Raw genomic sequence first — 60,948 nt, forward strand, 5'->3', positions numbered from 1 at the left:
TTAATGTAAATTTGCAAAGAAACATACAAAAAATGTGACAGAATTATTTTGCAATAAAGACTTATTTATGTACTTCTATTTTTGACATTATGCACCATGTGCTGTATACTAAGAAGTCAATAAACAGGCAAAATATGTTTTGAATGAATTATTATTCAAAGTGTAATTGCGAATGTTAACAGTCAATGTCAGTAGACTGCAGCAAATGCTCAGTTTGTATCTCATAATTTGGCCTTTCTTTCTCATATTTATGACTTTACTAACTCATAATTATGACTTTCCATGGTGATTTTTATTTAATTTTTTCGTGACGGAAACGGGCTTCCATACCCAATTTTGTGTTTTTCTCATTTTTCAAATTTTTTATGCCCAATTGCATTTTCACCCCAGTTTGAGTATTTTCATTATATTTGCACTAGTTTTTAGGGTCTTATGATTGCTTCATTTCAGAAAAAAAATTTAAAAAAATTCCCAATTTTTATGCCGTACTATAATCGTACTTCTGAAAATTTGTGTTTTTCTGATTTTTCAAATTTTTCCTGCCTTACTGCATTTTAATCTCAGTTTCAATGTGCTCATTATATTTGCACTAGTTTTTAGGGTTATTATGAGAGCATTATTTCAGAGGGAAAAAAAATTCCAATTTTTTTTCCAATTTTTATGCCTTACTATAATCTTACCTCAGAATTTTTTGTTTTTCTCATTTTTCATGCCTTTCTGCATTTTAACCCCAGTTTAAGTGTGCTCATTATAATAACATTACATTTTAAGGTCTTATGATAGCCTTATTTCAGAAAAGAAAAAAAAAAAAAAATCAAATTTTTTTCCAATTTTTATGCCTTACTATAATCTTACCTCAGAATTTTGTGTTTTTCACATTTTTCATGTCTTTCTGCATTTTAACCCCAGTTTAAGTATGCTCATTATATTTGCACTAGTTTTTAGGGTCTTATTATTGCTTTATTTCAGAAAAAAATAATAATAATTTTTTCCTAATTTTTATGCCTTACTATAATCTTACTTCTGAAATTTGTATTTTTCTAATTTTTCCTGCCTTACTGCATTTTAATCTCAGTTTAAATGTGCTCATTATATTTGCCCTAGTTTTTAGGGTATTATGAGAGCATTATTTCAGAGAAAAAAAATCTTTTCCAACTTTTATGACTTACTATAGTTAAATGAAACACACAGAATCCAATGTTCTCATGATGCAGTAAAAAGGTTTTATTGTTTTATTAATTATGAACAACCTTACAATGAAAAACTGCACTCATTTCATTTTCCCTCAGTTTTTTGTATTTAGAATTTCCTAAATAAATGATTCACCATCTAAAACAAACATGGTGGCCCTTTTGGGGAGGGGGAATTGATAAGAATTTAGCGATTCAGCGATAAATTTGATTCCTTATCAATTCTCTTATCGATTCTCATTGGGAATGAAATAATACAAATGGATTTATTTGCTTTAACTCTTTATTATCTTTGTCTCTTTAATTTTCTGCATGGATATCAGCTCTCTTTTAATCCACCAGTTAAAGTAGGTATAGATTATTTTCACTGGATAATAATATATACAAACATTTGATAATATTTACAGTGATCCTTTTGAACTTGAACAACTTGATCCAAAACTAATTCAGAAGTACAGCTGCACTTATCAACCGTGGTAGATTAACTATTTTTGTGCAGAAAAATAAGCATGTTTGCCTCATCAGGGAGGATACGAGATGGTTCTGGACTTAAGGTGTCTCCAGCTGATATTTCTCAGCTAAAGCTGACACTATGGAAATGTGTCCCTCTACATCCACCACCAGAGGGTGGCGCTGTCTTTGGTTGGGATGGGAGGAAGGTTTCTTCAACCACTCTTTTGACTAAGTAGGCCCCTATAAACTAAAGGACTGACTCTGCAACTTTTTTCAGGAGAAGAGTGTAGACTTGTGTGTCGTCTAGGAATGCGGGTTAGGGCCGTCGGTGTTAGGCAGGGGTACACCCTGGATGGGGCCCAAGTCCATCGCAGGGCAACACACAGATAGACACAGATAGACAACCACTCACACACACATGAACTCCTACGGGCAATTTAGAGACACCAAACAACCTTACCCAGTTGTTTTTTGGATTGCGGGAGGAAGCCAGAGTACCCGGAGGAAACCCACGTAGCACAGGGAGAACATGCAAACTCTGCATTGAAAGGAAAGTGTCCATGCACCCCAGGGCTTGAAATTAGTACCTTCTTGTTGTGAGGTGGACGTGCTAACTGACCGATAAAAACTACAGACAAATATCTATTTAGAAGGCACCAATTTTTTATTCCCTCTTTTTACAAAATGAGTCACTTATTCATTCCATCATTAGGCTGAATAATTGTTTTTTCATGGTATTCTGTGTCAAATGTAGCAGTAAAGGACAAATGTGGTACTTTGATTCAGGAATAAGAGAAAGAGGGAACCACAGCTTTATTCTATTGGTCCATAGTTACTAGATGGCCTACCTAACGACTAGGTTGGGTTTCCATTTTCTGCCATCCACATGGTTCACATCGGTAAAGCATGATATATGGTTAGGTGTCAAATTGACGCCGTAGACGCATGTAGCGCTCTATGTAGACCCCCTCTCCATAACCTGACATGCGCCTCCCCAAAAATCCTAAATATAAAGACTGCGATTGGTCCACTCCAATCCTCAGCCCCGGTCTCTGTCTTTTCCAGTCAACATTGCAATGTTTCAACTGTTTGAGGCACGATATGAGAGTTGTTTCTACAGTGGATTGAGTCAAAGAGAGAAACGAATAAAAGTGCCAGAGTTTTATCATTTCCTTCATTCTTGCTACTCCTGCCTCGTCTCTGTACCTACAGTGTGTGTGTGTTTCATTTACAGTAAACAATGACTGAAATGCTGTGGAGGCTGCCAGAGGAGCAGACATGATATGTCTCGCTTCCCGGTGCCATGACCAGGTTATCTGGCTGCTCCCTCTCCGCTCTATGGCGGGGTTGGGGCCCCCTTTATACTTTACATATTACATGTTTATATTAAAGAATAAAGTGCACGTTTTGAAACCGTTGTTTTAATGTTTGTGTCCTACAAAACACACACATGGTTAGGTAGGTCAGTAATGATCCAGAAATAAATTACATTTTCAGATGCTTAAAAAACGTAAAACATTTTTTTTCTGTGACCAAAAGATAAACAAAGTGTTTTTTAATCGGAGGTCGACCGATATGGGAGTTTCAAAGACCGATTTTTTTTATTTATTTATTATTATTTTTTTTAATTAAGCCGATGACCAATATCTAAAGCCGATATACTTTTTTTTTTTTTTTTTCTTTAAGCATATTGATTATGAAAGACAATTGAAACACTCATATATTAGAAATTAAATTAAATACACCAATAGAACGCTTAACATTTATTGAACTTTAAATACCCGTACTCAAGCAAGTAAAACTAAAATCCTCTCCTAGGATAAGGTTTTGCGCGGCTGTCCGCCGTCCGGTAATTCACACCGGTTTTTTTGAACGACTGTGACGTCACGAGACAGAGCAGTTCTCACGGTATTTATATAATCGCTCGAGAAACGCAGTTAAATGTATGCGTCATAAACACAACAATAAACAGATAAACAGGTCAGTTTTCCTAACGAAGGACAACAAGAAGGTTGGACTCTGGATTTGTCATAGACACATTTTTTTATCAACAACCAACAGAGAAGAGATAAAACTGCACCAGTAAAACATGAACTAAATCAAAGTTTCTGCAGTTTACAGTGAGTTACGTGTATTTCTGGTAGAGGGCACAGGACTCCCGCAGCTGGGACGGTCACCCACCGCAGCGGACCCGGTGGGATTTACACATCGACTATGGGGGTAACCCACCAGCCCCGGTGACATAACAAAGCTGGGATGCATCCAGTGAGAATGGGGGTAATAGTAAATGTCGGGTGATGCTGGAAGGTTGCATATTAAGATGCATATAATACTGGCGAGAATCACACAAAAAAGGATCAAAAATAAACCAGGCTTCACAATCAAAAGATAACAACATAAAGCTAGAAACATGAGCAATGAAATTCCGAAATCAGTTAGCACAATGATTTTCTTCCAGCTTTCTTTCTGAAACCAGGCCCTGATGCGTCTCCAAAGTGATTTAGACCGAACAGCTGAATCCTTATCAGGGGTCAATGGCTCCTTTTTCCGGTCGTTATTCCCTCTAAATATTTTTTTTATCCACTCCATTTTCTTTTTTCTTTTACCCCAGACTCGACTCTTAGTATGGCGTTAACCCGTTAGCTGCCAGCTACTGAGAGCTAACAGACGGAAATTAAAAGCACGTTCCAATATGTGCTGAACCTGACGTCATCACTTGACGTTGACGCTTGACGTCGTTCACGCGCATTTTCGTCATCCCCCCATATATATATTTTTTTACATAAAATTTTTCGTTTAATGTTGTGTATAATATGGAGGCCCGTTTCCGCCACTAAAAATATAATTAAAAAAAAAACAATATGGGAAGTCACAATTATGAGAAAGTAAGTCATAATTATAAGAGAGAAAGTTATATTTATGAGAAATAAAATCATAATTATGAGATAGAAAGTCGTAATTAGGATAAGTCATAATGAGAAATAGTCACAGCTATGAGACAGAACATTATCATTATGAGAAAGTAAGTCATAATTGTCAAATAGTCATAATTATAAAAAAGACAATTAGGACATAGAAAAACATAATTATAAGAAAGTAAGTCATAATGACAGATAGTCCAATTTATGAAAAAGTAAGTCATAATTATAAGAGAGAAAGTGGTATTTAAGAGAAATAAAATCATAATTATGAGATAGAAAGTTGTAATTAGGATAAGTCATAATGAGAAATAGTCATGGCTATGAGATAGAACGTTATAATTATGAGAAAATAAGTCATAATTATAAAAAGACAATTATGAGATAGAAAAACATAATTATAAGAAGGTAAGTCATAATGACAAATAGTCTTAATTACGACAAAGAAAGTGAAAATTATGAGATAGAATGTCATACTTATGAGAAGGCAAGTCATAATTCTGAGAAAGTAAGTCATAATGAGAAATAACCATAATTATGAGGTAGAAAGTCATAATTATGAGAACATTATTTTTAATGTAAATTTGCAAAGAAACATACAAAAAATGACAATTATTTTGCAATAAAGACTTATTTATGGACTTCTATTTTTGACATTATGCACCATGTGTTGAATACTAAGAAGTCAATAAACTGCCAAAATATGTTTTGAATGAATGATTATTCAAAGTGTAATTACAAATGTCAATGTCAGTAGACTGCAGCAAATGCTCAGTTTGTATCTCATAATTAGGCTTTTCTTTCTCATATTTATGACTTTACTAACACATAATTATGACTTGCCATGGTGATTTTTATGTAATTTTTTCGTGGTGGAAAAGGGCTTCCATACCCTACCTGATAGCTGTTCTTTTTGAGAGTAATCAGCGTGGTCCTAGGCCAGGGGTTTTCAAGCTTGGGGTCACAAGACACTGGGAGGGGGTCCACAGATGCATTCAACAAACTAAAAATTTTTTTTTGAACAATTTAAGCCAATTTTTGCTTCTTTTTAACCATTTTTTTGCCACTCCATCTCTTTTTCTTGCCATAATGAAATTTTTTCTACAGTTTTTCATCAAATTCCAATGCCTTTTATGCACATTTTTTGCACTTTAAAGACATTTTCAGCACTTACATTAAAAATATAAACACATTCCCCCACTTTTCCACCTAATGGCACATATAGTGACCCCTTATTGTCACTTTTAACCTCTTTTTTAAACCATATTTCATGCTTATTTCTTTCCAATGTAACCACATTCATTATTTGTAATGCCCATTAAGTGCTATTTTAAACTAATTGTTCCAATGTTGAAACTTCAAACCCTTAAAACCACATTTTCTGTCAGTTTTTGCTCAATCTAATTTGCAACTTTTAACTAATTTCTGTGGCTTTTAAAACCCAATTTCACCAATTTTTCCACCATTTTCTTTGTCACTTTCAATCAATTTTATTTCTGATTAAAACAAGGATTTACAACTTTAAGATGACTATATACTATGTACTAATAATACACTATCTGGATTACAGTGGATATTGTTCAAATGAATAAAGATAATTAGAAAATGATCAGAAATCTTCCATGGCTCATTTAAACTTGGTGTACACTCTTTATAAAACATATACAACCAGTTGATTAAAATATAAACATTGTAACACTTATATTACACAACTGTTTTAACAAAAGCAACGCAGTGGGTGTGGGGATGCAGAGTAACAATAATCACAGGAAATGGAATAAACTACATGTTCGTCTACATGACTTAGTCAAAATCTGAACATTTATTATTTCATATTCCTATAATTACAAGTAAGGTTTGAATCAGTCAATGTGATCAAATCCATTTTGTGTCCTTGTGGCCATGCCTGTCATACAAAATTGATTAGTTTTATTTGAAATAAAACAAGGCTGTGTAAACTGTTTAAAAGATAAATCAGAAAAGGGAAGAAAAAAGATAAAAAGTGTGCCGATATTATAGACAAAAGGCTTCTACATGTTCACTGTAAGAAAATCCACATCAATATTAGTTGAGAACCATTAGTACCAGTATATAGGGACGCAATTGTAAAGTTGCGCATGCTAAAATAAACGGCAACTTTTTGCAACAATTAGCAACAAACCACATCTGAAAAACATGTTTTTACAGCAATGTTTAAAAAATGTGTAATATTTACTTTTCTCGTAAAAAATGTAATTGTTAAATCTAAATGCTAAACGTTAAATGCAAATTTAAATGTTGAATGTTACCTAAATGTTAAATCTAAATAATAAATGTAAATCTGTACATTAATGTAAATATAAAATAAAATCTTAAATGTAAATATTAAATGTTGACTGTTTAATCTAAATGTTAAATATTAAATCTAAACATTAATTGTTACACCTAAATCTAAATGTAAATCTCAATCTCAAAGTAAAAGCTAAATATCAAGTGTTAAATCTAAATGTGGAGAGCAATCACTCCATCTGAATAGACCAATGACAGCACTCGTTCGCGTCAATGAGATTTTATTTTGGTACTTTTGGTGAATTTGCATATTACTTAAATATTTAGTTTCACCTGTGACAATTAGATTTAACATTTAATATTTAGATTTACCATTTAGATTTAACATTATATTTTTTACAAGAAAAGTAAATATCACAAATTTCACAAACATTGCTGTAAATCTGGTCAAAAGTAACATTGAAAATTCGCTGTTTAGGGTTAGGTTTATTTTAGCATGCACAACTTTGCAATCGGCGTCCCATAAACCATAGTACAAGAGAATTCATCTGTGGATAGATTGCCACAGACATTTAATGCAATACCTGCAAATCTTCTGGCGCCATCTAGTGGCAGGTAAGATTTAGATGATTCTGTTCTGGATCTTGGTCACATTTGATTTAAAACGCTTAAAGAAATTGTCTTAAAAATGTTTTTTTTTTTAAAAAAAAACAGCCCTATACCTTGGGTAAAATCTTTTTCTGATCTCACAGCATTTTTTATCTTAAAAAAAAAAAAAAAAAATAAAAATTTTTTTTTTTTGCAGTTTGTTTAATAGCACTGTCATCATCCTGAATGAGTATGAAACAAAAATAGTGAAACATAAAAAATAGAACTATCAAAACATTGCGAGACATAATTCAATGTAGACATGGATTACTAACTGCACTCTGGTTTAAGCTTCTCACTGTGGCTGATATCTTGCATCAGACCACAGAAAAACTGTTTGACGTGTTTCTGTAAAAACAGTGACTCATCACAAACGAAGAAGAAGAAAAAACAAAAAAAAACGTAATTGAAGTGAGTGGCTCCACCTGTGCCAGGTCACAGTCCCTGACTCCAACGCTGGAAACCTGAGAAACAGTTAGATGAGCAGAGACGGGGTGGGCTTCTTGCCCGGCCAAGCTTCTTTGGCATACTTCTTTTTGCGTGGCTCGTTGGGGGTCTCTGGTAGGTAGGGCACCGTGATGGGCGTAGGGTTGAGGGTGATGGGGGGCCGCGGGGCCTCTGGTGCTAGGTCGACCTCCGGTGCCGGGTTGGGGAAGGGGAGTCCCCCCTGCAGGACGGCCCCTCCTGGAGCCCCCGTGGGCTGGTTCTCGTGGCTGGTGGGGGGCAGGTCCCCGTAGAGGCCGCTGCTCAGGCTGTAGCCGTGCATACGTTTGGACGTTAGCTCGTCCAGCCCTAAAGTGTTCTGACCTTCACATCTTCGTTTCTACAGCAGAAAATGGTTTTAGTCGGTTTTTATTCTTACATTTTACGGAAGCGTATTGCATTCACTTAAATAAAGAAAAATGTCCAGTTTTTATAACTAATTAAAAAAAAAAATTCAGTTTTTCGGGCAAAATTTCTTTTCTCCTGTTTTTGAGGGTAATTTTTTCCCATTTTCCGGAGTAATTTTTTCTGTTTTTCGTGCAATTTTTTCCCCCCAATTATCGAGATACTTGGAAATCCCACAAGAACATCCATCCCATGACGTCTCCTTGCAGCCCGCGATGTTTGCTCTCCATAAAAAAATCGACATCTGTTGTTTCAAATGCCCTCTAAGCTAAAAACAGAAGCATTTTTTTGTACAAAAACATGATAAAAATATCCCAAAAAACAAAACACAAAAATACATTTTTCAGTAAAATTTTTTTTCTTCTTCATGTGAATGCAACATTTCAACATTTGTTTTGCAATTTAACTTGACAACAAAAATGTAATAATTTCACCAACCTTGACAGGGATGACAGCTGTTTGCACCATATTTCTAAACCGCCCAACTGAGGGGTCTATGTCCTCTGTAGACATTGACAAAAAACGGTAACAATTAGTCATTGAGCATCTTTTTCCAATTGAAAACAAAACAGTGAAAAAAACAGACATTTTTTTTTCTTCTTCCATCTCTCTCTATATTTAACATCGACACAAACATACACCACATGTATAGGGTGACCATACGTCAGGTTTTTTCCTCTATTCCTGCCTTTTCTGGGGATATTTTTTTAAAGTCATGTAATTGTCCTGGTTTCCCAGGGACCTTGAATGCATCTCAGGGAACCTGAGTACTTAATTAAAGTACCGGTGTCACGGTCTGAGTTTACCTTGTGGTAATATCGGTTATGAGCATGCACACTACCGGAAAATTAATTTATGCTACTTCCACTTAGTTTTTTTCTACTTCCGCCGTGAAAAAAAAATTAATTTCAAAGCAAAGGTTCAAAGCTAATGTTTGTTGACGAGTGCTGAATGGCTCCTTTTCTTGGGGAAAAATGTACAACTGCTCAATATACGAGGCAGGAGAGGTTCCAGTACCAGTTGAAAATAAAAATATAATACATTTTTTTTTTAATAATTTATTCTATGCAGTTTTAATTATTATATGTATTGAGTTTGTATATATAAAAAAAATGTTTTATAATTTATTCTATGCAGTTTTTTATTATTACATGTATTGAGTTTGTATTAAAAACACTGTTTTATAATGTATTCTGTGCAGTTTTTTTATTATTACATGTATTGAGTTTGTATTAAAAACACTGTTTTATAATGTATTCTGTGCAGTTTTTTTTTATTATTACATGTATTGAGTTTGTATTAAAAACACTGTTTTATAATGTATTCTGTGCAGTTTTTTTTATTATTACATGTATTGAGTGTGGATAAAAATAAAGCACATGTTGAAAATCCTTTTTAGAATTTATTCTTCCTTTTGGTAATTTCCCATGGCGAGCTTAGTTTGGTATTCTGAGTGACAATCTAGGTCAACAACTTGAGGAAGTAATAGTGTGTCATGCAGCAATCTCTACACAAATAAGAATAGTTTATTCTCCAAAAAAACATGATTATAATAAAACTCCATACAAAAAGAAATCATTTATTTTCCAAAAAAACATGATTATATAATAAATTGCAGTAACCTAATGTAATTTTATTTTTTAAAATCAGTATAATCCAGCATTAGATATATCTCAGTACGTAGCAGTCACGTACTGAGATTGTAAGAGAATCTCAGCACAAGGTAAACTCAGACTGTGACACCGTAACTTCGCTAACATTTATTTTTACAACTTAGATTTAGATTTCACATTTAGATTTGAGATTTATATTTAACATTTTGATTTACATTTAACATTTGGATTCAACATTTAGATTTAGATGTAACATTGAGATTTGCATTTAACATTTAGATTTACATTTAACATTTGGATTTAGATGTAACATTGAGATTTGCATTTAACATTTAGATTTGACATTTAGATTTAACATTTACATTTAGATGTAACATTGAGATTTACATTTAACATTTAGATTTATATTTAGCATTTAGATTAAACATTTGACATTTAGATTTAGATTTAGCATTTAGATTAAACATTTGACATTTAGAAATAAATTTATATTTGACATTTACATTTGACATTTATATTTGACATTTAGAATTACATTTATATTTGACATTTATATTTGACATTTACATTTGACATTTACCATTTAGATTTACATTTAACATTTACATTTATATATAACATTTAGATTTGACATTTAGATTATACATTTGACATTTAGAATTACATTTATATTTGACATTTACCATAGATTTACATTTGACATTTAGATTAACATTTAACATTTAGATTTATATATAACATTTAGATTTAGATTTGACATTTAGATTTAACATTTATATTTAGATGTAACATTGAGATTTACATTTAACATTTAGATTTATTTATTTCATGAGTACAGATTTCTAACAATGATATAGAACAACATTTTTATATGAATTTCTGTCTCAAATGGAAAAAAAAAAATTAGCTAAATGTGCGCATTTTGTGAGTATAATGATAGAAAATAGTAGCGTAACTCAACATCTTATAAAAAAAGGACTTTAAAATGAGAAGTTACTTTGTTGTTAAGTTAATTCCTTTTTTTACCTGGGTTAATGATTGAATCCTCCTCGCTGAAGGTGACTCTGGAGTTCCTCCGTTTCCTCTTCGGCCTCTGGATTTCCAAATTACCTTCCTCGATAGTCAAAAGAGAGATGCGCTTGTTGTGGGCCGTGTTGAACTCTGTGAGGTTCTGTAAGTTAATAAACATCATAAATCAAGATTAGACCATGAAAGTGTTCAAAGAAACACAAAAAAAATATAAACACAGCTCTACAACAACAACAACAACAAACACATGTGAAGCACCATTGGAATTTAGATTGATTGATACATTTGAAAAATGAACCTCAAATGTGGCTCAACGTTAATCTATGAGTGGTCGGTCAAAAAAAAAAAAACAAACAAAAAACAAGCAGAAATCTCCTCCTTTAGTGAAAGTATGGGATGGAAAGGAAAGAAATTCTGACAGAAATGGTATAAAATTAATTTATTGTCTGTCTTAACCTTTAATGGCTCACTTCTTTATCACATGTACGGTAACTGATGTGTTGTGGCTGTCTTGTGCAACTTCTGATTTGATGCATAGATACATTACAAATCGAAATAAGGAAATAACCCCTTTTAAAAAGTTTCGACAACACAAAACTTCCCCTTTAATTTAAATACAAAAACCTGATACTGGTTGAACGTTTTTTCTTATTCTAACAGTTTCAAAAACGAGAATGTCAAAAAAGAGGACGTTGTAAATACATAATCATACAATGCACATGCTGTTCTCTTTTTAACTCTTTCATGTGTCAGCATTACAGCTGTGACTCATTGAAGCAACTGCATCGGCATTTTATTGAAAACAGATCAATTTGTCCAATTTTTGAAGGCGTTAACATGAAGAACATCCGTTGATGTCAACCGAGTTATTGTTTTAACCACAATTTCTGTTTTTAGGGTTGATTATTAGGAATGTCACTAGGGCTGGGAAAAACAATTATTTTTTAAACAATAAATCTAGTTCGAATGGATTATCTCCCCATTAATTGACTAAAAGTAATTTATACATGTTGATATACATATCCAAAATGAAAAAAAAAAAAACATGAATTTCTTAACATTGCAATATATGTTTATTGCTCAACTCAAAATTCCAAAATAAAGCTCAAATAAGAATATAAAAGTATAAAATAATGCATTCAGAGTCAGCGGTAGCATTCAATAAAAAATAAAAAGGCAGTGGGAGCCGGCAGCCTGTCATGGTGTAGTTCCTGAAATAACAGAATTTAAGATTTATGTTGAAAACACATAGGTAGGGCCCTATAAAATCCATTTTATTTTATTCCAAATTCCATTTTATTTTTTTTCCAAATTCTGTTTTTTCCACTTCAATTTTTTAAATTCTGTTTTTTTTTTAAGAAATATTTATCATTTTTTAAAGAAAATATTAGTTTTTAACTCCTGTGAAGTAACAAAATAAATAATAATAAATAACAAAAACCTCATATTTAAACAAAAACGTATGTAAAAAATAAATTACATACAATTAAAAGGTAGATATAAATTGTAGTGTCATGTATTATTCTGACTTCTCCTTTTTAATTATTTATATGTCATATAAAGATGTATGAGAACAGCATTAATGTCACCTGATTTCCTCTCAGAGATCAATGAATTACTGAATCTGATGAAGTTTATTGATAAAGTTCTGATCAATTTAGTTTAAATTAAGCTAATTTAAATTACCCTATCTTCTGTGTAATGTGGAATTCGACGTTGACTAGATGTTGCACTTTGTTACTTTTGTACCCCATAGTCAGGATGGAAGTAACACCATACAATACACTGAAGTTAAAAAACAAAAGAAAAAAAAAAACAGATTTTTTTAGGAAAACAACAAAACAAAACAATGTTCTGGCTAATAAACCATGCACTCTGTAAATAGAAAAAAATATTACATTTTTCATTGCTTAATTAAAAAAAATAAAAAATCACAAGTATAAACTTTAATTGTTTTCATTAGTTAATTTTTTTATTATTTCATTATTTCAACATGCATTTTACTGTAGCTCTGATGAGATGTTAGAATGTAACATTCTAATACTGTAAGTAGTCCCCGAAACATTTCCCCATAAAAAACGTTCTTTGCCCCACGGTAACAGCGTTTCATGGCATTTTTGTCCATTTCCACGTTTAAACGTTTTTATTGGTCGATTCCGTGATTCCGTCCACGATTCCGTTAACGCGGATTTTATAGGGCCCTACATAGGCCTAGCTTACTGAAAAAGTGCATCTTTTAATTCTTCATTCACATGAAAATAACAACAACTTAAAGTAATACACTCTGCCACTCACTTTTCTTAAACTCAAAATTCCAAATACTAATACAGAAAGTGCTTTTCCAACAAAAAAAAACTTTCCTTTTACCTTAAGAATTGTGTGTGTGTGTGTGTGTGTGTGTGTTGTTGTTGCTGATGTCACAGTGGGTGTTTCCTCCTTGTCCCGTCGACGCGCTGCCGTCTGGTCACACCCGGGATAAAGGACGAGGGTTACGGGAAACTTCTACCTTCGACGAACAAGTGCGTGTCTTCACTGCCTTGCACTTTTGAAACTCGGAGGAGCCGCTCGCATTAGTTATTCTCCGGCGCCACCATCTTTGTTTTGGTCGGTCGACGCATCGGCGAGCATATTTTCATAATCAACAGCACTACCTAATACCCAATTACATATGTATTCAGCAGGAAAAAGTGGGTTTGGGGTTTAGTTACTCTTTAAAGTATGACAATTATTAGTGTTAAAATAGTGAACAGACAGTTCATCATTCTTGTTATTGTTAGCATTGCTGCAAACTGTGTGCCTTCCTGTAAAACCGGGAGCTTTCCCCCAATATCACAATAATTATGGTACCGTGAGTTTACTATCGTTATTATACCAAAGCGTGGGATTTAGAAATCGTTACATTCTTATTGATTATGGGTTTTATTTAAGTGTACCTCCAGTTCTGTCTCCTCCTCTGGGAGCCCCAGCAGTCCTTTGAGCTCCTCTTCGTCTCCCAGTTTAATGTCTCCGGTCCCAGTGCCACTCTGTGTCTGAGGTTTTTCTTTGATTGTGTAGGTTCGCGTCGACGCCCCAAAAGAAAGTGTGGAATCAATGGGAACCTGCTGGGGTTTGTGCGCCTCCAGCCGGATGTGTCCAAGGAAAGTTCCATGTGCTAAAGGGTGAAAAAAAATGATAGGATTTTCATTGAGCTTCACATCTTGATATGAAGAAAAAGACGGTACAATATTTTAAAATATAATGATTAAAAAAATGCTTTTTGAGCTAAAGACATTAGGATATAAGTGGACTGTGTACATGTAAAAATAATAATAATTTGAAAAATAACATGTTTTCATATATTGGAAAATGTCTTACTGCTGTTGAGGTCTATAAGAAAGAGTCGTTTCAGGTGTTTGTGGTAAACTAGGGCAGCGTGAACACGTGAACACGACTGGTGGTCGATGGTGAAGTCACACCAGTCTGGATTCCTCCCAAATAAGTAGAACTTCTTTTCATCGATGATGAGTTTCTAAAAAAACAAAGGGGGAAAAAAGACAGAATAAGTAGTGATTTGATGATAGAAGAGGAGTTCAGTGTTGAGTAGTCTGTGCCTCTGAGCCATAACTCAACAGTGCTGCTTCCCACTGAGAAGCTTAAATCTCAGGGCGAATGCTGCTCTCGCACCAATCAGAGCCATGCAGCCATGGAACATAACCCAGGGTGTGCAACACACCCAGGATATGTGGGACTGTCAGGCTTGTATCCGGTGCGTTCAGGAAACTAAGTAAAATGTATTCAGATAGATATTTTATTATTTTTTTAAGCACCTCTACCAACTTGTCTCCCTTCATCACATCCAAATGCAGCCCCTGTGGCGGTTTACCTGCCCTGCAACACACAGAAGGATGTTATTTACACATTATAGCACACATAAATACTAGTATGTGAATGTGTTGGATGTGAATAATGTTTTGGAAACGCTGCCGCAACTTTTCCAGATCTTTGTCAACAGCAATATTCGTCAATGGGAATTTTATCTGTTACAAAAAAATACACTATATAAAAAAAAAGGCACATTAATAACTGAGATTAAATGTTTTAATGCAAGGGTGTCAAACTCATTTTAGTTCAGGGGCCAAATATGGACCAGTTTGATCTCAAGTGGACAGCATATTTTAGGTGGAAAACAAGCAATTATAACATCAATTGTGCCCTGGTTTTTAATATTAGTCCCTGCCAGATTTTAGCTTTAAAAAATATTGATTTTGTAGCCAATTATTGTGAGAACATTTGAGGAATTGTTTGTAAAAAAAAAAAAAAAAAAAAAAAAAAAAAAAAAATTTCAAGATTTGTGGAAATTAAAAAATGACTGCATTCATGTGATATAAACAAAGGAAAACTGCAAGCCCCTTAAAATATTTTAGAGTTTAATTAAATTTGTGAATTCCACATATCTACAACTGGATTATTCGCTAAATTACCCAATAATTAATGTTTTCTCTGTCATTTTTACTGTCTCCTAAGGGCCGAATTGGATGCTCTAAAGGATCGGATTTAGCCACCAGGACTTGAGTTTGACACGTTTTCAAATGTGTCACATAAAATTTAAAAATAAAGGTTTTACTTTATGTAAACTCGCCATCACCTGAAAAATATCGATTATTCCGCAGAAATTCAATGTATCAAATTACTTTAATCTATCAATAACATTACGACTGTATATTTCAATGAAAGGGCAATTATGCATCTTGTCTAAAATGTATCCGATCGTGCATTAAAGCCAACGTTAACGAGTTAGCTAGTGACTAGCCTGGATGCTAACCTTAAGCACAGTTGTAACGAGCTTGTCCCACGTGCAGGAATAAAAGTAAGGATGATAAAGTGTTGCTTTACTCGTTTGCACAATGTCTGGCTCTATAAACACAGTGTTTTCGCGGCAGCACCAAAGTTTCCTCACCATGATGGACAATCAAAAGGAGGGGAAATGTCTTTGCTTATTTTAGTCGCCATCTTGCTTCAGCTTCATGGAAGCGAGTTGCATTATGGGAAAATTGCAGGTCCGCGCTAACTGCTGGGATTTGTAGTTCTATCATCGCCGAGACGAAAAACCACCATTTATCAGATTTAAAGTTTAAACGAAAGCAGAGGGATGCATTAGGCAGCAAATAAACACAGTTTAGAAAAAAAAAATCTTAAAAATTACTTACATTATATCATGTTTTGTCAACCAAACAGTACTTACTGTCACTTTAGATGTGCACAACATCCCATAACTAGTGACTCACAAGGAATGTTGGTGGTAGTAAGGATAAAGGTGTAAGGCAGCATATTTCTCCTATATTAAATACTATACAGTGCAGAGAGAGGCAATTTTTTTATCACAGCGGGGGCCACAACATTGTGAGCCGAGAACCACATTAACAGAATTAAAGTCAACATTTGAAATGTTGACCAATCTCAACAACTTTGTCGACATTTAGAAATATTGCTTTTATTTTGTAAAAATCTGTCACGGAAACACAGCTACTCATTAATTCCGTCATTATGCTCTATAGTTTTTTTCATAGAATTCTGAGCAATCAGGCAATCGAACAAAGGAGGTACTTGGATTCAGAAATAAGAGAAACTTGGGCCAAAAAAGTTTGAGACCCACTGATATAATTCATATTTTTCTCACACAAGACCAGTGCATAAAAGCTGTGCATAGGTTTAGCTACTCTGAAGGAGGTACAAAAGGGCTCTAAGTGACTCTGTATATTCTAACAAAACGTTGCATTTTTTCATTAGCTGATCACAGCCTGTGAATGTGAATAGTGCAAACCTATTCTGTGACTTCCTCATTTAGTGTCTGTGGTTTTAACCTCGCTCTGCTTCGTGCTGTGTGTGCGAGCCTGCTTTCCTCTCTCACACTGAGGCGTCAGTGATGGCTGGTATGACTGCTGTGCCACTGCAGGACTTTATTGCATCCCTAGACGACACTTGTCTGCCTCGGATTCTACAAGTCTGCTCTGGGGTGTATTTTGAAGGTATGCCTTTAATTATCGACGAGGACAGGGAAATCTATAATGTTGTTTAGATTTTGATGTTTAAAAAAAGTTATATAAAATCGAACATAATTGTTGAATTGTAGAAACAAGTTTTCATTAGTTACAAGTACAGTAGCTAGGGGCTAGTAAAGTAGGAATATGATGATTTCCAATAAAATATTTAGGAAGCGGTCATTTGAAAATTAAACAATTGCATGAATTAAGATGAATTAAGTGTTACATGTTGAAACTTAAGTATTTCCTACCTTTTTAGGTTGATGCTAGTCATGTTTCATTATCTTTCCCTCTGATAAAAGTAAAACCGTGAAATCTTTGTATTTCAGTGTATATCAAACTGGTAGCCCTGATATTTCCATAGTAAATGCCTCACTTTTCTATTTCAGGCTCGGTTTATGAAATTTCTGGAAACGAGGTTTGTTTCTCTACTGGAGATTTGATCAAAGTCATTGGTATCGAGTTAGTTTCTGTTCACTGTGAAGACATCAGGAGCAATGAGAAGTTTGAGCTGCCCATCACCCACAAAGGTAGTTCTGAGAAACAAGCAGCATTCTCATGAGTCTCTTATTTTCTTCAGCAAGTCACTGACTTTCTCCTTTGTTCCTCAGGTCTGTTCAAAGAGGTTCCAAATGAGGTGCCATGCGGTACAATAGAGGAGCTTCTGAGTGTGAGACCTGTGGGATTGGACTCCTACCTACCCTTCACTTTCATCAGCCGCACAAAGATGATTCTCCACGATTTCACTGTAGGGGCGGAAACGCCTATGACTGTGCTCTCCGTTAAACGCAACGAGGGTGAAGAGCATCAAGTCCAATGCTGCGTTCAAGGACAACAATCAGCGAATGTGGACATCCCTCTTTCCACCAAGGGGGAGTTTGTTGAGTGCGAGAGAGAGGAATGCTACACTCTGCAAGAGATCATATCATTGCCCCATCTGAAAAGTCGAAAGTTTTGCTTCGCCAACACCATCAAGTGTGCAAGGACTTTGGTCTTCACTCCAGTGTTCCAGATCCACGCCATCACCAACAGTGAGAATAATCTACTTTTACATCATTACTTGAAAACTATTCACATTTTACTCCCATTTATGATGTTAACTTTCCCTCATTATTATTATTCTTTTTTAACTCTTCCCTTGCCTTTTTTCTGCTTCTAATTGATTCTTTTATGTTTTTGACTGTGCTGGAAATCGCAAAGTAGCGTACTACTCAATAGTTTGACGTCGACATAAGTATGTTGTGCATTCCCTTTAGAGAGTATGAAAAGATTGAGTATGCGAGAAATACCCGGATGACATTTTTGAAGTATCTACGGTGGGCACACTAGTCATACTCAATCACCCCATGATGCATTGTTAGCGGAGTGTTAAATCATCCTGGGGATGATTGTATATGAGCATATATGCACATGCGCGCACATGCGCATTACCGAAAAATTAATTTTTGCGAAAAAAAATTAATTCATTTTTGTTTATTTTTGTTTTCAAAGTGAACGGACACGTGTTTTATTTGTTCATTAGATTATGTTAGGGTTAGGGTTATAATCTCAGTACGGAAGCAAACTCAGACCGTGACACTGGCTTCAAGCTAAAAATCAAACATTTCCTTTTCAAAATAACAGCATCTCTTCTTGTCTGCTATTAGTTTTTTGTAAATAGGGCTCTTGTTTTGAAGTTAACAGGAAGTTTTGTCAGTAGCACAAAGGAGGGTTTCCAAAAATATCTGAAATGTCGCCATGAAATGAGTTTCCCTGAGTTTTATGGTTCCATTGACCATATGTTGATATTCTACTTGGTCACTTTCTCACTAAAAATGTTTTCAGAACTTTCACAGGTGGAGAATCAACAGTTTAGGCCTAACCTAAACTGTTTCACACATATAGGACTTCAGGAACTTAACTCTATTATTTCATCCTCCAAACCATCGACCTGCCTTTCAGATCCGATCCCAACTAAGCTGTTTAAAGAAGTTGTTCCCCTGGTCTGCCCATCTTTGTTGGAGACAATAAATATATCCCTATCAATAGGCTACGTGCCACAGTCCTTTAAAGTAGTGTAATCAAACCCCTTCTCAAAAAACCTACTCTTGATTCCAGCACTTTAGCAAACTACAGGCCTATATCTAATCTTCCTTTTATTTCAAAGATTCTTGAGAAAGTTGTGGCGGCTCAGCTCTGTGAATTTCTTCAAAACAACAGCCTGTTCGAGGACTTCCAGTCAGGCTTTAGAGCTCAACACAGCACAGAGACTGCTTTAGTTAAAGTAACTAATGATCTACTCTGGGCTTCAGATGAAGGACGATTCTCAGTGCTGGTTTTATTAGATCTTAGTGCAGCTTTTGACACTATCGATCACTATATTCTACTAGAGAGATTAGAGAAATTACTTGGAATCACAGGGACTGCCCTAAACTGGTTTAAGTCCTACCTATCTGATAGGTACCAGTTTGTACATGTGAATAATAGGTCTTCTGTTTACACTAAAGTAAGCTACGGGGTTCCTCAGGGCTCTGTGCTAGGTCCAATCCTCTTCTGTATCTATATGATCCCCCTTGGTAATGTTATGAGAAAATACTCTGTTAACTTTCACTGCTATGCTGATGATACCCAACTGTATGTATCAATGAAGCCAGGTGAGACAAATCAGCTATCTAAACTTGAGGCCTGTCTAAAGGACATTAGGGCCTGGATGGACCAAAATTTTCTTCTTCTCAACTCAGACAAGACTGAGGTCATTTTACTGGGCCCACGACACCTTAGAGAAACCTATGCTAGCCTAACTGCCCTAGATGGCATTACTCTGGCACGAAGCACAACTGTTAGAAACCTTGGGGTTCTATTTGATCAGGATTTATCCTTCAACTCTCACATAAAACAAACTTCAAGAACTGCCTTCTTTCATCTCCGTAACATTGCTAAAATCAGATCTATCCTGTCTCAGGGCGACGCCGAAAAACTAGTCCATGCTTTTGTTACCTCTAGACTGGATTATTGTAATTCTCTTTTAGCAGGCTGCCCGAGCAAGTTGCTTAAGACACTTCAGCTGGTTCAAAATGCTGCAGCACGTGTACTGACTAAAACTAGGAGAAGAGATCACATTACTCCTGTATTAGCCTCTCTGCATTGGCTTCCCATAAAATATAGAATAGAATTCAAGATTCTTCTTCTCACTTATAAAGCCCTAAATGGACAGGCACCAGCCTATCTCAAGGAGCTTGTAGTGCCATACAATCCCCCCAGAACACTACGCTCTCAAAATGCTGGACTACTCGTTGTTCCATTTGTCTCTAAAAGTAGTATAGGAGGAAGAGCTTTCAGTTATCAGGCCCCACTTCTCTGGAACCATCTACCAACCACGGTTCGGGGGGCAGACACCCTCTCTACCTTTAAGGTTAGGCTCAAAACATTCCTCTTTGGTAAAGCTTTTAGTTAGGAACCAGCTCATAGCTCATAATTAAGATGCAATAGGCATAGACTGCCGGGGGGGGGGGGGTCTGGCATGCTCGGTTGGAGAGAGGTTGGAGAGGGCGTTAAGAGAGAGGTCATTTAGGCTAGAGAGGGACCGGAGAGGGTCCCATTCCTCTCTCAAACACTCCCTCTATGTCTGCTTCTTCCCTTGTGTGTTTGCTCCTGTACTCCTTCTGGCTTTTGTCTTGCAGGTCCGTGGGATCCTTAGTGTGGAGTTACAGAGTCTCAGCGGCTCTGTCTCCACCCTCTCCTCTGCACACACCCAACACAGCATAACGTGGATGGCTGTTCATCATAGGAATGGGATCCACACAAGGTTCCTGCTGCTTAACAGAAGGTTTTCCTTGCCGCCATGATGAATTCATGTTGGGTGTGGGATACATATGTATGTGTATATACGTATATATGCATATGTGTGTATCCATAAAATGAAGAGTCCGTCCTTAAGACTGCTCTACTGTAAAGTGCCTTCAGATACCATTGGTTATGATTTGGCGCTATACAAATAAAGATTGATTGATTGATTGATTGAGATATTTAGCCTCAGTGTGATTCAGGTTTTTGTCGTTGTATGTTTCAAATGCATCATGGGAAACTTTGAAGTATACTGTACTTCAAAACTGGGAACGCTCATCATCCTAAGCATACTTATAGTATATAGTAGACAGTTTTTAATTATTGAGTTTGTAGTGTGTAGTATGTTAGTGTGCCATTTCAAACACAGCCTGAGTGCAAATGTATGGGCACTGCCATTTTTAAAAGAAAATTGATGAAATGAGCAATCTGGATCCAATCCAGATGAAACTCGTTGGGGTAACTGAGAAACCAACCTAAAATAACTGAGTCAAATTTCATCAAGATCAGTCAATTACGAACTGATGATAATGTTAACTATGTTTAGAATTTTGAAACTGTTAGAGAATGATCCGGATAGTACGGAGTGTCATTTTGAACACAGCCTATGTGTTCTCTTTCATAATACTCATTCGATATCACACGATGGGATTCACGCCCCTGCTGGCAGCCCTCAGAAGCACAATCTCATTACACCAATACAGATTGGCTGGTGAAACGTATCCGTCCGCCGCAGGCAGTCCCATCTACCATAAGTATTGCGTGTGGAGGATACAATGCCATTCAAACACCTCTGCTCACTCAGAGCATATCACCATGTCTACTGGTAGCTTAACTGTTCACAGACTGATCCTTTTTTACCTCTGTCGCCGGACGCTGCTGATGGATGCTTTTTACTGTCGACCACACCAGGTCGACTAGCGCTTCCTCGCCTTCAAGCTTGGTTAAACGCTGCCTTTGATGCCTCACCACGGCCGTCGAGCACCGCCCTTAACACACCAGTTATTGGCTCGGTTCAACCCTGCACTTGTCATCATCATCCCTCGACTGGAAGATGATGGAGAGCCTGGTTCTTATCCGTATGCCTCCAGTGGAGCCACTTGTCGCAGCACACCTGCTTCTGCGGCTGTCTGCGGTGTCCCCACGGAAGCTGAGCCTGCCGGTCAAGTCTGACCGTCTATAGTCAGCCCTGACTCAGAGGTCTTATAAGGCAGTGGTGCTTTCGGCCACACTGCTCAATGTGTTGTCCCTTCTCACAGCCTACCAGGCGGAGCTGTGTGAAAATCTTGGGTTGACTCAGGACTCGGCCAGATGGGAGGAGATGCCCGTGGTCACCGACTTGTATCTCTGCATCCAGCGCTGCACTGTCCAGGCCACGGGGAGAGTGATGTGAACTATGGTTTTACAGGAACGGGCGCGGTGGCTCGACCTTGCGAACCTGTCTGAGAGCGAGAAGGGCGATATCTTAGATATCACTGAAAACAGTGTTGTTACATCCATGCGCTGTTGGTACACCCGTCGTGGGCTGAGCTCTTTCTGGGATGGTGCTGAAGCCCAACCCGGCCTTTGTGCCAAAGGTGGAGGGCTCGTGTTCTCCCATTGACCTCACAGCCGTCTCTACCTCACAGGGTGAGTAGCAGCCTCATTTGTTGTGTCCGGTGCGCACGGTGCGCACTTACATGGACATGAAAGGGAGCTTCAGGAGGAGAAATCAGCTGTTTGTCTCCTGGGCTCTGCCCCGTAAAGGGAAGCCTGTTACTAAGCAGCACCTGTCACACTGGGTGGTGGAGACAATCGCTTTGACTTATACAAGTCAGGGTTTGCAGCTGCCTGCAGGTTTGCATGCACACTCGACTCGGGGTTTAGCCACATCCTGAGACTTGTTCAGGGGAGTGTTGGGGAGTTGGTCCTCGCCTCTCACTTTTGTCCGGTTTTACAGGCTGGATGTATCCACTCCGTGCGTGGCATGGGCGGTTCTCCTGTCCTGATCGGAAGAGTGCTTGCCCTGCGGGTGGGTGTATGCATGATAAGCTTGTCTGCAATACGGGAGCTACCACATCCCATCGTGAGACATCAAATGAGTATTATGAAAGAGAACTTTATGTTATTCACATAATCCTGGTTCTCTGAGTAATATGAGTGAGATGTCTCACCAGGCAACCCTTCTCACTGGGCGAGTGAGAAAAGTGCTTATTTTGAATGGCGTTGTATCCTTCCCATGCGATACTTATAGCAGGTGGGACTACCTGCGGCAGACGGATACATTTCACCAGCCAATCAGGATTGGCATAATGAGATTGTGCTTCTGATGGCTGCCAGCAGGAGCGTGCATCCCATAGTGAGACATCTCACTCATATAACTCGGAGAACCGGGGTTATGTAAATAACATAAAGTTTTCTTGCTAAATCACAACGGGTGCATGATAAAGAGATGATTAATGATAATAAATTCACCAGTTAGTTCATATAATTTAATATGTGATGAAGTCACACTTCTCATTTTTTGTTTTATTTTTGCTACAGCCAGGAAGAATGACATGCAGTTTTTCTCCAGTTTGGAAATGGATGTGATTGACGTCACCGATCAGAGTACAGATGTAGAAGTTGTGAGTTATCTCAGTCTGACAGAGCTTCTCTCCCAGCCAGACGAACACTTTCCTGCGGTAGTGAAGATCTTTGAAGGACCGGAGTCCCACTCTCTGTTCAAGTGCAGCTGGCTATCCCAGCTCACCACAAACCAGCACCTGGTTTTGCACAAGAAAGAAAACTCCCCCATGGTTTTACTTTCCAGCCTGAAAAGCAGGAGAGCACAACGTCGTTTTTTAGTGTTACAGCAATACAACGGACAATTTCGCAAACAGCCACGAGAGTTTCATTCGGTGTATGAGCTTTATTTGGCTTCACTCAATGCTCCAGGTTTGACCGTCACTGTCACACAGTGCTGTGATGAGGACGACAAGCAAGGCCTGCCTGACCTCAGTGTGGGAGAACAGCTGGTGGTTGGCCACTATGAACAAATGGAGATGCCTTATGATGGGGCCACAGGGCAAAATCAGTCCGTTGAGGTTCTTTGGTGTCACCGAATTCAAGTGCTCGATGATGATGATGACGATGAGGAGAAGGGAGAAGATGTTGATGCCACACCGATTGAGAAAGAGAAGATTTTTCTTCCCCTCTACATGCAAGTTCACTTTGTCGAGGCATTCAGGGATACCAAGAAGTACAGACTCAAAGACTTGGGCAAAGAGTGCAGTTTGCCGCAGGATGTAAAAGTGGTTACTAAAGATAAGAGACTAGAGAGTGACCCATTGTTTGGACTGCCTTGTCTGAGGATAGAGGGGGCGATGTTGGAACCCACCATTCTGGCAAGTTTTCCCCACAAGCCGGAGAGTTGTTTCTGGATTCCGCCTCGGTGGCTCTCCATGTCCGTCTCCTTCACAAACGACCCCCTGCCGTGGCCCGAGGGTCAACCCCCCAAATGTCACGTGGAGAATGTCAAAGAGGTGACAGACAAGTTTTATTTTGAGCTTGTCAAACAAGATAGAAGAGAGTCATCAACTCCTCCTCCTCGCCCACCAAAACGGCTTCAATCATCTGAAAAACAGCCCTCAAAAGCCTCAAAGAAGTCAGGCCAGGCCAATAACTCCAAACACCAAGCAGACCAAAGCGTACCAACTGAAAAGTTTAGTCATTTAAGTTTAACTGTAAGTCACACTTTACTTTTAACACAATTTTTTTGTCTTCTGTGGTGGTTCTTCATTTGGTTTGCATCTCATAAAATTTCTGATTAAGTTTCTGAGATGGGAAATCAACTCCAAATAGAACTTGAAAACGATTTGTGTTTTTTCTTTGTTTGCAGGCAGACTTCAATGACGAAACTCTACCGGTTCTACCAGATAGACACCTCAAGGTTAAAATCCAAACAGTTAACTCTCTGCCAAACACTTATACAGAAATAAGGCAGTCCAGCAGAAATGGTAAGCAGTTGTTTAAGTCGTTGTACCAATTCATTGAAACAAAAGCATGTGTTTACTTTTGTGTCCCACTGAGCCTTTGTGATCGAGTAGAACCAATCTTCTTCCAATCCCAAATTGAAGGTTAGATCCCCAGCTTGCCCGAAAACACTCTTAAACGCTGTATCAATGGCAACACTTAAGTAACATCTTTCATTCGCATTTAAAGTGTCTTACTAACAGACTTAACAAACAATACAGGTTGGCATTGAGTCGGATTTAAACTTGGGCTGTTCTATACCCCTTTCTTCCAGAATGAATATGATGAGTACTGAAATTTGCATAAAAAAACAGATGGTGCAATTATTTAGATAAAACACAATTGTGCTGATATTGGTCTATTTTTCTACTTTTACTAAGGCAAGGCAAGGCAAATTTATTTGTATAGCGCATTTCATACTCAAGGCAACTCAATGTGCTTTACATGATAAAACATTCAATTGTTTAAAATCAATAACCCAAAAGTAATTCCATACAGTATTCCGTACAGTACTTAATAGATCAATTCAAATTGCTACAGTTACGTTTGGAATCAGAGCATGTTTTATAAGTACGAAAGAGAAGAGAAAAATGACAATGATCAAATAGATTGTTAAACCATTATGGCACGCATTCTCAAACTTGGGGTCGCCAGATGCCTTCTAAAAATAGTTTTTGAACAATTTACTGTAAGCCCATTTTTGCTTATTTTTACCCTTTTTCTGCAACTACACCAAACTTTCCATATTTTAACCTATTTTCATTACTTCTTCATATTTTTTGCTAGATTACTCCCATTTCTGCCACGTCTCTGCTAAATTTAACCACAATCATGATTCATCATGCTCCATATTTGCCTGTTGAAAAAAATTGCTCCTTTTTTTTAATCACATTAACCCCCCCCCCACTCCTATTTCTGCCACTTTTAAGCCAGTGAGACTTTGAACCCTTTTTACTACTTTTTCTGTCTGTTTCTGGCCACTCTAATTTATTTAACTATTAACCATTCACAATTAAACTATTTTCATCACTTCCTTGCCATATTTGAGCTCCTTTTAATGCATTTTTGCTACATTACTCCCATTTCTGCAATTTTTCCATCAATATTCAATGCATTTTCTGCACATTTGTCCCACTTTTAAGACATTTTCAGCACTTACAAATCCTTTCCAGCACTTTTGCCACCCAATGTCACATAATGTTGACCCATTATTGTCACTTTAAACCTCTTTTCACCATATTTCATGCTTATTTTTGCCAATTTAACCACATTCACAACTTGTCATGCCTATTATTTGCCAGTTTAAACAAATTGTTCCTATTACTTCACCCCAACCCCCCTTGTCCCAATTTCTGCCACTTTTAAGCCAATATTGACACTTTGAACCCTTTTTACCACTTTTTTATTTTTTGAGAACCACTGTATTAGGGAACAAAACCAAAGCGTAATGGGGATTTTCCCAAGGCCACTCATGAACTTTACTTGTGTGTCCATTACTCAGCGCCCCCCAGCAACGCCACAGCAGACTTAGCCAGCGATGACGACGGCTATGAGAAGATTGACTATGTGGCTGCCATGATAAGGAGCACTCAGGAGCACGCCATTTTCTGCAAGACAACTCCTCTGTTATCACGAATGAGGAAGAAACATTGAGTTCTGTCATTTTCCTGTAAATGATAATGCACTTTTAGGCTATGAGTATATTTTTGTACTTCTGCTGTGATGCTGACGGCATATAAAAAAAAGCACGGTGTATATTCTTCATTTAATCTTTATCAGTATATTTTTCAGTGTTAATTTTGACAGCAGATTTTTATTTAGTTTTAGTCAGTCTTTTGACAAAAATGCTACTTTAGTTAACTACAGTAAATAACATTAGGATTTTAGTTGACTAAATCTGTTATGGATGCAGTCGACAAAAATATACACCAAGAGTTTGTGCATTTTTTTAAAGGATTAAATTACTATTCATCAACCTGATATTAGATTTATGACTGGATTGAGTCCCATGTGACAAAATTATTGTTAGTTATAAGTTATTAGTCAGCAAAAATATAAAGATCTTTTGATATGAGTTTTGGTAAACATGTATTTAATTAGTCATAGTCTATTTATTGTCAATTAAAAAATTTTTTTTTAGGACAAAATCAACATTGATCATATTTTGTTGTGTTCCAGAAATAAAAAAAAAAAAAGTGTATATGTTTCAACCAGATTTAAATCTTCATTTAAACCACTTAGTTACAGTATGTCAGTAAGACAAAACACCAAACTGTAAACATCTATAAATGCTATATGCTACGTTCTTTGAATGATTTTATTTTTTTTAATCTAAAAGAAACTTGTGTTGTATTCTGACCTGTGTACGTTCTTTACCTTGTTGGAATTTTATGTGTGTGTGTGTGTGTAAACTGTACATCTAACCAATGTTGGAACAACACAAAGTGAATTTACAAATTTTTAATTACTATTCACGATTCAGAGCCAAACAGTCTACAACATCCCATCATCAGTTATAAGAGGGTGTGCACACTTTTATTTTTACTTCACCTCCCTGAAAGGTTTCAGTTTGTTTTTCAATTGCATTGTACAAGTTATAGGTCACATTAAAGGTGGAAAAAGTTGTGAAATCATTTGTCTTGGTGTCATTTTTTACATCACAAAAACCCGGCATTTGTACAGGGGTGCGTTCTGATTTAACCAATTACATTCATTTCAAACTCATGTTAAATTGGAGTCAGCACGCACCTGTCACCATTTAAAATGCTTCTGATCAACACCAAATAAAGCTTAGCGGTTCTAGTAGCTTTTCCTGGGTGTGGGTGGCACTGACCAGAAGACAGAAAAGATTAAAATCTTTGTGAAAGGAGCAGAGAAGTACTTAAATATGAAGGAGCTGTCGTGGAAGGAAGTTAAAAACATGTTAGAGTGAAAGCAAAACTAGTGGAGGGAAGGTGTTGAGCCCTGTTGGACTCCTGGAGATTCACTACATGTTTGTGGTGAATTTCTGGGGGTCTAATGGGAGAGTTATTTATTAAATGTATTATTTATTTTGTGCAAGTTTTGGTCTTCTTAAATTCTGGTCCACCTAGAATCCAGTAGGTGTCGGTAATGCACTTTTTTTTTTAAAGTTTGCCAACTGCCATAAACCTCACAAAAGGAAAGAAGACGACTTTTCCTGACATTTGTGTAGCCACATCTTCCAGAACAATCAGAGATCTCATTGTTCAAAGATATCAGTCAGGCGAAGGGTACAAAATAATTTCCAAGGAATTAAACATAACATGGAACACAGTGAAGTCAGTCATCATCAAGTGGAGAAAATACGACACAACAGTGACTTTACCAAGAACAGGACGTTCGTCCAAAATTGATGACAAAACGAGAAGAAAAGTGGTCAGGGAGGATGCCTTTCATGTATCATTGTGTGAATTACTAAATAATTCACTTGTATATATCTCAGCCCCTCCGAATACACATGGATACAAATTTGCATTTTCCCCCCATGCATACATTTCATTTTTTAATCTTAAATATTACTACATTTTTTTTAAAATCCTGCAAATTCCCTCATTCTTCTAACTTAAATATCAATTGTTCATAATATCAATGAAATGTAAGTGAATTTAAGTTTAAACTCACTTAATGCGTGGATATTGTCGGTCTTAATATACTTTATATGTAATTTATACCAGGAAGTGTAAACCAAGGCATATTAATGTGGAAATTTTTCTCTTTTTCCAGCTTAAAATCTGTGGCCCGCTTGAGATCAAACGGGTCTGTATTTGGCCCATGAACTAAATTGAGTTTGACACCCCTGCTCTAAACCCGTTTGACACGTCAGACGATCAAAAAACTTTCTACCTGTTTTTTTGCTACACAAAAATACAAATAAAATTCAGGCTTGGCATTCACAAAATGCCTTCTATATCACAATGCATATATATATATATATATATATATATATACTGTATATATATATATATATATATATACTGTATATATATATCCAAAGCTGCTTCTTTATTTAAATAAAAAAAACGTTAGGAGACACTGAGTTTATTGTATAATTATTTACTCTTTCAAAAGCATGTTACAAAAACACTGTACTCGCATGTTATAAAATTACAAACTGTTTTACACTTTGAAAGGGTTTGATGCCAAAAGCAAAAGAGTTGCATATGAACAGTGGGTAAACTAACAAACAGAAAAAAGGAAAAACTTAAGCTTGAACCAAACCCACACAAGTGAAGTGCGACTGATAAAAAAACAGCCTCGTGAACTAAAGAAGTGTCTAACGTAGAGGTTTGGTTTGAGTCCATATAGAGAATTATTCGGTGGAAGTGTGCTGGGAAACACGTTTAATCGTCGTTGTCTGTTGACTTGAAGTGATCTTCATCGATGGTGGAAAAGATGTGGCCTTCGTTGCTGAGAAACTCCACAGACTGTCTGTTAGGGGGACAAATTATTATTAGTAATTATGATAAATAAATACAGTTCATTTTCCTTGTTACTTATATCATAATGTAATAAATAGGGTTGGGGTCAATTACATTGTTCAATTATCCATATTCAATTATGATTTTTCACTAAAATGTGCAGGTACGTCTTCACAGAAATTTTGTCACAGTTTGTTGAATGAACCAATATATTATTTACTGGAATATTTCATTATACTGGTGTCACTGGTAAGAAAAACCCTATTTTGTGTTTACAGAAAGCACTATTGGAGATACTTATTCGTTTACATTGGTATGTTATTTACAGAAATGTTGCACTAAAACAGTGTCACTGTTCATAAGACACTTTTTCAATTTACTGTCTTTCAGAGATATGAAATAAAACATTTATTTTTTCTTTTTGTGATGTCATAGATTATCGTAGATTGATTTCTGACCAATATATCGATAATCGCAGTATCGTCATATCGTGAGATAATCGTTATTGTGAGCTTTGTATTGCGTATCGTATTGTGAGGTACCCAGAGGTTCCCAACCCTAATCATAATTGTAATAAATTATTAATTACCCGATTGCAGTTATAATTGACCCAAACCTTGCTTTAAAGTAAAATAAAAAAACACTAATAAACACTACTAACAAATAAAAAAACACTATACTTTATAGAGCAACATTGTGCGTGTCTTACTTGATGATGGTCACACTCATGCCGCTAAGTCTCTGCTTTAGATCCTGGATGCTGATACCTTTGGGGTCTGGGCAGCCTCTGATCAAACCCAGGACCTTTGTCACAAAAACATGGACATGTACAAAAAGCACACGTGATTTACTTTTCTTTGAGACAAAAACAAATAAATTTGATGGATTATTTCAAACACAGTGGCCTGGTCTGAATAATAAGCCTTGCTGTGGTTTGTGTTGTGCACAGATGAAGTCTGACATTAGAGTCATTTCTGACAGCTTTCACCAAACATGGGAACAAGTCACTGCTTCTCAAGTCAAGACAAAAGTCCTTAAAGCAGAACTAAGTAACTTGTGCTTAGCGCTCCCCCTAAAGGTCTCTTTTGGTTATGTCACTGTCAAACACTCCACACCCCCCACCGCCTGCCCCACAGCTACATGTGCACCTTTGCTCTCCCAAGACAGTAGCAACCAATCACTGAAAAATCCAAATACAACAGTGACACTAAGGGTGCTTTCACACATATAGTCCCATGTGACCATGTGAACAGTATGAGGAAAAGAGACATGTAAAATAAATGAATAATGTGGGAGTAATACGGAAGGGAGTGTGGAAATTTGTGTGTGTGTGTGCTGTCAGAGCGGCTCTGACAATGGATGGATGGATGGATGAATACTTGTGTGTGCGCTGCCTGATGGAGCCCTGGGTTGCGAGTGTGTGCGTGCCTCTTGCCACGACGACAGTGTGTGCGATTGCTGTGTGTTGCTGCTGAGCTGTCACTACATGGAGTTGCTTCGTTCCTTGGACAAAGATCTTCTCTACCTTTTTTTTGCTGGCTCCGCCATGATATAAGTTTGAGAAAAGTGAAGTTGTAGACAACCGTGTGCTGGTCATAATCTAGCATTAGTTTGTATTGGGCTGCCGTAAAGCAGTGCGTCTTATCACCGGATCGGAGGCAGGGAAAGTTGCAAGTGCTTTAATCAGGTAAATGTCCTTCGAGAGCAGCAGGAGATCATTGAACAGTTGCGTTCGTGAGACACGTTCGCCGCTATTTTGCTCGAAAGACTCAGTTTGGCTGTTGTGACACAGTTTGTAACCAGACTAAATGGTGATTCCGATTGCACCGAAGGACTCCTGGCGGCTGCCGGCTTCGGAAGTTGATGTGGCTCACACAAGGTGGACGGACTCCAGTCACGTTGTGTCGCCGAAATGACCGTAATCTTTAGTCAGATTGGTTAAAATTGCAGAAATGTTGCAGTGATTGGACAAAATTGCAGGGCAGCGCAGAATTCACGGGAATTGGCTGAATCGTAACATTGCAAATTCCTGGAGGGTCAGATTTATTTAACTGTTATAAACAATAATGCATTAAATTAAATATTTGTTAAATAACAGCAATATAATCTGACATAATGCATTTATAAACAAATCAATTCAGCATCTTTTTAATTTTTTTAATTTTTCTGTTAACCAAAAAAACTATAATCTAACTGGGAAGTAGAATCATGGGGCTCAGTGGTAGAGTGGGCCATTCAATAACCGAAGGGTTAGGGGTTCGAATCCCGCTCTATCCAAGTCGTTTACCCACATTGCCTCGTATGAATGGGTATAAATTGTGCATTAATGTTGGTGGTGGTCAGAGGGGCCGTAGCTGTGGCTACATTGTAGCTTACCACCATCAATATGACTAATGTGAGTGACTGATGTGACTGAATAATGGTTTCTGGGACGTGTTTTGAGTCTCCTTGAAATCCAAACAAATCAGTTTCTCTGCCAGAGGACGCACGTCTCAGCCGAGCTTGATGTTTTCAGCTGCTTCCTGATTGGCTGTCAGTTTATTTAAAGGTGGATCTGTCAATCAAAGTCCAGTTTGTCTTGGGATGGCAGAGTGTCATCCAGCAGGGGATTGAGCAGACTCATTGATCAAATCTTTTGTCATGAAAGGTTGGGAAGTCATGTCTTCCTGAGTCAATCGGCTCAAGTCTAAGTTAAGACACAGATTGTTTTTTTTAAGAGTTTGCAAGTCCTTTGTGATTTTGTTGAGGTGACTCGTGTCCACGCCTGTGGCTTTCACATTATTCTCACTCACCTGATTCTGATGAGCGCTCAACCCATTATTGATTAACGACGCATTATTCATCATCATCTCGTTGGCACCAGGGTAGGCTCCTGCCATTTTTGTGCTCGACATCGGCGTCGTCATGACGCTCGCCATCCCTGGTGCAGCACTCGGCTGTAAAAGAACAAACCATTAGATGATGTATAGAAATGTTTCCTTCACTGCATCATGTGACAGATTTAAAACATAACTGTCCTCTTCATGTGTGATGATGCTAACAGCTTGTGTGCGGTCAGATGTCTAAAGTGAGTATTGATACAAATGGTCCTCATCTGACACTTTTTCACCAATGATTATTATCATTTTCTATTGCTCACCATTGTTGTGGGCTTGCTGAGCACCATGTGAGCTTGGACCACCTCCAGCATGTGTGAGGTGATTTCATTCATGTCCTCCAGAGGCCTGACGCTGAACGCCACCAACGACCTGTGGTTCTACGGCAAGAAATCAAAGAGTTATTCAGACATTATTGAAGGAAAATGACCAACACATTACACACGTTCCCACTTTTTCCAAGATGAAGTGAATGCTTTAGAAAACCCACATCAAAACTACCTTGGAAAGCAAGAGGAGGAATAAAAATAACAAATCTAATGTGATGATTAAAAAAGTATTCCTCCTCACCATGGCAAAGTATGGTGATATAAGGATGAGCATTATTTAATGCCACTTTATTGGAATTATCTCTTGGGGATGCTATATATTAATAGACCGATACGTCGGCCGGCCGATATTATCAGCCGATTTCTGTGTTTTTTAAGTGTATCAGCATCAGCTGATGTGGGCTGATACGTTCACCAATCCACATTATTTACAGAAAGCAGAAATATTTTTTACTTGTTCTTGTTCCACGTCACCTGTTTTTAATATTTGTTAAATATTTTTTTACTTGTTGTTTTTCTACCTTACCATTGTTATTTTCAATAAATGTTCCTTTTTTAAAAATAGAGACTCGTACCATTTGTTATCATCGATGTGTAATTTTTATGATGTAAATTGTAAAAGTAGTATCGGCTCCAAATATAGGCAAAAAAAAAAAAAAATCGGCAGTCCGTATCGGTCATCGGCTAACTGGGGGGTTTCCACTGGATACGTCTCTGCTGCGCCACGGCACCGATCCGGTATTGCCCCGCTGTCCGGTAATCCACACCGCCACGGTTGTTTTTACACATTATGACATTTTGGTGATGTATTTACTTGAAATATAATATGAAGTGTTTTATTTTCAAAAGTAACCCGATATTTTATTGTGGAATACGTGCTTAATTTCCTGTTTAGCTTTATTTGCTCTGTGCTAATTGATGCGCCGTGACAATAATTGTAAACCTGTATATTGATTGTGTTCAACTGATCTATCAATGAAAAACCTAACCTTTAATATCATGACATATATATACTTAAACATAAAACAACAGGGGCCTAAAACCTTAAAGAAATAGTCAAGCGTTTTGTCCGGCATAGATAATTCATTAAGTACATTTTAAAGGTTTTAGGCAATATTAGTAAAAATATTGAAGTCTTTTTGTGTATTTTCATTGTCATTTTGTTATACTTTGTGTCTAAGTTTATGGAGTAATTTATAGTGTACTGTTATTTCAGTTATTATTTTGTATATTCTGTTATTTTGGTAAATGATTCGTTTAATTTTTCTTGTAATTTTGTATGTTTATCTCAGTCTTTTTGTGTATATTCATTATTATTTTGTTATCCTTTGTGTTTTTCTAAGTAAGTTTCTTGGAGTCATTTCGTAAAAAAACGATGGAGGATCCTTCATAAAATCACCTGAAAGGAGCGTAAGTTCCCGGAGACTTTGACGTATGTTCCTGGAGGCAGGGAGGAGTTGTCCATTCCAGGGTCCTGATCCAAAACAAACATATTGATAAGGCACTTCATCTCACTCATACATCCATAATGATTAAAGTATCAACTTTTCATTGATGGTTTTAGTTTTCCAACGCCATGTTTTCATTGCGTTTGTTACGGAGGAGGTTGAATGTGCGTGAACCACAACTTCACAGACTCACTGACCTCCGTATCCACCCACTGCTTCACGTCCATTGGTGCTGCCGTCATGTCATCAACCTTGTACTGGATGTTGGTCATGGATTTATCTTGGCTTCTGATGATACCTACGATGGTGACCTAGGAAACGTGATACACAGATGATGTCTTCAAAAGACAAAAAACTACACAGGAAATTTTAGGAAACAGTCCCCCCCCCCCCTTCTTGTAAGGGAATCATCTATAAACTACACAAGACCTGTATTCACAAGGCGTATACGTATTTGGCAATCGAAAAAATTTTAAAATGGTAAAGATAACAACCTGCATCTGGATTTGTTGACAAGTTTGTTCTTTTTACAAATTAAATTAAAAGTAATAATGCATGAAAAACATTGAAAGTAAATGTTGTTCAATGGTACCAGGCTGAGCAGCATTGTATCTCAATTTGTGGCCAAGTTATAGGGAAAAAAAAGTATTTCTTTTGTCGTCCTGAGAGCGTTGAGGTTAGGGGTGGGAACCTCTGGGTAAATCACAATACGATACGATACGCGATACAAAGCTCACAATAATGATTATCTCACGATATGACGATACTGCGATCGCTGATATATTGGTCAGAAATCAATCTATGATAATCTATGACATAACAAGAAAAAAAAGATAAAGTGAAAAAATAAAAATTTTATTTTATATCTCTGAAAGACAATAAATTGAAAAAGTGTCCTATGAACAGCGACACTATATTAGTGCAACGATTCTGTAAATAAGTGTCAACATACCAATGTAAATGAATAACTATCTCCAATAGTGCTTTCTGTAAACAAAAAATAGGGTCTTTCTTACCAGTGACACCATTATAGTGAAATATTCCAGTAAATAATATATTGGTTCCTTCAACAAACAGTGACAAAATTTCTGTGAAGACGTACCTGCACATTTTAGTGAAAAAGCAGAAAAGGTTTTGGGAAAATAAATAAATAAATAAATAAAAAAAATTCGATACTTAGCAGGAGCATATCGATAATCGATCGTGCGGAAAATAGTCGTCGTATCAAGATATTGTTACACTCCTAGTTGAGGTTTCACTTTGTTCACTTTTCTGAGGAGTTGTTGACCTTAATTATGATCTTGAGTGAAGTTTAAGGTCACACATTGAAATGAAATGTTGTTCAATGGTACCAGTGGCCAAGTTACAGGAAAAGTCATGAACTTTGACCCTAACTGATGTTTTTACTGGTAGGTCGTACAGCTTCGGTCCAATTAAATAAAATACTCCACTTGAGATGAGCTTTTCATAAATGTAAGCATTGAACTTGTACAATGAATATTTGTAGAAATATGGAAAATGTTGGTTTTTGACACTTGACGTGACCTTGACATTTTGGCTCCAAAAAAGGTCGACTTCACAACCTTGACACTGCCCCTATTTTTATTTGCTAAATACAATTAATCATGGACATAAACAAACAAGTAAACAATATTTATTGACAAACGTATTCACATTTTATTTGAATAAAGTCCAACCAACACTTCAGTTTAAATTAACAGGATGTTAACTTTTCTGCTCTCATTTTCAATACTTAATTGAGTTTAAAAAATAAAATACATACTGTATTAGGTTGACCTGGCTTATCTGCTTGTTTTTTTTCAACATCAAATAATACAATTAATTAACATTATTATAAAAATGAAGTACAGCCAAAACCTGTTCAGGTTAAATGAGCAGTGGTTGAACCTGATACTTTTCATTTTAACTTGAAAAACACTTTGAAAGCACATCCATATAAAGTCTGATGTAATTAAATCTAATGCATAATTTTCATTTATTAATAAAATCAATAGAATACATTTTAAAAAATGATTTTAGATTGATTAGTCTCATCCAAAAAGCCAACTAGCCGAGCACAGATCAATGTAGTTGGATCGTAGAAATATAAATCAATCTAATGTATGAATCGTTACACCCTTCACTGTTACAAATAAAGACTTTCATTAAAGTACATTCCGTTCTATAATTTGGTCACCGTATGTTCTCTGCATACCTGGGAAACATCCACCTCTCCCACTCTGAACGACTCGTCCCCCTGTGACGCAGACATCAGCTGAGACACTGTGCACGGGACGATTTGGTTGGCACGAGTTCTCTGAAAAACACACCCAGACTGAATCCTGTGCCGAGCCATCCAATAATAAACAAATAATGCAAAACATACATATTTATATTTATCGATAACTGTCAACATTCTTGTCAGCATTTAGAATAATGTTCAATCTCAGCATTAATAAAGTTAAGAACAAATGTTGGGTTTTTGTCTGTATTTCTGTTGTTGTTTTTTTTTCTTTTTCTACATGTTTTTGTTGTTGTTTTTTTTATGTTTTTCTGTTATTTTAGTGTCTTTTGGTGGTCAATTTGTGTAATTGTGTTTACCGGAGTCTGTTTATTTACATTGTCATTTTGTGTTTTTCTGTAATTTTGTGCATTTTTTGGAGTCATTTTCTGTATTTTTACATAACTTTGTAAGTTTTTGGAGTAATTTATAATGTATTTCAGTTATCATTTTGTATAGTGTTCTTTTATTTTAGTTTATTTTGATAGGCGGTTTGTGTAATTTTATATATTTTTCTAAGTTTTCTGTGTGTACTTTCCTTGTAATTTTAGTTGTCCTTTGTGTTTTTCTGTTATTTTATGCATTTTTATGTAACTTGTACTTTTCTGGAGTAATTTACAGTGTATTACAGTTGTCATTTTGTATTGTTGGTTTTTTATTGTTTTCTATATTTTTCTGTTATTTTAGTAGTCGATTTGTGTAATTTTTGTCATTGTGTATGAGTCTTTTTGTGTATTTCCATAATCATTTTGTTATCTTTTGTGTCTTTCTCTAATTTTGCAAGTTAATTTTAGTCATTTAGTGCATTTTTATCATGTGAATTTGTTAAATAATTTTTAATGTATTTCAGTTATTGTTTCATATTATTATTATATTATTATTATTTTTTTTTTCCTCCTTCAGTTTACATTATTCCTCCCATATCCCAAAAACATCAATCTTAAATTTAAAATATTTGAGTTGGAGGAATAAGCAGATCATTCATCCAATATTTACACAGGAAGTTGCAAAGATAATTAAGAAGTAGCAACCCCAGGAATAAGGTGGATAGCCCAATATGGGACGTGATTCGTTCAGGTTGTGATAATGTAACGTAATCACGGATGATTATTGTAACTGTCCATGCATTGTAATGCATGAATAAATAATACAATCTGGCTGCAGGAAGTACAATGTTGGTGTGTTTTTGGTGGTCAAACTGCGGTACAGACCCCTTTCTTTTCTGCTCCTTGGGACAAAGCGGGAGAAGCGAAGCCTCCAGGAGACTGAGTGTAACCTCCAATGGAGCTGGTCTCGGTGTAACCTCCTGAAACAGGACGGTGACAGTTATTAAACCACCATTTATCACTACAATACTTCACACAAAGCCTCCAAACAGCCAAAGAGCAACATAGACACAGCAGAATGTACACTGAACTCACCCTGGTTCCACATGACGTCGTTTGTGTGCAGAATATATCACTTTAAACACGAACACTGTCCAAACGACCGTATTTCTCTTCCCAGTGTGGAACCCGCGCGGTAAATTACACCACACTACGCATGCGCACTGTAGAAGTCCCGCGAAGCCTGAGTTGGAGCGCTCAATGTAGGTGAAATTAGACCCAAAGTGTTGCTTGTCAGGCTATTTTAATTTCAAATTTCGGGCACAAAAACGGGTGTTTGTGCCGTCAACGTGGTCTTAAATGAGTATCAACATCTTATAATATTAATCTTTGAGATAATGCTTTGTGTGACGAAATGTACACTGATAATTCTACCTGTAAGTCCTTCCGTGGGGTTTACAAACGTCAAATGTGGCCGCTTCTGGTACGTTTATGCACGCTCGATGTAGTTAAACGTGTTGACGTCACTGGCTTGTTTACGTTTTTCAAGTTTAATTTCAAAATAAAACCTTTTATATGGAATTTTTTTTTTTTTAAATCAATCTTCTTCTTCTTCTTATTATTAGTATATTTATTTTAGAAGGTTAACAACATTGTGATTAATGAGATTATAACCCTGTGCAAAGGGAAATTACAATTTTAGAAAATAATTTTGATTGCGCTGTGATTGTATAGTATACGTTTTTATGGTGGTTTCACAAATAACTTTATCAGTACAACCATAAGGTTTTAGAATATACAATAGCTGAGGGATACATTATCCAAGCTCACTAAAGTAAAAAAAAAAAAAATCGTTTCAATAATAAAAAATCACTTTAAAAAAACTTTTACAATAAAAAAAATCATTTTAATACTAATAATAATAGTAATAAAAAACACATTTTCAATCAAAATAATTAACTTCAATTAAAAAATACATTTTCAATCAAATAAAAAAGAGTTCAAATGCAATTATTTGGGTCTCAAATATGTTTATGTATTAAGAAAAAAAATTCATTGATATAAAATATTTATTTTTGATTGAAGTTAGCTTTTTTATTGAAAATGATTTGTTAATTGAATAATAAAGACAGAAATCTACCTCCATACACAATCAATACAATACAACATTTAAAAAGAATAAAAAATGTAAGAATATAATATATTTATTATTATTATTATTATTATTATTAGATTTGTTTGACTTCGAACTCTGTATAAGCATTTACGGTTTAAACTGAAAATAAAAACCAAAATAAACAGTGACAATTCATGCCAGTTTGAAACTAGATCCACAGCAATATATTATCACCATTGTCATGACATGTATTTAAAATACACAAAAACGTTTCAGCAGGTTAATATTCTTCAATAAATCTTTTAAAGAATTTCCGAAAACATTCAAACAAAAACGGATTTTTGCGAAACCGCTCAGTAAAATCTGAAGCCTATACAATAATACTTTATTGTGAAAGGCCAGAAGTAGGAGTGGATTTCCTCTGTGTGCAGCACAATCGTGACAGAAAGAGTTGGTTATTCAACCTTCTTAAAAGAAGATCTCCCTAATAATAAACTAATCTCTGACAATGAATGAATGAATTAATCTCTTTCTTATCATTCTACCAGCAAAAAATGGCAAACTTGGAGAACAAAAACATAGGCTAAACCCGTTTTAAAAGTTGTAAGTACAGTATAGCCATTTATACATTGTGACAATTTAATGTGGATTTAACACTCTAATCCGAATCGTTCTAAGATAAACTGTGAATCTAGGTCAGTTTATTGTATTTTTAGCGCTCATTAAAAATAGCTCACATTCAAATGAAGGGATCGTGTTCAGAACTCCTTTACATCAGGGGTTCTCAACCTTGGGGGCAGGATTCCATTTTGGGTCGTGAGACACTGTGAGGGTTCAAGAAACTCAGAATTTTTTTTTGTAACAATTCAAGCCCATTTTTGCTTTTTTTTTTTTTTTTTTTTTTTTTTAACAATTTTTGCTCTTTATACATTTTTTTGCAACATTACTCCCATTTCTGACACTTCTCCATCAAATTTCAATGCCTTTTCAGCACATTTTTTCCATTTTCAAGATTCTTTCAATATTGATTTCGGATATTGGTCCGATATCAGCCAGAAAACGAATATCGGATTTTATCAGATTTAATAAAAGTATGTACGATTCGTGCTGATATCGTATTGTATTGATATCGGTGTCAGCCAATACTCAAGGCTGCAATATCGGTATGGTATCGTAAGTGAAAAAGTTGTATCGGGACATCCCTAATTTTCAGCACTTATTAACTCTTTCCATCACTTTTCTACTTAATGTCTATGTTGACCCATTATCATCACTTTTAACCTCTTTTCATCATATTTCATGCATATTTTTTGCCAATTGAACCACATTCACGATTTGTCATGTCCATTATTTGCCAGTTTAAACTAATTGTTCCAGTATTGACACTTTGAACCCTTTTTACCACTTTTTTGGTCCATTTTTGCAACTTTTAACAAATGTCTGTGGTTTTCACCGACTTTTCCACCATTTTTGGTGATTTTGACCCATTTTATTTCTAATTAAAACAAGGATTTACATCTTTAAGATGAATACTATGGTGAAAATAATAATAAACTTCCTGGGGTCCCCTGTTTCTGGAATTTTTATTCTGAGGGTCGTGGCCTGAAAAGGTTGAGAACCACTGCTTAAATAATACATACATCTTGAGAAAATGCAACATTATTAAAAACGTTGGCATGTTTGCATGTTTTATAGCTGTTGCATTAGTAAAATCCCAATAGGTTGTGGCTAATGTTCTCTTTCAGGAACCACAAAGTGTCCGCCTTCACGTTGCAGGTTATAAACTCCGTCTTATCTCATGCGCTCTTTATGATTTTCCACCAACCTTTAACACTGCGACTTGTCTTTACGCTGATATTCTTTTTCCATATAGAGCTCATGATGTCTGCGATGAGGATTTGCCTTTCTTGTCTTCTTTTCACACAAACTCTGGGACTGTCTGGTAAATATAACCTTTATATAAAATCATGTCACATCACAGCGTGTTTTTTTTAGGTTGTGCGTAATTACGCACGAGTGTTTTTTTTTGGTCCAGGGCACTTTTGGCACATCACGGACCTGCACTGGGATCCGACATACAAACTCAATGACGACCCGCAGATGGTGTGCGCTTCCAGCGGTAACAGATCGGCGAACAACGCTGGTGAATATGGAGACTATGTGTGTGACTCACCGTGGAACCTGATCAACTCCTCTGTGTTCGCCATGAAGAACATTCTACCAGAGCCGGACTTCATCGTGTGGACTGGGTGTGTATATAGGCTTTAGATTTATACACATTTAGCCACAAACCACGTTTGAAAAACGTATGTGAATTTTTTGTACATTACATTTGAACAGATTGACAGCAATGTGTGTGAAATTTGCTTTTTACTTTTCTCGTAACGTCAACGTTATATCTACATATTAAATCTAAATATTAAATATTAAATCTAAATCTAATTGTTAAATCTAAATCTAATGGTAAATCTAAATATTAAATGTGAAATCTACATCAAAATTCTAAATGTATTTGTAAATCTAAATGTTAAATATTACATCAAAATGTTAATCTAAATCGAAATGTTAAATGTTGAATCTAAATATTAAATATAAATCTAAAATAGTAAATCTAAATGTTAAATCAGCATCCAATGTAAAAAAAAAAATGTAAATCAAAGTAAAGGCACTCTTTTTCTCTTGATTGAGAGGGAGATTTTTGGTCATATTGTTGTTGATGTTATGTGTTTGTTGATGGTTTTAAATTATTTTACTGATGATTTTAAATGTTTTTTTTTTTTTTTGGGCGACTTCAATGTTCTTATTGATTTTTAAGCTGTTGAATGTTTTCTGTTGCACTTTTTGATCATGAAGCACATTGAGTTGCCTTGTGTATGAAATGCACTATACAAATACATTTGCCTTGCCTTGCCTAAATGCAAACCTAAATCTAAATGTTAAATATTAAATGTAAATATTAAATAATAAATGTAAATATTAAATAATAAATGTAAATATTAAATAATAAATGTAAATGTAAATGTAAATGTTAAATTTCAAATCTAAATGCTAAATGTTGAATCTGAATGTTAAATTTTAAATCTAAATGTTATTCTAATTCTAAATCTAAATGTTAAATCTAAATGTCACAGGTGAAACTAAATATTTAGCGAGTATGCAAATTCACCCGAAGTACCAAAATAAAATCTAATTGATGCAAACGAGCACTATCCACAGTTCATTCAGACAGAGTGATTGTGCTCAACGTTTAGATTTAATATTTAAATTTAACATTTAACATTTAACATTTAGATTTAAAATGTAACATTTAGATTTAAAATTTCATATTTAGATTTAACATTTAGATTTACATTTACATCCCTGCGACCCTGAAAACAGGAACAAGCAGGTCAGAAAATGGATGGATTTACCTTTACATGCCAATGTATAGCAAAAATACTTGAAATGACAGACATTATACAGTAGACTTAAGTAAGTAACTCACTTCCTTAGCTTCATATCATTTCTTGTTTTTATCCACCAGAGATGACACACCACATGTCCCCAATGAGGATCTGGGAGAGGTTGCGGTGCTCGACATCATCAGAAACCTCACCGACATCATAAGACTCGTGTTCCCGAGTAAGTGGAAAGGAAACATTGTGACTATTATTTGCACGTTAGGAGCTCTGTGTGAAGTATCGTTGCCTCCTATAGACACCAAAGTCTACTCTGCCATGGGTAATCATGACATCCACCCCAAGAACCAGTTTCCATCCGACCCAAACCAAATCTACCACCAAATATCTGAAATGTGGCAGGATTGGTTGGAACCAGAATCTATGGAAACATTTAGAAAAGGTGAACGGCTTTACATTTAGCGCACAAAAATAAGCTCATAAAAAACTCACAACTGCAGCCTTTTTTTGTCCAGGAGCGTTTTACACTGAAAAGCTGCTGAACCAAACAGGCGTCAGGATGCTGGTTCTTAACACCAACCTCTACTATAACCAGAACCAGCTGACCCAGGACGTGGACGACCCAGCGGGTCAGTTCACCTGGATGGACCAAGTTCTCACTGAAGCAGAGAAAAACAAAGAGAAGGTGGACGATCTTCTTCAGCTGCATATTACACATTATTTTAATGCAATTCAACTTTATTTATATAATGCTAATTACAACAAAAGTCATCTCAAAGCACTAGAATGTGTTGTAAATGTAATACTAACGTACTACTCACACTAAGGCTGAGGGCCACAAAAATGTGGTTGTATCTGATCCGAGGGCCACATGATCAACATTCATGTCAGCATTAGAATAATGGCAGAATTTAGCATTAATACAGGGGGAAAAGAGTTTTGTCTTTTTTTATGTCTTTGTAGTCATTTTGTGTGTTTTTAGTGTCATGTGTTTTTTTTTGTTATTTTTTGTGTTCTTTTTGGAAATATGTGTTTTTTTTCTTTCATTTTTGTTGTTGATTTGTGCATTTTTGGGGTCACTTTCTGTATTTTTGTTTGTGTTTTCTGTATTTTCCTGTCCTTTTGTGCAATTTTGTTGACAGTTTGTGTATCTATTCTATAATGTCTTGTTTTCTGTGTTTTTGTAATCATTTTGTTTAAGTGGTTGTTATGTCAGTCTTTGTAGCCGTTTTGTCTTTTATGGGTCATATTGTCTATTTTTTTTATTTTTTTGTGTACTTTGAGCATTTTGTTGTCAATTTGTGTGTTTTTGGGAGTTATTTTGTGTATTATGTAAGGCTTTATTTTCTTTACAAGTTCTTGAAATACAATGTTTGGGCCGCCAGTTGCCCATGTCTGCTATATGGGAACATTAAGTATGCACGGTGGACACACTAGTCATTCTCAACCGCCCCATGATGCATTGCAAGCGGAATGTAAAATCGTCCTGGGACTGGCTTCAAGCTAAAAATCAAACATTCCCATTCTACGTCAGATTTATGGATGAAGTGAGCACATGTTGATATTCTACTTGGTCACTTTCTCACTTCAAATGTTTTCAGAACTTTCAAAGGTGGAGAATCAGAGATATTTAGCCTCAGTGTGAACAAGGTTTTTGTCGTTGTGGGTTCCAAATGCATCTTGGGAAACTTGGAAGTATACTTTTTTGGGAAAGGTCATTATACTAATGAAAATACAGTATATACTCATTGTGTTTGTAGTGTGTAGTACGGAGTGTACCATTTCAAACACAACCTTACACCCCTTAAACAGAAACACATCCACTCCTTAGTAAATATCTTCTTTTAACGGTTGCGTCCGACTTGCTTTTGACTTGATTTGCTGACCGCGTCTTTGTGTGCCAGGTTTACATCATTGGTCACATCCCACCAGGCTTTTTTGAGAAGAAGCGCAGCAAGTCATGGTTCAGACCTGAGTTCAACAAGAAATACCTGGAGTTAATAGGAAAGCACCACTCAGTCATTAACGGACAGTTCTTCGGCCACCATCACACCGACAGCTTCAGAATGTTCTACAACGCAGAAGGTATACGCCACACTCTTCCACTTATACTGGGATTGATTCTGCCATTCTGATTGGTCTAATTAGTGGTTTCTCTGTTCAACAGGTTCTACCATTGGAACAATGTTCCTGAGCCCTGGTGTCACACCTTGGAAAACAACTCTTCCAGGAGTGTTGGATGGAGGCAACAACCCTGGGATCCGTCTGTTTGAATATGACACTGAGATGCTGCTTATTAAAGTAAGACACATGCAGTTAGTTTGATTTATATTTACATTTTTTACCCTATTCCCGGGGCCACTACTTTATTATTTATGAGAGCAACTTCCTGTTGGACAAATAGATTAATATCCTCCTTTTAATAAGAGCTGATCAACAAAGCAAAACCTCAGTTAAGCACAAAATATCCTCTTTGCCACATATTGGCAGTTATTAGTATATTGATCGGGAGACCCTCCAAAATTTAATGGAATGTTCTATGATCCAAGGTAGTGGTTCTGAACCTTTTTAGCCCTCGACCCATAAAATAAAGGTTCCAGAGAGCGAGGACCCCCACTGTAGCTGAAGGTGGTTGAACACAGACATGAACATTGAAGAACAGTCATGTGGAGACAGGACCATCTATAAGGGGGAATAAAGGGGAGAGATTTTTGGGATCCATCCATAAAGTCAGTAAAATGATGGTCCATTATTGTGATAACCACATTTATTTATTCATCTGAATAATATCCACTGTTATCCAGGAAGTTTGTTATTATTATATTCATCTTAAAGACGGAAATGTTTGTTTTAATCAGAAATAAAATGGCTTAAAACTGACCAAAAATGGTGGAAAAGGCTGTGAAATGGGATTTTAAAAAGCAGAGAAATTGGTTAAAAGTTGCCAATTTGAGTGGCCATAAACAGACAGAAAAATTGGTAAAAAGGGTTCAAAGTGTCAATATTGGAACAATTGGTTTAAACTGGCAAATAATGGGCGTGGCAAATCGTGAATGTGGCTAAAATGTCAAAAATAAGCATGAAATACGGTGAAAAGTGACAATAATGGGTCAAGTCAATATATGCGACATTAGCTGGGAAAAGTGGTGGAAAGGAGCGTAAGTACTGAAAATGTCTTGAAAGTGGAAAAAAAAATGTGCAGCAAAGGCATTGAAATTTGATGAACTGACAGAAATTGTAGTAATGTAGCAAAAATGCTTTAAAAGGAGCAAAATAATGGCAAGAAAAAGTGATAAAATTAATTTGATATTGCAAGTTTGGTGTAGTTGCAGAAGCAAAAATGGGATCAAATTGTTATCACAGTGTCTCACAACCCCAATGTTGAGAACCCCTGGTCTAAGGTCTATCTTTGGTTAACGTCCACGTCCATGGTGCAGGTATTAACTGATTATTCATGAAAGAAAGGCCACTGGTCAATGAGAAGTTACGTCCATAATCGTATTTACAATAGTGGCTCCAGGAACGAGGTGGATAATATACACGCTCATGTTAACCTCACATTTGAATCCTTAGGACTTGGTGACTTATTACTTGAACCTCACTCACGCCAATGTAGCCGGTGGACGCTGGGAAAAAGAGTATCGCCTCACCGAGAGTTTCCGAGTACCTGATGCTTCTCCGGCCTCCATGCACCGAGTCCTGGAACGCATCGCTAATGACCGATGCTACCTGCAGAAGTATTATGAGTTTAACTCTGTCAACTATGACCTGAGTGAGTGTGGCAGTGAGTGCAGGGTGGATCATGTGTGTGCAGCCAGAGAGGTGGACTTTGATCGATATGAACACTGTCTGGTAAAAGAAGGGAGTTCATGTGTTCATGGAGGGCTGCTGCTGACGCTGGTCGCCCTGGCTGTGAGTTCTCTGGTTGGAAACATCAACCAATAACTTCTCACTCAATGTGCTCAGTTTATTTGATTCAACAAATGTTTTTCCTCTTTGTTAACACACTTTAACATTTATTTTCAAGTCAGCCATGACTTAACTTGTCAAAATAAGAAGCACAAGCATCCCGATGGAGCTCAAAGATCATGACCCCCCCCGAAAGAAAACCAGGTTGAGATTCAATCAACCACTAGGATTTATTATGAGCCCCTAAAGTGATTCTGCTGCCTCTGTAGAAATAAAATAAATTGTATTCATGACCCTATTTATTATTTGTGCTCTGAGTCTGATGGTCACACAGTGTGATAGAGGATATTTATTTAAATCACAAAAGAAAAATGTTTATTTTGGTGCTTCTGGTGAATTTGGTATATTAGCTAAATATTTAGTTTCACCCTTGACATTTAGATTTCACATTCAGAATCAGAATCAGCTTTATTGGCCAGGTACAGTTTAGAACAATACAAGGAATATGACTTGGTATTTGCAGCAAAAGAAGACACATCAACATACCGGAGCAGCCATTTGCGGCGCCCACATATTTAGGTGAAAAAGGGATCAACAACAGGAGGAGAGGAGGGGTGAGGGGAAAAAACGGCCAGTTTGAGACTGATTTCCCTAAACAGAGAAAGCAGTGTGAAAGCAGGAAAAAAAAAAAACACCTCCGCAAACATAAATTTAAGCATGACACAGTCAAAAAATTCAAGACAAGGCACATGGGAAGGGTTGGGTGGGAGGTGGGCTAGGGGAGGGGGTCGGGTGGGAAGAACAGGATTCCAGCCATTTGGGGACATGGGTGTGCTGCCACGCCTCCATGCAGCACGGATGGGAGGGGCTGCGCGAAGATGGCCGACGAAGGCGTTCAAGATTTACATTTAGATTTAACACTGACCACAATATCTCAATGGATTTCATTGCATGTGATGACTTTTTCTTTATTAGTTGACAAAAATATAAGCATTTTATTAATTTTTTGATTTAAAAAAAAAAAAAAAAAAAAAAGTCAGTCTAGTTATATTCACTTAAATAATGTCGACGAAAACTATGACAGTAATTTAGTCGACAAAATCATCACTGATTCTCGGCCAATAGCAAAATTAGATTGTATGAGCTGGATGTCGACGCAGAGGGCCGTCATTCTTCCATTTCTTACAAAAAAATTGAAATACTTGGGACTAAAATGTCAAGAATTGGACAACAATTAATTAACAATACTGCTTTATACCAAACGCATTTGCTTTGGGGGTTTGATTTATCTTTAACTGAGAAAAAATTCAAGTAAAAATGGTGTACGTTATTATGGCCACATTAAAATGAAAATAAATCTGAGCACTACGACATTAAAGTCGTAATTTTATTAGATTGGGGTGATATTTTGAGGTATGACATAATATTTTGAGAATAGAGTCATACATTTATGAAAATACAGCCAAATCTTAAAAAAACCCAGCAATGGTACAGCGCTCAGAATTCCCTGTGAACGCAACAAACACTGATAAATCGATCACTTCCTCCTCCCCAATAAAAGAGGCCATTTGTTCCAAATCAGTCTGGTTCTTTTGTCGGAACAATCCCAAACATCTGCAAAGTCACTTTAAAGTCCTTAAACTAATAACAGTGGTGATGATGGGCCAAAAAGGCTCAGTATTTCACCATGTGTGAAACCTAAAAACTAATATAATCTCACTAAATGTTCCATTCTCCATAACACACGAGTGACCGAAACACAGACAACATCCTGTTTGTATTTCAATTTTAGTCTCATAAAATTACTACTTTATTATCGAAATATTACGACTATAATCTCATAGTGCCCAGATTTTTATTATATTTTAATGTAACCCTAATAGCTGATCGTAAAGAGGAAATAATTGTGTGTAGTAAAAATTCACAATGTCAAAAGTCACTTCAAAATACAATAAATACTGGACTTTGAGACGTGATAAAATGACGTTTATCGAAGTCTTGGATAAGCAAAGTAATTTATTGAGTTTATTTAGCAATGCATTGGTTTTGTTGACGCTGGACATGAGTCACATGACCAGCACATGCTTGGTGGAGGTGAAAGGCTGCATCGCTGCATCCAAAGCTCTGTGATAGTCCTGCAGAGGCACCTCAGTGCAGGTGGGAGGTGTGAGCTTTCCCTCGTGGATCAGGGAACACAGTTCATCCAGCATGACTCGGAACTTCCTTCCATCTGTTGGAAATCATTGATCATTAAAAGCTGCAAAGGGACAATCATTCTCATCAGCTTCAGATATAGTGTAGAACTGATAGATGAATAAATCAAAGATCATTTGCTCCACTGTAAACACGGTTTATTGAGAATGTTGGAAAGGTTGTGTGCATTGCATTGTGGGATGTGGAGTTCTGTAGACGAATGCATGGAAGTGTTTTTTACTTCATTTTTACTGAGATTTCTTCCCAAAGACACTTTCTGGTGTCTTTTCACCGACTAAAAGTTGCGGGTGTTTATCTTGTGGTTTACACAAAAAGGTCAGAATCCGACTGAAATGTAACGTCCCAAGGAGTGCAGGTGATATCACGGGGAATACTGGGAACAAACTGGAACAAAAATGGTCAGACAATCACTGTCCTCGTTGTTTGGCAATGAAACATAAAAAATCACGATAGGAACGAAGTAAAAACACTTAAATGCGTCCGTCTACGGAACTCCACATCCCACAACGCAATGTGTGAATTTTTTTCGACAATGTCCATAAGAGGGTGTTTACAGTGGAGATCAGAACATTTTAAAATCTGTTACGTGCCATTAATGGACTATTGAAGGACTCCCACCCAAAAGGACATCTATCCTCAGGGTTTGTGTGTCTTCAACAGTCCGTGATTTACTCGCTAACATCAGCCATCAGAGAATCAGCCGTGCATTGTTTAAGGGAGAGTAAAGGTCCCTTAGGAGAGCTCTTCTTCTCTGCTTCATTGTAGTTTTTATCCTCTTTTCGGTAAACAATAGAGGATTATTTAGAACAGCAAAAGCAGCACAAGCTGTCATTTTGACCGAAAAAACTGCTAAATGATCTAAAAAGCTGCTAAAAGATCTAAAAAGCTGCTAAAAGATCTAAAAAACTGCTAAATGATCTAAAAAAGCTGCTAAAAGATCTAAAAAGCTGCTAAATGATCTAAAAAGCTGCTAAATGATCTAAAAAGCTGCTAAATGATCAAAAAATCTGCTAAATGATTTAAAAAGTTGCTAAAAGATCTAAAAAGCAGGCTGAACGTTTCACATCCAATGGGATGTTAACAGGCAGTGGGGCAGTGTGACATCATCAATCATGTGATTTCAAGATGGTGGAACACGGGCTCTAATGCTGCATTCAATTGCACTCGAAACCGGGATAAATCCGACAGAACAAATCGGAAAAGTGCAATAAAATGGCCCTTAAGCTCAGGACCCCAACTCAGGAACTCAGGCAGGATCCAAGCACCCCGAGTCAGTCGGAATTACGTTTTAGCTAAATGGCGGCACCCACCGTTAGACTTTTACTTTGATGTGCCGTCTAATTTGGCATGTGTTACTAAAAGTGTGGAATAACTCTGCAGTGGTATTTCCTAGTGTTGTGTTCAAGACCGCACTATCCGAGACCAAGACTTGCCCGAGACCAAGACAAGACCAAGACATTCGGGAGCCGAGACCGAGTCAAGACCAAGACCGAGACAAGCCGAGACCAAGACCAAGACCATAAACATTTTTTTTTCAATTTAAAAAAATATATAAATTAATAAAATTATTATTCTCTCTTTAATTTTAGTTTATTTTAAATACATTTGACGGACAAAAAAGGTGCCTGCAAAACATTTACTAAAATATTAAAACTACTACTGCTATTGATAAATTCACAATTATTCTACATATTTGAAAACAAGATATTTATGTCTGCTGAATGTACAGCAAGTGTTTAAAAGCATTTCTGCCAAGAAATAATGATTCTCGATTCTGATTCTTTGAGTTGTGCAGGTCAACAGGTCACAGATTTCACAAGATAATCTTTTAGTTTGAAAAAGCCTTTACACAGGCCATTTTTTTTAATTCACTTAGTTGATATAGTTTAATTTGGTTGCTGTAATATAACTAGGATATTCAATTAACAAAGGTTTCCATCTGTAACTGTAAAAGTGAAACTTTCTGAAATAAAACTACAAACAAGTTGTCATCAGTCTAAAAAACATAGATCTACAGGTAGATGTGAAACTAAATAAAACAAACTCAAACCCTGGAGCAGTCATGTGACAACTCAATCAATAGTTCTTGTTGAGAATTATTATTATTCTGGATACAGTGGAAACAGAAACTAGAAAAAAGAATTATATTGTGAACCTGTTTACATTGTGGGGAACATAATATATACATAAATGTAATTGGAGTCTGAAGACACACAAAAAAACACCACTTTAAAAAGATAATAGACTAATATAAGACCTCTTTACAGTTATTTAAGTCATTCTGGACTAGTGCAACTCTGCGGCGATGACGCGCTGGTGACAACATAAACCAAGATGGCGGCGGCCCGGACTACAGCCGACATTATGTAATAAAGCCTTAAAAGACATGGATATAATGAAAAGAGTGGATGGACAGAGGCATAAACATGCTGACTTTCACACGGACACACACGGACTTATTAAACACACAGACTTAATAAACACACACGGACCTCAGTAAACACGGTAAATGGAACTGGCTTCACCGCTCGGCTGGCACTAGGACCCAGAAGCAGAGTAAGTGCGTCCCCTATCCAGCCTTCACAGGCTGTAATATCATCAGTTTATCATTTTACCAGTTATTAGAGCTACTGTCTTTACCAGGGAGATAATATTTATTCATGGTGATTGTTTCCTGGAGTTTTACTGGGATTTTTACCAGTGATTAGTCCATGTCTCCCTTGCGCTCCGCGGTCCAAACTGACACCGTAGCCACACACGTATGAGTGTCACACACGTCACTCAGTCACATTAAGGAAGGTTGTGGTCATTATACGGGGTGGATTAAATAATGAATAAAGGATTGTTTTATCCCGTTCTTCTCCGTGTTATTATCACATTATAAAAAAGTTTAAAAATAGCAGGAATTAGTGCTGGTCTCGAACGGTCTTGACGGAAAATCCCGAGTCCGAGACAAGACCGAGTCAAAATGCTTCAGAGTCCGAGACAAGACCAAGACCTTTAAAATTTGGTCTCGAGTCCAAGACCGGTCTTGACCACCACAACACTAGTATTTCCATCCCCACTCTGTTATTGTGAACGCCGCTCTCGGTAAGTAGTGAAACCTGTATCGTTCAATGCACTCTCTACAATCTATGGTTCAAAGAAACATGCAGAATTCCACCCGCTGAGGCGTTCATGTCCTACTTAAAGTGTAGGACGTTTCTCTTTCTCTCTAGGTAATATATTTCCCCAGCAGGCATTTAAAAAATATAAAAACAAACATCAGCTTGCTGTGGCCAGTCATGTTTTCCGAGCTTACTGAATGAAACGCATTTACCTCGGACGTCAAAACTGACGATGCAGATCTTTTCCGGGTTCCGAGTGCAATCGAATGCAGCATAAATAAAGTAGTCCTATTTTTAAAAGCTAATAAAATGCATATGGTGCATAATAATGTGTTTTGTTGGGTACAGATCTTCTAATAACTCCATTTCAAAAAATTTTTGGCCACATTTGTAACAACCTTTAAGAAAACCCAATAATGTAACACAATGCATTTAAATATCATATTACAAACATTACAATTTGATTTATCTGACGCTTTCATCCAAAGCTTAACCATTGCACCACCACCTCCAACTTACCATAAGAATGGTCTTTTTTCCACTTTGTGACCCAAAACCCTCGAAGCTTCACATCCTTAAATATTAGGGCACTCTGTTGGAAGCGAGACACACTGATTTGTGATATTTGAAAACTCACACATGTCTGTAAAACTTTATCACTCTTTGTTTTATTGCTGAAACAATCAAGTGTTGACTTGGACTTAACACCAGGGCTGTAAATGTTTATAAATGTAAATGCAGCAGGATTAAAGCCAGCTGGTGCCCTTCCAATGTTTATAAATGATGATTAAGGTCATATAATAACAGGCTGAATGTGATGATTTGGTCTTACCACAGGAACGGTAACTGGTTGTTTAGCCATTCCTCCGTAGGTCACCAGAGATCCACCAACCCTAAAACCAAACAATAATAATAATAATAATAATAATAATAATAATAATAAAATCAGAACAGACTAATGGTCCTTACTGTAGATGTCTTAGCAGCTCTGTTGCACTTTTGCCTCCCACTCCATTTAATGCCAGTTTGGGCCTTGGACACATCTTGAAGAAAATAGACACGTGTGAATGATGTTATTATTTCTTCTAAAAGCCAAAAAAAAAAAACACAACTATCACAACTAGGGCTGGGCGACCAGAAAGACAATTCATGGTTAAATTTGCTCTTGAAAAATGTCACACAGGCTCATTTATGAACAAACAACTGCACAATATGTGCCACTGTAGGCTTTTCACCTCTAAGGGACAGCACGTGTGAGTGAGTTCTGTAGTGTGTAGAGCTGTAACTAATGATTATTTTCATAATCGATTAATCGGTCAATAAATTAATGGATTAATCAGATTTTTTTTAAAACAGTTTATCTATAAAGCACATTTAAACCCTGCTTATAAAGCTGAAATACACTGAAATAAAAGTGTCTCTCACACGCAAACAAATGTGTGTGTGTGTGTGTGTGTGTGTGTGTCCGTCCGTCTGTGGACCCGCTGACGGGGGGGGGAGGGGGAGAGGGAGAGAGAGGGAGGGAGAGAGAGAGAGAGAGAGAGAGAGAGAGAAAGAGAGAGAGAGAGGGAGAGGGAGAGAGAGAGAGAGAGAGAGAGAGAGAGAGAAAGAGAGAAAGAGAGAGCGAGAGCGCCAATCACTTCTTCTCCGGCCGTCTCATAAACAACGCTGCTTCTACAGTTTAAATGATCAAGTTGATGGTTTGTACTGTGTGACTGTATAAATAAACAAACAATATAGATATATCTCGACATAGATGATATCGTCATTTCGTTGTCCCTCACTGTAACGCGGTTCGCCTTTCGCGGCCTCTGTGTTTTGCAGATATTTTTTTACAGTGCAATTTTGCATGTATTTTTTTTACAGCGTATAAACACGCATTGTGTTCTGCGTTCTGATTGGCTAATGCTGCGTTCACCCACCAGCGACACATCCAACTGGGTGAGTTTCACTGCCTGCTGAAGCGAGGGGCTGTGCTCCTTTTTCTCCTCTCATAAACATAAACCACCAGTGAAAAAAGCCGATGTGATTAGCGGCTAATGCTATGCTAGCTCAGTGCTACAGAGAGAACTTTTACCTGCAACTACCACCTCCTCGCTGATTCTCCTCCAAACCTAATCCTTCCTAGTCTGGTCCTGGTTATGATGGCCATGTCATACAGCTCCAGGTCACACACAGCCTCTACTTGGCCTGACGCCATTGTCAACAAAAACTCTGATTGCGTTCTGCATCAATGTCTGATCCTAGCAGTGTTACTCTGAAGCACTAAAACAGGTTTATGTTTTAAAACCTACGAAGGTTTGAACTTTGAGAGTGTTTAAACAAGAGAGAAATGTGCGAAAAAGTTAATTCCTGTCTGAGAAAAGTGTATAAGGTGTGTGGTGAGGGGTTTTACAGCCTTAAAACATGTATAATAATTGTAAAAAAGCTGACTATTTCGCGGATTTCGCCTATTGCGGGTTATTTTTAGAACGTAACCCCCGCGATAAACAAGGAACTACTGTATCGCCAAATTAGAAAACTCTATATGTATCTTGAATCACGATATATTGCCCAGCCCTAATCACAACGCAATGTAATCAAACCTTGAACAGTTCCTTCATCTCAGGCCGACGCAGGGTTTCTTCTGTGATCACATGACTGGCTCCAATGGCCTTTAACCTATCGCTGAGTGCAGGGAACTCAGTCCTTTAAAAGACACAAACACGTCTTTGGTTATTATGATGGATGCTGCTTTATTGAAATTGAATAAAAATATGTTTATAATTATTATGCACCTGTCTCTGACTATGTTTATGGTCTTTAATCCTCTTGAAGCAGCGATCTGAATCACAGCCTGTCCCACGCCACTGTTAGCAGCATTCTGGATAACAGAATCCCCTGAATGAGTCACAGAGAGAATAAAACCTTCTCTTTAGCCCTAAAATGCTGTTGTATTATAATTTATCAGCACATAACACATTTTGAAAAGCTGAATTGTTTGGAAATCTTTGGAGGGTTAATGTTAAATACCAGACCAGTGGCAGATTAAAAGTAAATTGAACATCACATTTTACTAATGATGATATATTTCATAAAACAATGAGTTTTTTGTGTAGACTTTAATTTATCATTCACACATTTTTAAAAAACAAGTTTTACAGGCCAAACCACAATTTTGAGAGCGTAGTGATGAAGTTAATAAAGAGAATATTTTTTACTTTTTTACTCTTAAATACCCTCTTTTTTAAAACAAAAAATGGGCAAATTTTAAAGTAAATTTCCTAAAAAAAGAAGGTTGTCTGAATACATTAAACCTTAACATGTTATTCAAAAAAAATAAGACAAAAGGTATTTGCTGGAATAAATAATAAATAAATCCCTATCAAAATAAAAGCACCAGCACACTAACAATAAGTCCTGTTTTAGGTCTGATCAATGAAAATCTCAGTTCTAACACACATTTATATCAATGATAAGTTTGGGAATTTTGCTAATATAAAAAAATATGAACTTTTTAATTAACAGGACATCTGTAGTAATTTAAATAACTGTACAATATTCAAAGATAAATGGTAGCATCCGTTAAAAATAATACAATTAAAAAGATAATATTTTACCTAGGGTTGCAAAATTACAGAAGTTGGAAATTTTCCATGAGAACTATCAGGAATTAACAATATATATATATATATAGTTTGAAAAATATATTTTAGCATCATCTAAAATATCAGCGTCAGTTATTTAAAATAATTACATTTTTTGGTTAATTCTAATAAATAATTGCAATGAATAGTTAATTTTTTTTTTTTTGAATCACTGTACATTTAAAAGTATGGGAAACATATTTGGAAAGATGTTTATCTTAATCTTTCCAACTATGTTTATCTTTGTTAAACACACCAACATTATGCCAATTCAAGAAAAAAATATCACAATTGTAGAACACTTCTATATCATAAGGTTCATTTTTTTTGTCTTCTTTTTTTGTTGTCTTCAAAAAAATTGTCTGTTTTTTATTTTTTGTCATAACTTTTTTTTCCAGTCTTGTTTTTTTGGTTGTTTCCTTTCTTCTTCTTCATTTGTTACTATTTCGGGACGCCCGCAAGCTCCTCCTCCTTCCTGTGTGGGAGGAGCTTGCAGGCATCCCGAAATAGTAACAGATGAAAAAACAAAAACAAAACAGGAATGGGAAAAAACTTAAGACCAAAAAAAACCCAGACAAAAAATATTATTTTGAATAAAAAACATTAAGACCCCCCCAAAAAATTGAGACTAAACAACAATCAAAGCGACAAAAAAAGATAACCATATAATTACTTTTTTATTGGATCTGTTTCCAGTGGTCCTAATCCACTTCCATAACAAATAGAGACACGTCAACTGGTAAAATCTTTATACGCACAAACGTCTCCTTCATTTCACCATCTTGCAATGTTAACGTCTTGAACTTTAAGACATTAAAGGAAAGAAAAGCATGAAATACTATGATGGTCACACAAAAAAAATTCTTCCACTACTGGATGTGTTTGTTTGTTTTTTCAGTGGCCTAAATCCTAGTCTGTACTAAAGACATTTTTTAGATGGGCAAAATGTAAACATCAAAGTCTTGAGTGTGTGAATGTCTACCTGGCTTAAGATCTTCAAAGTCTGTGAGCATCCTGAACGCGGTGCAGGGATTGACTCCCAGTGTGGCTGCAGACAGCAGAGGAATATCAGTGGGCAGTGAGATGACGTCGTCTTCACTCAGCACCGCCTCCGTCCTCCAAGTCCCTGTTTCACGCACAAGTTACCAACTCTTAGGTTTACATCCTCACATTCTGTCGTAACAGTTGTTACCCAAGCTGTATTTTACCCAGACCAGCATCCTTTGGGATGACCCAGTCCCCTGGTTTAAGAGACTTCACCTGGGGGCCAACTTCTACAACTTGAGCCACACCTTCATTGCCCCCCACAGCTGGGAGGTCAGGCAGGATAGAGTAGGTACCTGCAAGAAAACCAGATGAATAAAATGGGCGTACATCAAAATCCACAACAAAATATGGATGTATCAAAATAGGAGAGTGTTGAAATGTGCGGTGCTTCACATCAAGTCCTGAGGTGGCATACGCACGTTTCTATATCTATTGATGATTATCGTATCGATCCAAAAAAATGTCCAAATCGATTTTTCTAATCAATGCTTTTAATGAAAAAAAAATAAACATTTAAAGGCGCATAGGGCAGGGACAAGAAATCAGACTCCATAGTGCTATTAAAAACTGCTCAATAGGGTGTGAAAAAAAATCGATTTCACGATATATTGCAATTTTTAGGTGCCAATTTAAAAAAAAAATTTTAATTAATTTTTTTTTTTTTTTTTTTTTTTTGGATATGTAATCAATATTTTTGTGTATTTGTGCAATAATTCAGTGGTGGTTACAATGCTTTCAATGTGCTCAGATCAGTGCTTAAACTGATACAATAGGATACATTTTTTTTTTGTGCATTGTCAGTAACTCAGGGTGCTTTATCTTTAATGTTCTCACTTACAGTCATTATGTTGTCATGGTTACTCTAAGACTTCTATGCAGTAGTTTCAGTGAAAAGAAACTTGGTGCACTTTATTTTATGATGAAGTAACACTACATTTTCTTTTTTTCAGTGAAAATGTGCAAAAACACTAATAATAAATAATAAATAGGATGTTTTGAAGCAAATAGTTTTGACTCACTTTGTCCTTTGAATGATCAAAATCTTCTGATGAACATATACAGTAACTTGATTTTTCACCTCTACGTTTAATTTTGATATTAACTGGGTAGAATATCACGACATATCGTGATAATATCATATCGTGACCCACGTATCGTATTGCAACATCCTCGCCAATACTCAACCCTACTGCTCAACCTAAAAACTCTGCGTCTGCATCTTGGTCCAACTGCCTGTCTCTGCCTGGTCGTGACACTGATGCTGTGACACGGTTATTTATTTACTCGCCGTTCACGCGACTGTTTACTGCAAGACCTCCGCGTGCCTCTGCATGCCTCCGCAGACTGAAAATAAATATTTACTTTTAACAATTGCTGCCCTATACTCCTTTAATAGCCTAATGGATTTGTGTTACCGACTCGTATTGTAGAAAAAACCAGTAGGTCAAACACCTTGGATCATGTTGATGTCAGACGGGTTGATTGGGGCCGCCATTACTCTCACCAGGACGTCTTTTACTCCGACAGACGGAAGATCCACATTTTCTAACCTGTGGTTCAATGATAAATATTTAGAGTTAAATCCTAATCAAATGAATGTATGAAGATCACTGAAAGGGTTGTACTTTAAAGCTGTGTGATTGAAGAACCAAACAGATGCTTTGTTAGTCTGGAACAGAGATGGGCTACTTTTAATCGAGCAGGGGCCACTAAAATGTGACTGTCTGATCTAAGGGCCACATATTCAATATTTTTGTCTGCATTATATAGCATTTATTTTTGTATTCATCTTTTGTACTTTTGTTGTAATTTTGCACATTTTTCTCTCATTTTGTGTGTTGTTATTTTGTGTGTGTGTTTTTTTTTTGTTTTTTTAATTTGCTAGGGTTTTCTGTCATTGTTGTGTAATTTTCAGTTGTTTCTTTGTAGTCATCGTGTGGGTTTATGTTGTATTTTTGTGTATATTTGATGTCATTTTGTGTATATTTGTTGTCATTTTGTGTATGTTTCTGTAGATTCATTCTGTTGTTTGTCTTTTTTTTGTTGTTATTTGCTATAGCTTTCTGTAGCTTTCTGTCGTTTATTTGTAGTCATTGTGTGGGTTTATGTTGTATTTTTGTGTATATTTGTTGTCATTTTGTGTATGTTTCTGTAGATTCATTCTGTTGTTTGTCTGTGTTTTTTGTCTTTTTTTGTTGTTATTTGCTATAGTTTTCAATTGTTTCTTTGTAGTCATCGTGTGGGTTTATGGAGTATTTTTACATATATTTGATGTCATTTTGTGCATTTCTGTAGATTCATTCTGTTGTTTGTCTGTGTTTTTTTTTGTTATTTGCTATAGCTTTCTGTCGTTTATTTGTAGTCATTGTGTGGGTTTATGGAGTATTTTTACATATATTTGATGTCATTTTGTGCATTTCTGTAGATTCATTCTGTTGTTTGTCTGTGTTTTTTTTTGTTATTTGCTATAGTTTTCTGTCGTGTATTTTTCTAGTTGTTTATTTGTAGTCATCGTGTGGGTTTATGGAGTATTTTTGCGTATATTTGTTGTCATTTTGTGTATGTTTATGTAATTCTGCTGTTTTTTCTGTGTATTTTGTGATTTTTTTTGCTTATTTGATATAGTTTTCTGTCATTGTTGTCTATTTTTCCTGTTGTTTATTTGTTTTTCTGCAGTTGCTGTCATTTGAACCTTGTCTGTTCTAGCGTAAGAATAGTTTTTAACAGGAATGTGATTAAAATGAGCTCATGTGTGAGGATTTTATCAACTGTGTGTGTCGCACAACACAAACATCAGGATGAGCAATAGCTGATCATCACTTTTAGCTTAGTATGCTACAATTCACCAGAAATAATGTTTTAATAATAATAAAAACATTAATATTATTATAAAACAATAGACTTATGAACTGTTCTTACCTGACGACACTGCTCGGTTCTCCATGGCTCCTGTACAGCAGAGCCTGGCTACGACCTCCAGCTGATTGACTCAGGTGGGAAAACTTTGCATCTCTGTGACCGAAATGCCTAAATAACACAGCGGCCAAGCTTCGTCCGCACAACGGAGCAATTCTTAAACAAACTGTGCGAAACGGAGACATTAGGATACCAAAAATTGACCTCAAAGCAGAGAAGGAAACACCGTAGGAAGCTTTTGTTTGTGAAAGTTTAGGTTTGCTATCAGCTCCCGGCGGCCATGTTGGATTTTATTATTGATGACGTCACGTCACTAGTAACACAAAAGGACAACAGCGCCCCTAGTGGACAATAACACGTATTTACATGTTTTGTAAATGCACCAGTGGTGTGAAGCAGTGATTCTCAACTGGTGGGTCGGAACCCAAAAGTGGGTCACGGACAGCTGGTCAAAAATAAATAAACAAATAAATACTCAATGTCTCTCATGCTGGACTTGCACAGGAAAATATATAGATTTATGTTTGGTTTTTTTTAAAAAAAAGAGTATATATGTGTGTGTTTTCAACAGCTATTTTTAAAAAACCTAAATTTGGTTGGTTGAATTCTAAAAAAAAAAAAAAAGTGGATCGCGATTTAATGACCGTGGCAAAACGTGGGTCCCAGGGTGGGACCAGTTGAGAACCCCTGGTGTAAGTAGTACTGATATACAGCAGAAGTACTGTTACTTGATTTAAATTGTACTCAAGCACAAGTACAAGTGATTCATACATAAAATAGTACAAGTAAAAAGCAGCTCAATTTAATAGTTATTAGAATTAAGTTACTATCATAGTTACTTTAACCCCAGGCGTCTATTTTGAGTAACAAATCTTGCCACGGTTCCTTTACCCTTAAACTTAAAAAGTAAGGAATGAAGTATTGCAGAATTGCAACCTAATTTATTTAAACATTTTTTATCAGTGTACATTTATTATTATTATTTTATTTTTTGTAAAATGTATTGACAAAATATCTATCTATAAAACAATCTCTGTCTGTCTGTTCCTCAAAAATCAAGGAAGAAATAATAAACGGGAGTTAGAGGCAAGCAGTGACGAGGATAGAAAGATAATAGTGAGGCGAAAGAAGGAAGCGGACAACGCTGGTACGAGGCTCCGCTACTCCAACGGCCTACGAAGCGGCGGAGCCTCGTAGCAGCGGTGTCTGCCTGCGGAGGAGACGTAAGCGGTGTGATCAGCAACCAAGCTAAAAGCTAATCCTCAGGGAACGTCGCTTCCCTCCATCCTGTGTTCTAATGTCTGCTCCCTGGAGAACAAACTGGACCTGAAGCTGGATTTAAATGTAAGACGGGAGATGAGGGCGTCGGTGTTTGCATAAACACCAATAACAACTGATGTAACAACAGTGAGCTAGTCTCATGTCACTGCTCTCCTGATGTAGAACTACTGACTATAAAATACAGACATTGTTCTTCCCTGATCTGTTATAAATTATAATAATCTATAAAACTCCACGTTTTTCACGTTCTGACCGATTAGTACAGCCAACAACACGGCAATAATTCACCATTTCCTCTCAAAATTTGGGATTTGCTTGTTTGTGTGCTGTTTGTAAACTGGCTGCTTATCTCCAAAATGGCGACTTCCAGGCTGATGACGCTCCATGAAAACCCTCTATTCGGACTCAGGGAGACCATGGCTTTCTGCTGATGTGAGCACTTTTGTAAAACCGATGTGAGAAACAGTGTCAAAGCGACAGACCTCCTCTGCTTCTTCTCCTTCTACAAGCTTTTAACTTTTGATTGTTATGTATTTTCTGTATTTACCTTCATTGTTGTTGGTTTCTTTTTTCTGACTTGTGTATTTGCTTTAACTGTAAAGTGTCTTAGAGTTTTTGAAAAGCGCCTACAAATAAAATGTGTTATTATTATAGATGGGACAACAGATATTTCCGTGTGTGAAAAGGACAGTATGAGTTCTCACTTTGAAAAGGTAGACGATGCATCTGGATATAAGTGATATTTTGCAAAAAGAGTCACAGTAAATGTTATAAGATTTCATTTCAGTTGATA

At 36.4% G+C, this 60,948-nt stretch overlaps 5 protein-coding genes and 1 non-coding gene across 6 annotated transcripts; 2 read left to right on the forward strand and 4 right to left on the reverse strand.

The window, feature by feature from the left end:
• Window positions 1–7,250: 7,250 nt before the first annotated feature.
• On the reverse strand, window positions 7,251–16,055 carry ppp1r8b (protein phosphatase 1, regulatory subunit 8b). The gene is made up of 7 exons (XM_028471210.1): window positions 15,944–16,055; window positions 14,814–14,874; window positions 14,362–14,515; window positions 13,941–14,158; window positions 11,005–11,149; window positions 8,804–8,868; window positions 7,251–8,300 (listed from the first exon to the last, which is right to left on the reverse strand). The coding sequence occupies exons 1-7, from the start codon at window positions 15,994–15,996 to the stop codon at window positions 7,953–7,955; spliced, it is 1,044 nt and encodes a 347-aa protein (XP_028327011.1). The 5' UTR covers window positions 15,997–16,055; the 3' UTR covers window positions 7,251–7,952.
• On the reverse strand, window positions 14,590–14,758 carry LOC114478674 (small Cajal body-specific RNA 1). Its single transcript, XR_003675896.1, has one exon.
• An 827-nt stretch (window positions 16,056–16,882) lies between the features above and the next one.
• Window positions 16,883–27,322, forward strand: themis2 (thymocyte selection associated family member 2). The gene is made up of 6 exons (XM_028471209.1): window positions 16,883–17,012; window positions 17,417–17,557; window positions 17,639–18,058; window positions 23,373–24,553; window positions 24,709–24,826; window positions 26,344–27,322. Exons 1-6 carry the CDS (start codon window positions 16,910–16,912, stop codon window positions 26,493–26,495), a joined length of 2,115 nt encoding a protein of 704 aa, XP_028327010.1. The 5' UTR covers window positions 16,883–16,909; the 3' UTR covers window positions 26,496–27,322.
• Window positions 27,323–28,928: 1,606 nt separating this feature from the next.
• On the reverse strand, window positions 28,929–37,785 carry rpa2 (replication protein A2). The gene is made up of 9 exons (XM_028471212.1): window positions 37,637–37,785; window positions 37,427–37,521; window positions 36,150–36,251; window positions 34,132–34,245; window positions 33,886–33,960; window positions 32,421–32,537; window positions 32,074–32,217; window positions 29,991–30,085; window positions 28,929–29,291 (listed from the first exon to the last, which is right to left on the reverse strand). Exons 1-9 carry the CDS (start codon window positions 37,647–37,649, stop codon window positions 29,204–29,206), a joined length of 843 nt encoding a protein of 280 aa, XP_028327013.1. The 5' UTR covers window positions 37,650–37,785; the 3' UTR covers window positions 28,929–29,203.
• Window positions 37,786–40,448: 2,663 nt separating this feature from the next.
• Window positions 40,449–46,262, forward strand: smpdl3b (sphingomyelin phosphodiesterase acid like 3B). Its single transcript, XM_028471432.1, has 8 exons — window positions 40,449–40,599; window positions 40,693–40,906; window positions 42,181–42,278; window positions 42,354–42,497; window positions 42,571–42,740; window positions 43,960–44,140; window positions 44,223–44,356; window positions 45,629–46,262. Exons 1-8 carry the CDS (start codon window positions 40,467–40,469, stop codon window positions 45,998–46,000), a joined length of 1,446 nt encoding a protein of 481 aa, XP_028327233.1. The 5' UTR covers window positions 40,449–40,466; the 3' UTR covers window positions 46,001–46,262.
• A 1,700-nt stretch (window positions 46,263–47,962) lies between these two features.
• Window positions 47,963–59,173, reverse strand: mecr (mitochondrial trans-2-enoyl-CoA reductase). The gene is made up of 10 exons (XM_028471433.1): window positions 58,878–59,173; window positions 57,411–57,508; window positions 56,120–56,251; window positions 55,894–56,037; window positions 54,063–54,165; window positions 53,871–53,973; window positions 52,255–52,328; window positions 52,118–52,178; window positions 51,805–51,877; window positions 47,963–48,194 (listed from the first exon to the last, which is right to left on the reverse strand). The coding sequence occupies exons 1-10, from the start codon at window positions 59,057–59,059 to the stop codon at window positions 48,031–48,033; spliced, it is 1,134 nt and encodes a 377-aa protein (XP_028327234.1). The 5' UTR covers window positions 59,060–59,173; the 3' UTR covers window positions 47,963–48,030.
• Window positions 59,174–60,948: the final 1,775 nt, after the last annotated feature.

Source organism: Gouania willdenowi, chromosome 16 (genome assembly GCF_900634775.1).
Source record: "Gouania willdenowi chromosome 16, fGouWil2.1, whole genome shotgun sequence".
Lineage (NCBI taxonomy): Eukaryota > Metazoa > Chordata > Actinopteri > Blenniiformes > Gobiesocidae > Gouania > Gouania willdenowi.

What these genes read in the sequence shown, in the direction of transcription:
- ppp1r8b (XM_028471210.1), bottom strand. Translation starts at nt 15,996, where the DNA reads ATGGCGACTAAAATAAGCAAAGACATTTCCCCTCCTTTTGATTGTCCA. An exon ending in GGATTCAATCATTAACCCAG is followed by an intron (nt 8,869 to 11,004) that starts GTAAAAAAAGGA and finishes CAATGTCTACAG; the next exon opens with AGGACATAGACCCCTCAGTT. An exon ending in CAGCTGTCATCCCTGTCAAG is followed by an intron (nt 8,301 to 8,803) that starts GTTGGTGAAATT and finishes TTTCTGCTGTAG; the next exon opens with AAACGAAGATGTGAAGGTCA.
- themis2 (XM_028471209.1), top strand. Translation starts at nt 16,910, where the DNA reads ATGGCTGGTATGACTGCTGTGCCACTGCAGGACTTTATTGCATCCCTA. An exon ending in GCTGCCCATCACCCACAAAG is followed by an intron (nt 17,558 to 17,638) that starts GTAGTTCTGAGA and finishes TTTGTTCCTCAG; the next exon opens with GTCTGTTCAAAGAGGTTCCA. An exon ending in GATCCACGCCATCACCAACA is followed by an intron (nt 18,059 to 23,372) that starts GTGAGAATAATC and finishes TTTTTGCTACAG; the next exon opens with CCAGGAAGAATGACATGCAG.
- rpa2 (XM_028471212.1), bottom strand. An exon ending in AAGGAGCAGAAAAGAAAGGG is followed by an intron (nt 36,252 to 37,426) that starts GTCTGTACCGCA and finishes TGTGTTTTTCAG; the next exon opens with AGAACTCGTGCCAACCAAAT. An exon ending in GGAACTTACGCTCCTTTCAG is followed by an intron (nt 32,538 to 33,885) that starts GTGATTTTATGA and finishes TTCTTGCCGTAG; the next exon opens with AACCACAGGTCGTTGGTGGC.
- smpdl3b (XM_028471432.1), top strand. Translation starts at nt 40,467, where the DNA reads ATGATTTTCCACCAACCTTTAACACTGCGACTTGTCTTTACGCTGATA. An exon ending in TATGGAAACATTTAGAAAAG is followed by an intron (nt 42,498 to 42,570) that starts GTGAACGGCTTT and finishes TTTTTTGTCCAG; the next exon opens with GAGCGTTTTACACTGAAAAG. An exon ending in AATGTTCTACAACGCAGAAG is followed by an intron (nt 44,141 to 44,222) that starts GTATACGCCACA and finishes TCTGTTCAACAG; the next exon opens with GTTCTACCATTGGAACAATG.
- mecr (XM_028471433.1), bottom strand. Translation starts at nt 59,059, where the DNA reads ATGTCTCCGTTTCGCACAGTTTGTTTAAGAATTGCTCCGTTGTGCGGA. An exon ending in GAGCTGCTAAGACATCTACA is followed by an intron (nt 52,179 to 52,254) that starts GTAAGGACCATT and finishes GTTTGGTTTTAG; the next exon opens with GGTTGGTGGATCTCTGGTGA. An exon ending in GAAAAAAGACCATTCTTATG is followed by an intron (nt 48,195 to 51,804) that starts GTAAGTTGGAGG and finishes GATTTCCAACAG; the next exon opens with ATGGAAGGAAGTTCCGAGTC.